Source organism: Helianthus annuus, chromosome 2, assembly GCF_002127325.2.
Source record: "Helianthus annuus cultivar XRQ/B chromosome 2, HanXRQr2.0-SUNRISE, whole genome shotgun sequence".
Taxonomy (NCBI): domain Eukaryota; kingdom Viridiplantae; phylum Streptophyta; class Magnoliopsida; order Asterales; family Asteraceae; genus Helianthus; species Helianthus annuus.
In genome coordinates, this window is record NC_035434.2 from 123,511,966 (window position 1) to 123,584,054 (window position 72,089).

Consider the following 72,089-nt stretch of genomic DNA (forward strand, 5'->3'; position numbering starts at 1 on the left):
GTGTTTGAGGATTTGAACTTTTGAAGTTTTCGTTGTAGTATATGAGAGCACTAAGGTGTTCTTACCTTTCAGGTAGATCGATCGAACGGTCCGTTCGATCGGCCGGATTAACCGATCGGCTGGGAACTTTTGAAGTGGTTCTCAACAGGATGCCGCTCGATCGGCTGGCATTCTTTACTACGAACGAGTTGTAAAATCAATCAAGTGTTGAAGCATAGTATCTCATGATCCGAAGAGTAATGTTTACCAATCGAGTAGCATACTCGATCGAACATCACTTCGTCAATACCATAGCTCAGGGAGTTTGAAAAGTGAGACGCCATGTGCTAGCCGATCGGCTGGCCCGGTCGATCGGCTGGCATGTCCGATCGGCTGGGCTGTTCGAACAGCCTAGCCGTTCGGCCAGCAAGTCTGACCTGGTCGGCCTTTCGTCTAACTCTTGGCTGTTTAATTACTTGTTGTTATATCGAGGTAGTTTGATAACGAGTTGAACTATGATATCCTCCGTTCCTACTCGTTTCTTCGGCTCGGGCAGGAATCACCCAAGTCCGGCCGGTGAACGGTTCGGAACGTCGGTTTAGAGTTTAACCCATCGTCGGTGAACCTTGTATATAGAATCCGAATCTTGAACCTCTTAACTGTTAGAACAATTAGTTAGCCGGTTCAAGCTCCGTTTCTACCGGTTTAAGGTTTCGAGTGTAAAAGGTTGAAGAAAGTTGGAAAATTATTCGTAAAAATGTTAAGATTCTTACAAATCTTAGTTTGTTTATGTGGAAACCGGTCAGATCTAAGCTATTCATGGTTGAATGAGGCCAAAGTTTGGTGTTCTTCAAGAACACCATGATGACATCACCCAAGAACACTTAGATCTTGGTGATTCCATGGTTAGAAATCAAGTTTTGAAAGATAGAAAGGTGTAGAATCATGCAATGATAAAAAATGTACAAGAATTAGAGTGAAAACTTACCGGAGTTGAGAGAAATCTGAGAAAAGGTGAAGAAGAAGGCTGGTTCGGTCAGAGCTTTCCAAAAATAGAAAGTGTGACAATGACAGCCCTATTTATAGGCTCCAAAAGAGAAAAGTGGCAGCCGATCGGCCAGGAGCTCCGATCGAATGGGCTGCTCGATCGGCTAGGAAGATGCTAGCCGATCGGCTGGCCTATTCGATCAGGATGCCTCCTGTTAGATCCGCGACCCACTTTGAGTATTTCGCGACGATTTTTGATGTTTCGATTTCGATGGACGATGATACGAATACGTTAGAGTTCCTAGTCAAATTACTTTCAGTTCCAATCACTATATCTACATACAAGCATCTACATTTCATGTTTCGATGTCGGTTTCGATTGAGTTTGATTGCTTTTCGAGTTTCGATTTGATTTTCGATTGATCCACTTGAATACCAGACCAAACATATAAGTAAACACGCACAAGTAACACATAAGGCACACACACACGTATAACAATACCAGAGCTCACATAATTCGAGTCTCGAGCTTGATTGATGAATTGATTAGCTTGATTATTGGTTAATTAACTTTATCGCATTGTTACTTCCTACTATTCACAGTCGTAAATCGGTCGCATTGATAAAACATTCGATCACTTCGATTTTTTTCTGATTACAACACTTACTCCACATAATACAAAAGTAAAAAGAAACATTAACAGTCAAAGAAGTCAAAGTTGACTTGGACTTTGACTTTGACTTTGACATTCGAAAATACGGGGTGTTACAAACATATCATAGGTGCTATTCCATCTAGTGGTAACATCTAGAGACAACAAACCTTTCGTCTCTACCTTTGAAACAACAACACATGCTTTAAAGTTCTCAATCCTAGTTGGTGGTGCTCGTATGTGTTTAACGACATTATGTATAACCTCAATGGTGTTATTTTGTACTTTCAAACCATCCTGAACTATTAGGTTAATAATATGGGCCACATCTAACATGCAGATGCTTCCCTTTATCAATTAAATTTGGTAGCCTATTTTTTAGTATTGTAACCGCAACATCGTTTAATGACGCATTATCCATGGTAATGGTCATAACCTGTTCTATCCCTCATTCCTCAATACACTCATGAAGGGCCCTCGCGATATCATCACCCTTATGACTAAGAATTGGCTTAAAGTTTATAATTCTATTATGGTATCGCCAGTTTTCATCAATGAAGTGAGCAGTCAAACACATATAATTAATACGTTGGACTGATGTCTATGTATCCGTTGTAAAAGATATTCTTTGCTTATTTTTAACAAAAAAAATATCTTAGTTTCTTTTTCTCATCCAAGTATAAATCAAGTATGTCACGAGCTACAGTGAAATGTGAAGGGACATTAAAACTAGGGCACAATGCTTCCATAAACTCTCTATACCCTTCTCGTTCAATAAAAGAAAACGAAAGCTCATCCACAATAATCATTTTAATCAGTAACTTTCTAACCTTAGTGGGATCGAACTTCCAAGTTTTTAACGTACCTTGGCCATCTTCAGTTTTTTTAACCACCAACTTAGGTTGATCTTTTGCCTGATTTTCCAGATTTTCTTTACAGTTTCCAACATGCTTATTTAAGGATGAGGTTCCGTTCGGTCAAGAATCTGCGCACAACTTAGCGGAACAGTAGTTGCATCTACCTTTTCTTCTACCATCCTCGTCATAGAATTCTGTCATATGGCTCCAACAAAACCCTTTAAGCTTCCTTTTTCTTGTGCTCACTTTTTCCTTCCCAACTTTTGCTCTTTTAACGTTTTCTTCGTTCTCGCCACTCGAAACATTATGCGGATCCATTCTATTTGAAACGCATACAACATTATGATTAAGTATCAAATAGAGTTAAATTACACTACCTTACATTACAAATTTACATGTGTCAGTAGCAAATTGCATTCGGTTATAATAAATAAATTTAGTCAAACGTAAATTAATTAACATCTATTGTTAGTCAAACATAGATACATTCACATACATTACATGCATGTACAATTGTTAATTAGTAATTTTGTACATTTAAACAATCACAGAAGAATCATATCAATACACACATATGTATAAATAAAAAGGTTTGAATCAGATTATACGTACATGAACACACACATTCATATAAACTAGGTCGGAACCAGACGGTTTTTCAATTACACAGATGAGTTGCAGTTTTACATACATGAACACACATATACATACAATAATAATTTGCATACATACATACATGCGCCTATAATATAACCTCTTGAAGAAGAAGTTGGACGAAGATGAGAAGTCATCTTTGATTCTTGACCAAGATCGAATGAGTTGGTTGTCGACTGTCGTAGATTTATTTGTATAAATAAGGGTTGATTGCTTTGTTTTGTAATTTGATAAGGATTACTTTCCTTAACGTTAATATCTGTTTCCTTTAATAAGGGATATTTATCAATTTTTTAATAAAGTATCCTTATCAATTAAAAAAAATGTTTTGATTGGGTTTGTGTAAATCGGTTCCAAGGGTTCTTAATCGGGTCTTTGACGGGTTTATCCAGAACCGACCCGGAACTGTGAAAAGGGCATGTACCAAAACCGAGATCCGAACCATGATATACATATACGGGTAACATGGGTCGGTTCCAAACGGGTTTCATGGGTTTAGCGGCTCCGACCCGTTTAATGCGCACCCCTAGTAATAACATGCGAAACCAGTATGTTATGCCTTTCAACACATGTGATTTGTTAGACTCATCACATGCGAAGTTAAACATTTTGATTCAGTATCAGTTACCCTCTAATAACATTAAAACCTTTGAATCAATTACTATCAAACACCAAATCATTAAACTGAGTATAGAAAATAAGAACATTTAAACATCTGAATAACGAACTTACTATTGGAACACTCAATTACAACATTTGCATTTGCAGAATAAGGGTTCCTAACTTCCTCAACCGTAACTCTTTGCTCACCACCCAATTGAACATGCTCAATGAAAAATTTAGCATCTTCGAAACCGACATCTGTGTTTCGTCCAGTGCTGGATCCATTGAAAACAACAATCAATCAAACCCTAATATCGAACTGATACGATTCATAATTACAAAGTTGTGTGGCAAACTCGTGATCTGCTTGTTGAAGGAATTGCCTAATTTGCCCAGTGCTGATTGAATGGATTGTCTGATATACCCTTGTGTAGGAAAAATGAATCAGGGACACGTGTAGGACTATTATCGTCGCGTACGTAATGTATGATTAGGAGATTTGTATTCTACACTTTCTCTCTCTCTCTCTCTCTATATATATATATATAGGGGAAAGATAAATCGAAAACCCATGTGAGTTGAGAAAACCCAAATAAACCCTATGTAACATTTTTATTTTTTTCTAAAAAAATAGGGAATGTAATATAAATGTACACGGACCTATTTATGAAAAAAAATGTAAAAATACTATATATATATTTTTTTTAAAATGTTGAAAATTTGTATGTTACATTTTTTTTGGACATATATATTATGTAACCTGAAATTTTGTAGCATTTTTTAAAAAAAACTACTTGGTGTTTTTTAGTGTTTCTTTTTTAAAAATGTTCAAATATATGTATATTACATTTCCTATTTTTTTTAGAAATGTTTCTTGAGTTTACATGGTTTTTTTACAAAGGTTTTCTGAGTTTTCTCAACTCAAGTGGGTTTTCAATTTATCATTCCCCTATATATATATATATATATATATATATATATATATATATATAGGGTTAGGTTAACGTACAATATCCCTTATCGGACAATATGTACGCGCTCATCTCAGCCGTCAGATCTTCATCCCACATTGAAATCGCATGTTGGTTTTTTGTTACAATTTCGCATGTTGGTTTTTAACATGCTAAGTCATCAAAATTAACACATGAGAAATTGTTACAAAAAACCATGCGATTTCATCAAAATTATCACATGGGAAATTGTTACAAAAACCAACATGCGATTTCATGAAAATTATCACATGTGATTTCATCCACGCTATTTTATAACGTGCGATTTCACATCGCGTACGTAGCGTACGTTAAGGGATATTGTACAATACACTTTCTCTCTCTCTCTCTCTCTATATATATATATATAGGGAGCCGCTAGAATGAGAACCACCTCGAGTTGTAAGAACCGCGAGAACTACACCCCACGGAGCGCCGTTCGCCATGATTTTTTTTTACAAGTAGATGTGTATATTATAAACACATCCGTAAAAAATCATGGCGAACGGCGCTCCGTGGGGTGTAGTTTTTTACACCACAAGTTTGGTGAAAAAAAAAGAAAAAAGAAAAAAAAATTAAAAAACACCAAACTTGTGGTGTAAAAAACTATACCCCACGGAGCGCCGTTCGCCATGATTTTTTACGGCTGTGTTTATAATACACACATCTACTTGTAAAAAAAAAAAATCATGGCGAACGGCGCTCCGTGGGGTGTAGTTCTCGCGGTTCTTACAACTCGGGGTGGTTTTCATTCTAGCAGCCCCTATATATATATATATATATATATATAAATGGGATCAGGAGAAAACGGCAAAAAGTGTGAGAACAGTGAGAACGCATCCTGGCCGAACACGTGGTCTTCCGTAGATTAATATTTTATAAAACTACAATAACACGAAAATCAAAATAAACTAATAGTCTTCCGTAGGTGGGATTACATCAGAGATGTACCCATCGCTTTGTTCATAACTTTCTTCAGTTTCTTCATCATCAAATTTCATTTTTGCATATAACGCCATTAGCTCGTCTCTTCTTTGCTGCAGCCTATTCTTGAATATCACTGCATCCTTGGATTTTGGATTGTTTGAAGGTGTTAAATCACAGAGTTGTTCAATGATAGATAGCAACCCTGTCTTCAACATTTCTTCCATTGGCCTTGAATATTGCACCCCGTTTTTATAAGTCACTTCAAGTGTTCCTTCTTCCTCATGCAATACCCAACTGCTAAGTTTTGGTATATGAGTATCTTCAATATCATCATCATCATCATCTTCATCATCTTCTGCTGGAAACGTTCTCTCCAGTCTTTTTATTACAGTTCTCGTTCTTTCACAATTGTTGTCTATTGGAACCCCAAGGGCCAGGATATCCTTCTGAACATTTTCATTCATTCCCAGCATGGCTTTTAGTGTCCTTACCTTTACCCTTCTTCTGTCAGAGAACTTTATGATGAATCGTTTCTCTTTCCTTTCAAACCTTCATGCAATAACCTTAGCCATTTTTAAATTTTTTGGCGTTTTGGAGAATATGTGGCGTTTTAGTTTTTCGGCGTGTTTGAGCTTGGGTTCTCATGGTCTTCTTTTATATTGACCTTTTTTCCCGCGTATGACAAGTAATTATGGCATTTTGAAAAAGATAAATAAATTTAATATAATAAATGTTAGTAATTATGTTTTCCGTCGTTGGGGAAAGATAAATCGAAAACCCATGTGAGTTGAGAAAACCCAAATAAACCCTATGTAACATTTTTATTTTTTTCTAAAAAAAAATAGGGAATGTAATATAAATGTACACGGACCTATTTATGAAAAAAAATGTAAAAAACGCTTACTATTTTTTTTTTTAAAATGTTGAAAATTTGTATGTTACATTTTTTTTGGACATATATATTATGTAACCTGAAATTTTGTAACATTTTTTAAAAAAAAACTACTTGGTTTTTTTTGTGTTTCTTTTTTAAAAATGTTCAAATATATGTATATTACATTTCCTATTTTTTTTAGAAATGTTTCTTGAGTTTACATGGTTTTTTTACAAAGGTTTTCTGAGTTTTCTCAACTCAAGTGGGTTTTCGATTTATCCTTCCCCTTCCGTCGTTTCATTTTATTGTTTTTTTGCAGTTTACCATGTTTTATTTTTAGACTCAACTGTTTTAATGGTGTAACACGTCAAATCTTTTGACGGCTGTAATTATGGCGTTTTGTTTTCCAATGGCGGTTAGATAACTATTGGACTTCTTTTGTTTTATATTCTTTGCACATCGTTTCACGTTTTTTTATAATATTAGTTGTTCAAATTAATTTTATTATAGTTTAGTAGTTTTTTGGGGGCGTTTTTATGGCATTATGGCATTTTACACGTATTTACTAATTTTGACGTTTTATTATATTTTTCATTATAGCATTAATATTCTTTTGTTGTTTATTAACTGACATTACAAAACAAACAATAGATAAAGAAAAAAAAATAAAGTATAAGCAATTTATGATTTAAATCTTCAGTGTCATCAGTCTCTTTTTCTTTTGAAACTACAAGAAATGTGACAAATAAATGGCGTTTTGGGTTTGGCGCTGTTTATTTTCTTTTTTCATGTGTTGAAGTGTCTTTGTGGATGTTGGAGACATAGATCGACCCCGTATGGGTGGATGCTATCTGCTTGTGGTCTTCATTATGATCAGTGTTGTAAAAATCGCGACTAGACGACGAGTAGTCAGCGATTAATCGCTAGTCGTCCAGTTACTGAGTAATTTTTCTTGAATCGGTCCATTAACCGACTAGGTCCGACTAGGCACGACTAGGTCCGACTAGGCCAGCCAAAAGTCGACGATTCCAGCAAAAAAACTTGTATATTCCGGTCAAAACCTCTAAATTCCGGTCAGTTTCCAACCAAATCATTTGAATTCCAACAATTAATCATGTATACTTAAATAAATAAGTTGAGTAAGATTTAAAACCTAGCTACTTAAAATATTTACCTATAAAAATGTATATATTTATACATAAAACTGAAAATTACATATAAAAAACCCGATCCGATTAATCCTGATTAATCCCGAGTAATCCCGAGTAGTCGCTAGTCCCCACTTCACCGGCCGACTAGCGACTAGCGAGTTCTTCAACCTTGATTATGATCATTGAGGCCAAAGTAGCATTTACACTGGTATAGGTCTCTTCTTATCATCCAAACCTTCTTCAAGAACAAAGATGACAGTATGACATATGGGTGTCATCAGTCCCTCTTTTTTCAGTTTTGTCCATCTCATGCAGCAAAATCTTACTACACTCACGTAACAAATCATTAAATGAAGCTTCATGCAGAACATTACTGAGGATCAAAGAAAAGATGTTTGCTGTCGTTATATTTTTTGGCGTTTTACATTGAGTTGTAAATTTTTTTAGCAACCACTGTGTGTTTTTTTGGTGTGATAAACGGAAGGTGTTGAGACGTTTCTATTTATAGAATTTTTTTGGTGGGTAGTTTAGGCGGGATGTTATTTTTATAACAAAAAATGTAATTAACATTTATCCGGATGTAAGCTATGGCGTTATATATAATGGCGTTTCATATTTTTTGGCGTTTTTGTAGCCTGAGAGCTTAAATAAAAACACAGAAAAAAGTACGCAGTAATAAAATTGGCGTTTTATATTTATTTGGCGTTTTATTTTTCAATGGCGGTTTATGTGAGGAATGTTTTTTTTTACCCTTAATGAAGCGCATCCACGTAATAAAATTGATGTTATTTACTAAAATGCCACCGCGCCAATCTGGTACATAGATTGTTTTGATCGGACGATCAATAAGCGTTCTCACCGTTCTCACAGTTTCTACCGTTTTCTCTAAATCCTGACCCTAAATATATATATATATATATATATATATATATATATATATATATATATATATATATAGGGTAAGGTTCATGCGAGAACCACCCTTATTGCGAGAACCGCGAGAACCAATGTGAACACAAAATAAAATCTAAAAAAAATCAAAAAAGCACTCAAAAATTTTTTTTTATTTTTTTTAATATTTTTTAACCAAAAATCGCTATATTTCGTTCCATAAAAAAAAAAAAAAAAAAAAAAAAAAAAACTTTTTTTTTCGAGTAACAGTTATCCATGCACATGTGCATATGTATCATTACTTCAACAAATTCGGTAATACATTATCAGGAATAGACAATTGCACTTTAATTTACAATACCATTAGTAATACACTACTTTTTACATTACCAATATTCAAAATGCACATGTGCATAATTAGGTATAACCATGATATAACGTGTTTTGGTACAAAAAGTTTGTGATTTTGAATAGAGAAGTAGACCCATATACATGTTTTTTGGTTAGTTATATCTAGTGGTTGATGGTTTGGTTATAGTTGTCAATTTTTTATGTAATATGTTGATTGGATGGTATAAATGGTGTTTACATACATGTAATAAAGTGAAAATATTGTTAATGGTATTGTATTATGGATGGTAGGAGGTAATGGTATTGTATTATGGATGGTCGGAGGTAATGGTAGTGTATTATGGATGGTATGATAGATGAAAGGGAAAGTGTATTCAAAGTGGTGTACCAAAACACCTTATTTCATGTTGATACATATAATGCACATGTGCATTTCTAATATTGGTAATGTAAAAAGTAGTGTATTACATATGGTAGTGTAAATGAAAGTGCAATTGTCTAATATATGTAATGAATTACGGAATTTGTCAAAGAAATGACAGAAATGCACATGTGCATGCTTGTGTATTATGGATGGAATGATAGATGAAAGAGAAAGTAGTGTACCAAAACACCTTATTTCCTGTTGATACATATAGATGCACATGTGCATTTCTAACATTGGTAATGTAAAAGATAGTGTATTACACGTAGTAGTGTAAATAAAAGTGCAATTGACTATTATTTGTAATGAATTACGGAATTTGACAAAGAAACGACACATATGCACATGTGCATGGATAACTGTTACTCGAAATTTTTTTTTTTTTGAAATTTTTTTTTTATTTTTTTTATTAACAAAATATAGCGATTTTTTCAAAAAAAATAGTAAAAAAATTTTTTTGGGTGTTTTTTAGATTTTTTTAGGAATTACTGTTTGTGTTCACACTGGTTCTCGCGGTTCTCGCAATAAGGGGTGGTTCCTAACGGATCTTTGTCCTATATATATATATATATATATATATATATAGGGTAGGGTTCATGCGAGAACCACTTTTATTGCGAGAACTAATGTGAACACAACATAATAAACCCACTACACCACCCAAAACCTAAAAAAAACCTAACCCCCACCCCACCCCTAAAAACCTAACCTCCCCCCCCCCCCCCCCCCCCCCCGCACTCAAAAAAAATTGTTAAGTTTTTTAAATAATCAAAGTATTCGTAACAATGTTAAGGTTTGCGTACGTATATGGTAGATATATAGGCAACACTCTTGAACTGACGTTTGTTCTTGACCTTATTAGTTTTGTATCCTAAACTTTGCCGAGGAATTTGTGTTTAAAACTTTGCCTTATAGACAATGTACCAACATGTATTTGTGTTTAAAACACGTGGTACAAATACTACTATATATAGACGTATCAACATATCATGATCAAACACAATAAAATCTTTCCTTCCATACTAAGTGACGATGATAGGGAAGATCCTACGATTCGGAAGAAGGCAACATCACACCATCATTTCTCGTGAAATAATAAAGCCCTCCTCTCCAACCACATCTCATCTCCGGACTTATAATCTTTCCTACCTTGATCAAGGCATCCCTCACATGTACATGCCACTAATTCTTTTCTATCCAAACAATGAAAATTGCAGTCTAACTGCTGATTACAAAGTCCAAAAGCTGAAGAAATCATTGTCACAGACCCTAACACGATACTACCCGTTTGCCGGCAGGTTACATACACCAACAACACCATACGTTGATTGTAACGACGAGGAAGTCGTGTTTGTCGAAGCCAAACACGACAGCCAACTCCACAAGTTCCAACATACCATTGAAGAAGAAGATGAGACTGTTGGCCAACTTTTTGCTGATGACATGGTGTGGATAAGGTCTCCTCATAGCACCAGTCTTGTTGGTGTTCAACTCAATCACTTTGCATGTGGCGGAATCGGGTTGGCAGTGTCTATGTCACATAAAATTTGTGATGGATGCACTCTTGGTTCATACATGAATTATTGGGCTTCTGTGGCTCGTTGTGGTTCCACTGATCACAAAGAGGTACTCCCTCTTAACCCACATTTTATTCAATCCCCAACTACTACCAATCCTATTAATCCTCTTCAGCCCACAACTCAAATTAGGTGTGCACACTTTGTCACCAGAAAATTCATTTTCCCCAATTCAAAATTAAGTGACCTCAAGAACAAGGTCTCCTCTATAAACAGTCCTACACGGTTTGAAGTATTGTCGTCTCTAATTTACAAAACCGTGGTGGCAGCTACCACCCAAAGATCATCTTCTTTTACGCCATATTTTTTAGCAATTCCCGTAGATGTACGTAACCATTTTGTCCCAAAGTTGCCCCAAACTACCGTGGGAAATTTCCTTAGAACTATGTTGGTGGCGACCCGACATGAAAGTGAAACTTCATTAAGTGTGTTGGTTTCCGAGATAAGAAAAGAGAAGATGGAAGTTAAGCGAGTCCGAAGTTGGCAACTGACTTCTCAAAGCTTGGAATCGGTTATGTCAAGAATAGGCGTTAGCAGATCCTTTTGGTGTTCGAGCTTATGTGGGTTCCCTTATAGCAAAGTTGATTTCGGATGGGGAAATCCCACCGTTGCAAGTGTAACGTTTGGAGCTTTGCGCAGGAATGGTTGTGTACTGATGGATACTCCAAATGGTGATGGTATCTTAGCACGGGTGACTTTAGACTCACTAGACATGGAAGTATTTCAGAATGACAAAGAATTGCTTTCATTTTGCAAAATTAACTGAATTTGAATCCCTATGCGTTTACTTGTTTATGATTAAATAAAAAAACGAATACTCCTTATACGTAATATATAATTGACAGCAACCTTTGTCAAAATTTGTAACTTGATCCAAAATTTAACAACCTTTGTCAAAATTTGTAACTTGATCCAAAATTTAACAGCAAGTTAGCAACATTAAAATTCACAATGATAACATAACGATCCCCGTTCTCATCAGTTGGCCGGTGTCAAAATTTAAATAAAACATGTTAAACACAATCTGTGAGTATACTCGAACCCTTTTTTGCTTTACGCACTTTTGGGTGTTACATACGTTACTTATTCTAAATCACAATCTACACACAACGCAACACTATTTATACGCTGACCGTTATTGCATGCTACGTGTTATTCGATGAATGCTTGTATGTTATGTTAACACAGTGATTGTTGCCTGACACCTTGATGTGCTAAAAGTGGTTCAATTAAATTAACTAAATTAAACCCTAAACTAGACTCTCTAAGCTTTAAATTTATAAAACTAAGACTCTCTAAACCCAAACCACACGACCGGCAAGTGTACCGATCGATGCAGTACAGCCTAAGGAAGTCCGAGTATCGAACCCAAGAGACTCTAATAAATTATGCTAATGACTCTATCTAGACTTAGGCTGACACGAACTTTAACTAATTGTTTATTTGATAGGGGGTTTTCTAAATATCCTAAAAATATAATAAAATATTAAACTAGAAAAATCAAAGAAAAGGTTATACACGAATGTGGACGAAGACTTTGACCAAAGGCGATGAAGGCTACCTAGGCTAGACGTAAGTTTAACTCAAAATGGATTTATACTCGATAATTTTGTGTTATGGAACCGGGATCTTTAAATGCTAAACCTATTAAGATACCAACTAAGCCCCTCAATCTCTCTCAAGGTGATTCTTGTGGCACTATCTAGGCTGTTACGCTTACCGGTTTACTAGATTTCCTCACAGTCCTCTAGTTTCTTGAAAGTGCCTAATTAAGACGATCTACCTCACAGCGCGAAAGTCTAAGGCAACTATGGTTTTTAATCTTGGTTTAATAGACAAGAGAATGTTAAAGGACTAGACCAATTCTTAGACCTAGCTATAAACCAAACCGAGACCTATTAATACCCTCGAGCCTCACAGCGACAAGAATAGCAGAAAACTTGATTTTATTAAATTACTGAATATTACTTCTAAGGTTACTTACTAGATTTTCACCCTAAAGGATTAATGATCTATTATGTGATATAGACACTCACCTAAATCAAGAACCCTAGCACAACCCTATTATGTGATAAAGACCGTCACCAAGGATCATACGAAGCAATGAACAGTAATAAAACAAATATCAAGCATGCATATACACCAAGTTAAAAGTCCATAGCTTTTACAACACAAGAAAGATCCATAAACCACGCCAAGAACCGAATAAAAATCCAAACTTTATTAAAGTATTGTCATTAGCCTAGGTAGTTAAAGATTTTTAGCCAGAAAACATGATCAAGAACATAAACAAAATCATAAACAGATCTGAATTCATCGTGTTACACATAAAAACGAAAGAAGAACGAAAGATTAGGATAGTAAAACCCGTAGTCTTCACTCTCGAACGCTCCTGGAGTATACCCGGATGATTCCTTGCTTCATAACGCTCTCAAGATCTTCAACAGCCTCTGATTATCGCCCCAAGAACTCCAATTCGTATTCGACTGTTGATGATGATGATGTTTTATAACCTTCAAAAACCTACTAGTCGTTGCCTGTTGAGTGGGCTGCACGTATTCACCTTTCTTGCGGCCCGCGTAACACATAAGCCTAAGCTTACGCGACCGGTTTCAAGGCTACAATTTCAAAAACATAACTTAAGTTTAGGCGGCCCGCGTAAGGATGTATGTTTAGTTCACGCGGCCCGCCTGAGGCCTTCTGAATGATTTTTCGATTCGTTTCCTTTCCCGAACTCTCGATTTCCATTCCAGCCTTTCGCCTTTCCAGGATTTGACTCGTTTCTGCTCCTTTTGGCTGTAAAAACCTGGAAATCACAAAATATCAATAGTATGTACATTCTATGCTAAAAACGAACGAAAAACAAATATCTAACTACTAAAAGGGACGCGAATAAGGATGTATTTTACAATACATCAAATATCCCCACACTTAACCTTTTTTTCGTCCTCGAAAAAGAATTGTGCAAACGGAATCATAGTCGGAATAGTCGATCGGGACAAAAGCTTAAGTTATTTTATTTAAATCGACACTCGTGTTAGCCGCGATTGCAAGTATAATGATCCTCTTAAACCCAACCCGGTTCCAAGCCCTTATCATGCAATTTAGATTCAAGTTCAGTCAATCCACCTAGGGTCTCACACTAAGAATTGCAAGTCCACCTAATCCCCCCTCAAGTTTATAGGACAAAAGGAACCACCACTGGGTTATTTCCTAACCGCCTTATACCAAGATCAAGAGAGTTTAAAATCAAATCTATTCTTTCCATTTTTTTTCTCGAGCGTAGACGTTGCTTTCCCTAACCCAGAGGCATTCCGGCTGTAGAGTCGCTATCCCATACCACAGATTACATAGGCTTTGGTACTTTTTTATTTTATTTTCGCAAGGTCGATTTCACACATTCTAGCGGTAATCCGGCTGTAGAGTCGCTATACCCAACCACAGACTACATAGAATAGCTACTTTCAATTAGTTTCTAGCTCGTTTATTTATTTATTTATTCTTTTTCCACGAGATAATGACCAAAAACTCTAACGATCTTAGCTTATAACGGCATCCCTTATACTATTTTTGGCGGTTTCAATTTCCCCACTCTCCCTAGATGAGAACCCACTAGTAGACCGACAATTAGGTAATTTTAAGATCAAAGGAACCCAGAACCGAATTAAGCCTACCCGCGCATCCCAAACTAGACACAAGCACGATTATTTATTCTCATATTATTATATATTTGAACCCGATTTTTCTATCATTTTCCGCTTTTATTTTGCAAACTTCTTGTTTCAAAAGACATTTTCTAATTTTTTAAATGTTTTTTTTTTGAATTTTTGAAATTTTTCAATTTTTTTTGTATTTTTCGGCTTTTTATGACTCAAGACTAACTAAAGACTCAACGAAAGTGTCCCATCCCCACACTTAAATATTGCATTGTCCCTAATGCAAGGATGAAAAACACAACTCCTAAAGCCTAAAAAAAATAAAAAGAAAAACGAAAAATGAATAAGAATACAAATTATACAAGTGGAACGACTTAGCTGAATAAATATGTGAGACTGTCAGTATGCCAGTCGATACCACACACGCCCTCCAACCCAAACGCGCTCAGCAAACTGTACTAACTCGGACACGCGAACGAAAGCGGCACTAACAACGACCTAATCAATCAAACATACCAAGCAAGCATAATATATACCATCATAGTACGTCATAATCACATCAAATATCAACCAACCCCCAAAACCCTACCAACCTATTTATAATATCAGTACAGACCAAAATATGAGGATCAAAACAGCATAAAATAAAAACAAAAGATATAACATCCATAAGCGCTGCTGCATCCTCAAACTACTCCCCAACCTAACCCTCATGTCTGCCCACAGGATCCTCCTGTCCACCAGCTGGACCCTCCTGCTGCGGCTGCCAAGACGGCGACGGCTGCAAGTGGAAGTGATCCATGATCACTCTCATACCATCCTCAATACGTCTCTGACCTGCTCTGCTCTCCTCATGCCTACTCTCCATCCTATCATATAACGCCTCTAACGTCAACGGCTCTGGTCTCGGCTGCCTAATCGGTTGCTCGCGTGCCGGCAACTGATGCCTCTGAAGCGGCACCTGATAACGATGTGGAATCGCAGCCTGCAACGCCCCTTCGGTAGCTGAATCTGGTGGAGGTGGCACCTGCTGCCCCTCTAGCACCGCTTCCCAGACCGGTGGCTCATCCCATGTAACTATCCTTGCCATCTGAAAGCTCTTCAGCTCCATGAGTGATGGAGCTGGTCCTGTATGCATCCTCTCAGGAGGATAATCAGCAAATATACCCAGATTCGCTGCTAACATCGTAATGTACGGCCCTCCATACAACCCTGACTGTCTTCCACCCTTCTTCGGCCTCACCAACGACCATGCTAGAATACTCGCCAGATTTGCTGGCCGACGCTCAACCATGCACATCAAACAAAACAAACTGTGCTGATTCACTTTATTATCCCCTTCATGCCTGCCTATCAATGTAGCTGCCAGTATCTTGTGCACAAACCGATAAAGAGGATCTCTGATATCCGATGCCACCATGTTGTTTTAAAATGGTGAAATAGCAATAGTGCGCCAAAACCTCGCTAACTCCTTCTTTAACACACAATAATCCTGCCTCTCCTTCACTACCTGCCTCAGCAAACCCCTAAACTCCTCAGACTCGACCTCCTGGCATAAGTAAAATCCAGTCACCTCTGCGAACTGTGGTAGTGTCATGTTGAAGATCCTCTTTACCAAAACAAACGAGACTACATCTGGCTCATCAAACCCTCCTGGATACCTATACTGAAATGTAGAATGAAACTCCAAGGTAAGCTCGTAGTACTAAGGTGCGTCACAATCCAGCACCATCCTAAACTTGGGCCCTAGCAACTCATACATCCTCTCAACCTGCCCTAATCGCCCAACTAGCTCCCAATCAATCCTCCTGAACTCCAGCAGCTGCACATCCTTAGTAACATCATACTTCATATACTCAGCTGTCCCAACCTTAAACCGTAGCAACGGGCTATCCCCAACCTCACACTCTGTCCATGCGGGACCCCGTCATCCCTATACTCAACCTCTCTAAGTGATATATCAGCCGGCTGTTCCTGAGCAGCTCCCTGAGCTCTAGTACTGCGCCTCTTGCGCTTTGTACCTGATGATGATCCTTCACCTGACATCCTGTTCAAAACAATTCAATAAACGCACAAAACAGGTGAACAGTTAGTAAACACAAGCGAATTTTTGGTATTTTTGAGTTTTTTAATTTTTTTTGGATTTTTTAAGAATTTTTCTGATTATTTTTTTATGAACTTTTTTTCTTTTTTTATAATAATATTTTAATAATATAATAATATAGCGTCGAGCGACGGCCGTATAGCATTTCATTCGCGGCCGTTGTTCGAAACAAGTGACTTATCGCAAAACGACTTGAAAACAAACCGAACTTCGCCCGAATGGAGATTGAGTACGAGCGAAGCGGTTTGATAATCAAGCGATGTGACAAACACGCAAAACGACACTAAAACGACTCAAACAAGACTCAAATGACTCAAAACGACACTAACAGACGCTGAAGACGCACGACAAGACACTTTGACGCAAAATACACGAAACTTACACTTTTATCCCCTCCCGGCACTTTGCTCGCCCTCGAGCAATCCCAAGTGCCGACAACCATCAACGTATGGATGCAACGGATAACGGTTCGCAATTTTAGTGAAAAAATGTCTTTTTATGTCAAAATGCGTGAATCGTATCCCCACACTGAACTGTACTATGCCCGTTTACCAAAACACCCCATCGCCCGTGTTAAAACCTGACCCATCTGAAATTTATTTCTAAGCGAAACAAAACAACCACCCCCCTTTAACTATCATTATCTCGTCCGAAAACAAACAAATCAGTCCGAAAACAAACAAATCAATCAATGCTCCAACCCGAGCCACCCGCACCCTCGCAATTACTTAAAAACAAATCTGCACATATGTTTTCTAGCACAATAAACAACCACACCTGCTGACAAACAAACCTGATCCATCAAGCATAACCATACGAACTCGAAACATCCTGCCATAGACCAATATGGACTCGACACATACCGGACTAACTCAACACAAAAACTACAGACCACTCAAGACTCGAAACAAATCAAAAACAAACTTTTATGACTACAAACGATTAACTAAACAGACCTGCAAACTTGACGCTAAAACCACTGACTCGACTACAGACCTGACACAGTTATCCATGGATTCGAAACATAAACTTATTGACCTGGCTCGAGACACAGACTTGACTCGACAAAGACACACAGCAGAATAAGTAAATGCAGGTACATACCTTATAATCGACGGAACTGAGACAGCAAAACTATAATCTGAAAATTGGTGGTGGCGGACCGGTGAATGCAGTGGTGGTTACGGGATCTTCGGTGGTGGTTGTGGGGTGTAACAGTGGTGGTGGGCGTGATATATGGTGGATGTGGTATGGTGCAAGTGAAATGGTTGTTAATGGTGGTGTGTGATTGGTTGAGATGGGAGCCACATATGATGTAAAGTGGTAAAGCTGGGGTTTTCGGATGCAGTGGTAAGGTTAATAGTGACTCGAAATGATGGGGTATGGTGGCTGAGATGGTGGTAGTGGGCGAATGTAAGTGGTCAGCGGTGGATTAAAGTAATGGTGGTGGTGGGTTTAAAATCGCCGGAGAAGGGAAGCGATTAAAGTTAGGGTTTCAATCTGAGTTGAATTTTGGGGATTAATCAAACTGTTGCCGACACATGAGTGCTAGGCGGCCCGCGTGAAGATTTAACTAAGTTTAGGCGGGCCGTTTCGCTCCTTAAGTTTTTCAAGTTCTTTTAAGCCCACACGGGCCGCGTAGAATAAAGCAAGAAGATGACGCGGGTCGCGTGGACAGTAAACAGCAACAATTCAATTGACAGCAACAGCAGAGTTTGCTGTTCTTGATTTTATCTAATCCCCAAAACAGCCCCGGCCCTTATTTTGTTGTTTTTAATATAAAACATACATGTGATGCTGCTTGCTTGTCGTATCCGCCTTCATGAAGGTGATGAAACCTGCAAAACTACTCACGACACATAAAAAACGCACAAATACGAAAAACGACGCACAAGACGCAAAAACACATAGACACTAAATTAACGACGCGACACGAACAACGACTCAATGTACAAACTCTACACTCGAGTTTTCACTCGAGAAACTACGCGGTGGTGCTAGGTGGGTCCGAAAGAGGAACGGTTTCCTCTTCGGTGGTGTTGATGGGACCTCCTAAGTAGTGTTTCAACCGATGTCCGTTAACTTTCCACGAATTCGACTTTTCTTCATCAAACAACTCCATGGTGCCGTACGGGAAAACCTCCTTCACGACATACGGACCGGACACCATCTCGACTTCAACTTTCCGGCAATTAATTTCAACCTTGAATTAAACAAAAGCACTTGATCGCCCACTCGAAATTTTTTCAACTTCCGCAACCTTCTATCATGCAAAGCTTTCGACTTTTCCTTGATGCTCCACGAACGATCATACGCGGCGTCACGAAGCGCCTCCAACTCATGAATTTGGAAAAATCGTCTCCTAACGGCCTCGGTCAAATCTAAATTCACTGTTTTGAGAGCCCAAAGAGCCTGATGCTCTAACTCGACCGGTAAATGGCACGCTTTCCCATAAACGATCATAAACAGCGTCGTTCCTAGTGGCGTCTTATAGGCGGTGCGGAATGCCCATAACGCATTGTCCAACTTATCGGACCAATCCTTTCTACTCTTCCCTACCGTTTTCTCTAAAATTCTCTTCACTCCTCGATTCGCATTCTCCACTTGCCCGCTCGTTTGCGGATGGTACGCGGTAGACAAGCGGTGCGTAACTCCATACCTCTCTAACGCCTTCTCCATAACGGTATTGCAAAAATGCGTACCGCGATCACTAATAATTGCCTTCGGAGTACCAAATCGTGTGAATAGCTTCTTCAAGAATCTCACCACCACTCGTGAATCATTCGTAGGCAAAGCTTGAGCTTCCACCCACTTCGAAACGTAGTCAATTTCCACGAGGATGTATCGATTCCCACTCGAAGATGGAAACGGCCTGAAATCAATGCCCCAAACTTCGAAGACTTCCAACACTTGAATAGGATTCTGGGGCATCTCATCCTTGGATGAGATGTTGCCGGTCCATTGGCAATGATCGCACTTTCTCACAAACTCTACTGCATCATCTACTACCGTCGGCCAATAAAATCCACAATCGAACACCTTCTGCGCAGTAACATGCGGACCATGATGTCCTCCAGTCAAACCCTCATGAACATGTCGAATGATGTCCCGACCATCCTCTCTACTCACACATCTCCTCAAAACTCGATCACCTCATATCCTGAAGAGGTAAGGCTCGTCCCATATATACTTCCGCGCATCATTCATAAGCTTTCTCCTCTGCTGGCGATGTATACCATCCATCAGGAAACCTCCGGCCAAATAATTGGCTATATCGCTAAACCATGGTAAATCCTTGGTCCCTGCCGTAACGGAATCAATAGACTCGTGGGGGAATCTGTCGCCTATCGCCTCCTCACGAATCTCCTCTCTCCTCGGATCCTCTAAACGGGACAAGTGGTCTGCCGCCACATTCTCTGCCCCTTTCTTATCCTTAATTTCAATATCGAACTCGGAAAGAAGCAGAATCCATCGTATAAGGCGCGGCTTCGCGTCCTTCTTCTGAAACAAGAAACGCAGAGCGGAATGGTCGGTAAACACAACGGTTTTCGAAAGAACACGGTACGAACGCAACTTGTCGAATGCAAAGACGACTGCTAACAACTCCTTCTCTGTGGTGGTGTAATTCTCTTGGGCATCATTCAAAGTTTTACTCGCGTAGTAAATAGGGTGAAAATGATTCTCCCGTCTCTGCCCTAACACCGCCCTGCTGCGTAATCGCTCGCGTCGCACATGAGCTCGAATGGCAAGCTCCAGTCAGGCGACACGAGAATCGGTGCACTCACCAACTTCTCATTCAGAAACTCAAATGCTTTGAGGCACTCCTCGTCAAAGACAAAAGGAATGTCCTTCTCCAACAATCGCGTCATGGGGCGTGTAATTTTAGAAAAATCAATGATAAACCGCCGATAAAACCCCTTATGACCGAGAAAACTACGAACCGACTTGACACTAGTCGGCGGAGGAAGCTGACTGATCGTATCTATCTTCGCTCGATCAACCTCAATGCCAGCTCGCGAAATCTTGTGCCCTTCCACAATACCCTCAGTCACCATGAAGTGACACTTCTCCCAATTTAACATCAGCTTCGTTTCAACGCATCTCTTCAACATCCTCTTAAGATTCACTAAGCACTGATCGAAAGAATTTCCATAGACCGAAAAATCATCCATAAACACCTCCAGCGAACTCTCTACCATATCCTGAAAGATCGCGATCATACAACGCTGAAATGTAGCTGGAGCGTTACATAAACCAAACGGCATGCGTCAATACGCGTACGTGCCATATGGACATGTAAAAGTGGTATTTTCCTGATCCTCTAGTGCGATAGGGATCTGGAAGTACCCCAAAAACCCGTCGAGAAAGCAATAGAACTGCTGACCCGCGAGACGCTCAAGCATCTGATCAATGAACGAGAGCGGAAAATGATCCATGCGAGTGGCATCATTTAACTTTCGATAGTCAATGCACACACGCCAACCCGTAACAGTACGAGACGGAATAAGCTCATTCTTCGCATTCAGAACAACTGCCATCCCCCCTTTCTTTGGGACGACCTGCGTAGGACTAACCCAAGCTGAATCAGAAATAGGGTAAATCAAGCCAGACTCTAACAACTTCATCACTTCCTTCCTAACGACATCCGGCATATTCGGATTCGAACGACGTTGCGGCTGCACTACAGGCTTGTAAACATCCTCCATCAGAATGCGATGCGTGCAAAAAGTAGGGCTGATGCCCTTGATATCAGATAGCCTCCAGGCAATCGCATCATTGTGCTCTCTCAACACCTCAATCAACCTCCCTTTCTCCTCCTCTGTCAACTTCGAAGATATGATGACAAGCATATTCGGCTTCTCTCCTAGAAATGCGTACTCAAGATGTGATGGAAGAACCTTAAGTTCTAAAGGCGGTGGAATTTCTACAGGAGTACTCTCATCACTAATCTCGTTGAGCTCCAACGTCTCAGGAACCCACAACTCGTCATCCTCATCTAACTGCTCCTCCTCGACTTCCTCAACTTTCTCCTCCTCAGGCTCGTCGATAACTCCCTCGCCCACTAAATCAGCTCCACTGATATACTCGAAACAAGTGTTGACACAGGATATGAAAGAATTTAGAAAGTAAACAGAATGACACGGCACGCTATCATCATCTCGACCTCCTGGATGCTGCATCGCTCTATCAATCTCGAATGTGACAATCTCGTCACCAGCACGAAAAGAAATCTTACCATCAAAGACGTCGATGATCGCCTTTGCGGTTCTAAGGAATGAACGGCCCAGAATAATAGGAACTCTCTCATCAGCCTCCATATCGAGCACAACGAAATCTACCGGAAAGACGAACTTATCTACCTTAACCAACAAATTCTCCACTATCCCACGAGGATACTTGACTGATCGGTCAGCCAAGGACAACAACATAAGAGTGGGTGTCAACTCTCCTAAACCAAGCCTCTCGTACAACGAAAATGGCATCAGATTGATGCTGGCCCCTAAATCGGCTAGGGCGTGAGCTGGGGTAACGGCTCCCCCAAAGAGACATGGAATGGTGAAAGTGCCAGGATCGGTTAATTTCTCTGGTAGTTTATTCAAGACTACCGCGGAACAACCTCCTGACAATGGAATATTCGAAAGCTCCCCAATCCTCTCCTTGCACTTCAAAAGATCTTTGAGAAATTTAGCGTACTTAGGCATCGACTGAAGTGCCTCGATAAAAGGAAGATTGATTTTCAACTGCGTAAACATCTCAAGGAATTTCCTGTATTCCTGAGCATACTTCTGATGCTTAAGGCGGCCGGGAAACGGAAGGCGGGAATGATCAATCACTGGTGCTGGCCGAACCTTCGTCGGCTGCTTCTCTACTTTCTTCTCTACTGGCGACTCCTCGGCGTGTGCGGTACTTGCTGGGTCTAGCCTCATGTGCACCTTGCCTGGAGCCTCCATCTCGATCTCCTCATCGACTTCATCCTCTTTCTCTTCCTCAACTCTCTCTCTCTCTCACAACCTCTCCCAAACTCTTCCCACTGCGGGTCGTAATAGCTTTCGCTGAATGATTCGCGGGATTCGTGAAGGTATTTCCCGAAAACTGACCAGGTGGATTCTCCTGCAACTGTTTAGCAATTCCACCTACTGTTCTTTGAAGATCTAAAAGTGTGGATTGCTGACTTTTGAGCTGAAGTTCGTGACTTTTATTGATCTGCTCCTGATTTTTAGCGAAATCAGTGAGAGATTTCCGCGTCGCCTGATTCTGAGTCATCATCGCCTGATTTTGTGTCATCATCTGAGCGAACATTTCCTCCATCCTACTCATATTCCCCTCGGAAGCCTTTCCACTACCTTGACTCTCCTGAGTCGACCCCCCACTAGCGAACTGTCCTCTTGAGCCACCAAACTGACCACTCTGACCCGAACCAGTACTCGTGTATATATCGGGCCCTCTACTCTGATACTGACCAGATGGAAATCCAGGACGATTTCCAGACGAACGATAACCACTAGTATTACCACTACCGCGCCAGTTGGAGTTGTAATTGGAATTATTGAACGGATTCATGGGACCCCTAGACTGACCGGCTATGTACTCTACCTCCTCAAGAGTAAGGGTAGGACAATCTATCGTATCGTGACCCCCTCTACATACCTCACACCTATCAACTTTCTTCTTAATCTCACTCAGCTCTTGTCTCATCTCTTGCCTCAAAGTCTCGACTATAGCAGCTACCGATGGATCCAAGCTAACTTGGTTTACCCCTCGACCGGCCGAGGAGGTACGCACAGGAATGGAAGTCCTGCTGGTAGTGCCGTAATCCATATCAGAGTGAGCAAAACTCTCAAACAAATCGTTACACTCATTCACTGTCTTTTTACCCATAAGCTGCCCTCCAGCTAAAGTATCGAAACGAGCTCTAATCTCAGAGTAAGACCATTGTAGAATTTTTCAACTAACGCCCAGTCAGACAAACCATGCTGAGAACAACGAGAGATCAAGGTCTGAAAACGCTCCCAAGCTAAGTGGTACGGCTCATCAGGCTCCATGTGGAAGGAGTGAATCTGATCACGAAGGCAAGACGCCTTGGCTGGGGGAAAGTACTTGGCTAAGAACGCATCACGAAGACCTGCCCAAGTAGTGAAAGTGCCTGCGGGCTGAGAATCGAACCAGAAGGCTGCGCGTCCAGCGAGTGAGAATGGAAAGACCTGAAGGTATCGAGCATCGAGGTTCACCCCCTCGATGGAGAAGGTGATACAAAGGCGAGTGATGCGATTGATATGAGCGGGCGCATCCTCGTCGTCGCAACCATGGAACTAACATGAATTGGTGATGGCGGTCATGATGTAAGAAGGAATCTGCCAGGACCGATCATTCGCGATGTTCGGAAGGGTGATGGGTGATGTAGCACCGGTGAAACCGGTGGTAGCCTGCTGGTAAATGGTGCGGTTTGCCATAGCGGGTGGAGGACTAGGTGTACGAGAACGGGAGGGTGGTGGGGAAACGTGGGGTGATATCTTTGGTGAAAGTGGAAAATCGAGATCAGGGGTGGAATGCGAAAACGAAGGTAAGTTAGAAGAACTTACCTCGAGTGCAGAAGATGAGACGGAAGACTTGATCGCAAACGGAAGCGGTGGTGGACCCTGCGAGCGTGTATGGGGCATCAACTACACAAACCGAATGCAAACAAGTAAGAAGACTCTAACGAATGACTCGACAAACTATAAAAGACACTAAAGCAAATATTTTTTGATTTTTTTTTATATAACTAGACTCCTACGACTCAACGAACAAACAAATAGCACGTAATATGTCAAGTAAGTCCAAACAAAGTAATTAACGCAATCGCCGAAGAGTCCCCGGCAACGGCGCCAAAAACTTGATGTGCTAAAAGTGGTTTAATTAAATTAACTAAATTAAACCCTAAACTAGACTCTCTAAGCTTTAAATTTATAAAACTAAGACTCTCTAAACCCTAAACCACACGACCGGCAAGTGTACCGATCGATGCAGTACAGCCTAAGGAAGTCCGAGTATCGAACCCAAGAGACTCTAATAAATTATGCTAATGACTCTATCTAGACTTAGGCTGACACGGACTTTAGCTAATTGTTTATTTGATGGGGGGTTTTCTAAATATCCTAAAAATATAATAAAATATTAAACTAGAAAAATCAAAGAAAAGGCTAAACACGAATGTGGACGAAGACTTTGACCAAAGGCGATGAAGGCTACCTAGGCTAGACGCAAGTTTAATTCAAAATGGATTTCTACTCGATAATTTTGTGGTATGGAACCAGGATCTTTAAATGCTAAACCTATTAAGATACCAACTAAGCCCCTCAATCCCTCTCAAGGTGATTCTTGTGGCACTACCTAGGCTGTTACGCTTACCGGTTTACTAGATTTCCTCACAGTCCTCTAGTTTCTTGAAAGTGTCTAATTAAGACGATCTACCTCACAGCGCGAAAGTCTAAGGCAACTATGGTTTTTAATCTTGGTTTAATAGACAAGAGAATGTTTAAGGACTAGACCAATTCTTAGACCTAACTATAAACCAAACCGAGACCTATTAATACCCTCGAGCCTCACAGCGACAAGAATTAATGATCTATTATGTGATATAGACACTCACCTAAATCAAGAACCCTAGCACAACCCTATTATGTGATAAAGACCGTCAGCAAGGATCATACGAAGCAATGAACAGTAGTAAAACAAATATCAAGCATGCATATACACCAAGTTAAAAGTCCATAGCTTTTACAATACAAGAAAGATCCATAAACCATGCCAAGAACCGAATAAAAATCCAAACTTTATTAAACTATTGTCATTAGCCTAGGTAGTTAAAGATTTTTTATCTAGAAAACATGATCAAGAACATAAACAAAATCATAAATAGATCTGAATTCATCGTGTTACACATAAAAATGAACGAAGAACGAAAGATTAGGATAGTAAAACCCGTAGTCTTCACTCTCGAACGCCCCTGGAGTATACCCGGATGATTCTGTGCTTCAAAACGCTCTCAAGATCTTCAACAGCCTCTGATTATCGCCCCAAGAACTCAGATTCGTATCCTCCTATCGACTGTTGATGATGATGATGTTTATAACCTTCAAAAACCTACTAGCCGTTGCCTGTTGAGTGGGCTGCACGTATTCACTTTTCTCGCGGCCCGCGTAACACAAAAAAGCCTAAGCTTACACGGCCGGTTTCAAGGCTACAATTTCAAAAACATAACATAAATTTTTCGATTCGTTTCCTTTCCCGAACTCTCGATTTCCGTTCCAGCCTTTCGCCTTTCCAGGATTTGACTCGTTTCTGCTCCTTTTGGCTGTAAAAACCTGGAAATCACAAAATATCAATAGTATGTACATTCTATGCTAAAAACGAACGAAAAAACAAATATCTAACTACTAAAACGAACGCGAATAAGGATGTATTTTACAATACATCACACCTTAGCAACGATAGTACTATAGTTTGGACTCAGCACCTGTCGTGGACAGGGGTTGTTAAGGGCTTTACTTCGCATGTCCCAGTGGGGATATGTGTTACGCATTCTATAACTCGCAGTCACGTCTGTGCATATTTCTCTATCGATAACCTACTTGCCTTCACTTTGTACATGTTACATGCTAGTTATGCGTAAACTATTTCGAGCTCTATTATTAATATCAAACTTGTATGCTCACCTTTACACTATGTGTATTGACCTCTATTTTAATGTATGTGACAGGTGTTTGAATGCTTAGGATGTTGTGCTTACCTGCTTTAGTGGAATCAAGTAGGGAGGAGTCTAGAAACAAATCGAAAACAATTTATCTATTTTGAATCTGAGTTATCGGAACAATTGATCTGTCTTCGAGAAAACAATGTCTGTAATAACTGCTTTTATTTGATATATTATGGTATGGGACATAATGATAAATATCCGGTAATTTTAGTTGTTATGGATTTCTCATGGACAATCTGTTTCGCTCAGTGCCATGCCCCGATGTTTCCGTCATCGGTTGGGGTGTGACAGATTGGTATCAGAGCCATAACTATAGGGAATTAGACAAGACTCGATCTAGTCCGGGTCGGTGTCTTAGAAACGACCTAGTCTATAGTCTAAGTACCAACAGACCGCTTTGTGCGAACCCGTTAGGGGTCCCGCACAAGCTTAATGCTATTTCTCGATCGCCTTGCACTCACGCTATGCTATCACACTGCCTTTCCTAAGGTAGTCGCACTGCATTGATGAACCAGTGATTGGATCGAGATTAAAGGTGAAACCCGTAAACTCTCGATTAAGTCGCCTGTTCGACCCGCGTTTTATCTATAAACGGGAGAATTTGCGTTGAATCAGGAGTGAAATCCGCACTTCAACGAAGATTTTCTTCTCTATTTTATCAAAGCAGGAACTAAGCTGTTAAGCCGGGAGTGAAACCCGAACCTTGACGACTTGTTCCGTTCTCATTGTGGTTTTTACAACACTCTCACCGAAGTCTCGACGGACTCCAACGACTTGAAGTACCACTGTAACTGGAAGGATGCGTGCCAATCACCCAAAGTCGAGGCAAGAGCACAGCCTTGAAAGCCAAAGTGTGTGCCAAAAGTTCCTGTGAATAGTCGAATCACTTTGGGTAGTCAATGTCTATCAGCCTGAGACAATCCATATTCTATTTCAAGCTCGCAATCGCCGATTTTATATGTTTCGATTCTGAGCCTGCAACTGCTGACTCTGATATTTGTCGATTTTACATGAACTTTATGTGTTTTATGTGGTTTCACCTACTTATATGTTCCGATTTTGGTAATTGTTACGCTTTCCGTTACTCGCTTTGATCAACACACACAAATCGCACTGCACATCTATCTCAACACGTTAACAAATCGTTGCTACTTGTGGATGATCGCATGCTATATTACTCGTTATGCTATACTACTCGCTGTGTACTCGTCAATCGCAATCGCTATTCTCGAACGCGCGGCCTTGAATGATAGGTTTCTGTATTCTGACTGCTTCCTGTGCTTATGTGCTTATGTGCTTCTGTGACTTATGTGCTCCTACGTGCTTATGTGTTTTATGATTATGTGATTTTGTGATTATGTGCTTGTATGGTAGACGTGTTCCTGTGCTTTATATAAGGTAGCTTTTGGTGTTTCGCTAGACTATGTTAGGATTAATCGAAATAGCGTTTTGAATTTGTGGCGCTGTCTATTGCAGACAATATCGTCATTTGGATATTTTCACTCACGATAAGCGTGCCGCAACCACAATGACAAACGCATCGCCTCTCTGGTCGCTAAACAGATAGCAAAAGTCATCCCCCAGATCGTCAGTGAATTGAATGAAAACGCTAGCAAATCATCTGAAGAATCCCGGACAGATTCGCCAAAGTCTGCTTTTAGCTTCAAGCAGTTCAAAGCTTGCGGTCCGAAAGACTTCACCAGCAAAGATGGTCCTACGACCATGTTTCAATGGTTCGATTCGATTGAGGTCACCCTGCGTCAGAGCAACTATCCTGACAACCTCCAAACTGTTAACGCCACCGGCGTCTTCCAGTCCCACGCTTTAGACTGGTGGACGGCCGAGAGAAACAAGAGAGGAAACGACGCAGCTTATGGATTAATTTGGGATGAGTTGAAGGACCTGATGATAAAAGAGTTATGCCCTCCTCATGAGCTCCAAAAGTTGGAGGACGAGTTCTGGCATCTGAAGTAGAAAGATGGTGACAACGCTGCTTTGACGGCTCGCTTCAAGCAGCTCAGCATAATCTGCCCTGGGCAAGTTACTACGCCCGAAATCACCATCAAGAAATACATCTGTGCACTTCCGGATTGTGTGGCTGATTTCGTCCAAGCTGCCAAGACGCCAACTATCGAGGAAACTTTTCTACTCGCTGCTGAGATCAACGACAAGTGAGTCAAAGCTGGATATTGGGATAAAGCTTCCAAGAATCTACATCAAGCCACCACCGCTGCAGCCGCTGAAACCGCCGCCGCATCGCAGTCTTCAAAGTCCTCTCGTCACAAGAGGAAGAACAACAACAACAGTAGCAAGAATTGCGCTGTCACCACTGTTGCCCCGCTCCAAGTTGTACCAGCTCACCAGCAGCCTCAACACTGCCAAGTCACTACACTAGTTACTCAAGCACCGCTGGCCAAGCGTGCTTACACTGGTCCACACCCTGCTTGCCCTACATGCACCTATCATCACCCAGTGGGAATCGCCTGCAGATACTGTGTGCATTGCAACATGTACGACCATTTCACTGCCAACTGCCGTACAGGTCCTCGCCAAGCTCCAGCTCCTGCTCAACAAGTTCTACTTCCTGCTCCTCAAGGCCAACAAGTGGCTCCTGCCCCTGCGATCCACGCTAGAGCTTGCTTCGCTTGTGGTGATCCCAACCACTTCTCGAACATATGCCAGAACCGAGTGGTGAAGCAAGAGCCACAACAGCAGCAGCCCCAGCAACAACAGCAGCAGCAGCAAGTAGCACGCGAATGAACTTTCAACATCAATGTCCGCCAAGCTCAAGCCGATACCAATGTGGTCAATGGCACGTTCCATGTGAATGGTATATATGCTTCATGTTTATTTGATACTAGAGCCAATAACTGTTTTATGTCGTTAGAATTCAAAAAGTTCCTTAATCGTAAGCGCGCCCATCTCCCTTCGTCATTCGATGTTGAAGTTGCCACTGGAAGAACCGTCGCTGTCAATTCTGTTCTTCGTGATTGTGCTCTCGAACTCAACAATCACGTCTTTCCTATCGACCTTATTCCGATGTAGCTCGGTAGTTTTGACGTCATAGTAGGCATGGATTTCCTTCGGGAAAATCGTGCTGAAGTTGTTTGTTTCGATAAGATGATTCGCTTCTCGCTCGCTAATGGTGATTTATTGTGTGTCTATGGTGATGTCGCGTCGAAGAAACTCCAACTCATGTCATGTGTCCAACCTAGCAAGTATCTCCGCAAGGAATACAGAGCTTTCTTGGCAAACATTGTAGTAGCAGAGGAGAAAAAGAAAGGTAATCCTGGAGTAAACAATGTTCCCGTTGTTCGTGATTTTCCTCTCGTATTTCCTGATGAGCTACCCGGATTGCCGCCGAGTCATGATATCGACTTTCGTATCGACCTCATTCCTGTAGCAAATCATGTTGCTAAAGCACCTTATCGTCTCGCCCCCTCCGAAATGCGCGAACTCTCCAGTCAGCTCCAGTTATTGCTTGATAAAGGCTTTATTCGCCCTAGCACCTCTCCTTGGGGCGCACTGATGTGCACAAAATGCAACATATAAATAACATCAATTGTGGCATAAAACTAACCCTTTTTAGTACTAATGTTGGAAAAAGTGTGTTTTGTCTTCCTTTTGTATTTTTAGGATTAAATGAGCTCAAATGAACAAAAGAAGCCAAAAGACAGCTAAATCTAACATAAATACAAGAAAAGGAACAAACGTGGCATGCCTGACCTCCCGACAGCATCTTCCCAAGCAAAACAAGATAACAGAATGTTGAACACGCCCCGTGCTCAGTGAGTTAACTTTGTGGTTTGGATGATTAAACTATGGTAATTTAGAGTGAATGTTGTGGTTTGGTGTAATGTTTATTGATAAGACAGGTACATACGAGGCTTAGGGTACTAAATATTAGTACTACTAAAGCCGGGACAAGAAAACCGAAGCCAGAAACCTGTTTTTCACCTTTGCAGATTGTCTACACGGGGTCGTGTCCAGCCAACACGCCCCCGTGCCCACTTCCCCAGACCTGCTGTTTGTTTAATTCTGCAGATTTTTTGCTAGACGCGGGGCCGTGCCCAGCCAACACACCCCCGTGTCCACCTTCTGTAAGTTTTCGTTACTGGCAATCTGACCACGGGGTCGTGTTCATCCAATACGGGGACGTGTCCAGACGCCCAGTAACATAAAATTTTGCTTTTTCACACCTTTTTACATATTCAATCAACCTAAAAACTTATTTTTGGGACACATTAAAGACAATGTGTAATTTAAGTGTGGGGGGATGCTAAAACCTTGAATCTTGCAAGTCCTAATTAACAAGCCTTACACAAAAATCGATTGGAACCGCTAATCACCCCAAATTTTTTCAAAAATTTTCATTTTTTACTTATCTAGGTTTAATTTGGGAATTTCAAGTTCTAAAAAGGTTATATTTTTACAAATTTACAACCGATAGCGTCGTGATAAAAAAACCAATATAAGAAAATTATGAAACGGCATGACAAGTTTAGTTAAAATTTGATTATATATACTTGATCACATAAAAACCCATTCCCACAAAAAGTGAGTTTTGAGCCTTATTTGAGCATACAAATACATATCTTTAAACTAAATGCTCATTTTTTGTTTCTTGTGTGAATAGCCGCTTGGTTCTTACGACTCTAGAACTTGCCATGACGATACATTCCCGGTCCTTACCAACTTAAACCCAAGTAAGTAAATGATGGAGACATTAGGACTAACCCTTTTTTATTTCTACACCATTATTTTTCTTTTTTTTTACCACCCACCCAAAATCCCCCTAGTTAACCCCTTTGAGCCTAAACCTTTTTCATTTCTTAACCCAAAACAAACACCCTTTTTACCCACCTAAACCCTTTTTCATTTTAAACCATTTATTTTAGTAATAAAGCTCGGTTTTTCTTATGACTTGTTTAAAAAAAATGATAATGAAGCCAAAAGAAATAAACAAACAAGTTTATCAAAAATAACTTTGTTTGAAAGAAATGCTTCATCAAAATAAAAAGTTATGAAAAATAAAAAGTCTTCCAAAAACCGATGCTTTTTACGCTTTTCGCCCTTTTTCTAACCACTAACCCAACCACCCACCTTTAGCCCAAGCCTAACCCTTCACCCAAAAAGTCCTATTGATATTTACAAAGGTGTATAGTTAAAAAGGAGGAGGATTGATTGCTTGGCAAACTTATGGTAGGAATAAGTTCCATGCCGCTCTCGAGTGATTCACTAAAATACATCTTCGGCCGAGTGTTGAGTGATCCATCGTGAGGTATGTGAACTTGTATATAAATGGAATTTTAAAAAGGCATGCTATGCCCTAATAAGTAATTTATCTTATGTAATGTTTTAAATAAATCATGACGAATAGGATTGTAAATAAATAAAAATAAAACTTAATAAAGAATCTTGGAAATCCCGACACTCTATGACAAGCCCAAAAACCTTCTCTTATACCCATTCCATTCGGGAGTGAAAAGCCACATTATAAAGAGTTTTGCTTGAGGACAAGCAAAGATTCAAGTGTGGGGATATTTGATGTGCACAAAATGCAACATATAAATTACATCAATTGTGGCATAAAACTAACCTTTTTTTAGTACTAATGTTGTAAAAAGTGTGTTTTTGTCTTCCTTTTGTATTTTCAGGATTAAATGAGCTCAAATGAACAAAAGAAGCAAAAAGACAGCTAAATCTAACATAAATACAAGAAAAGGAAAAAACGTGGCATGCCCGACCTCCCGACAGCATCTTCCCAAGCAAAACAAGAGAACAGAAGGCTGAACACGCCCCGTGCTCAGTGAGCACGGGGGCATGCCCAAGTGTCAGCAGAAAAGACAAAGCTATAGAAGCTTCTATCACCCACCACGGGGGCGTGCCCAGGGAACATGGTGCCGTGGTCAACTCTAAGATTCGCATAATCTGAGGAAATCTTGATATTACATATACGCTTCTGCACACGGGGTCGTGCCCAGCGGATACGGGGGCGTGGTCAACTAATGCAGACAAACTGCAATTAATGAAGAAAGAGAATGAGGATGGACACGGGGCCGTGCCCAATAGACACGGGGCCGTGCCCGAGCTGCTGTTCAGGCTATGAATAGGGGTGCTTGGCTCATTTGCAAACCATCCCTTGGCATACCACCTCTCTCACACTTCACCCACCACCATCACAACACCATCATCCACCACCATCATCCCTCATCCATCATAGAGTGTGTGAGTTGTCTCGTGATCCAAGATTGATCGTAAGAGTTCTTGACAATCAAAGGCCATGTTTGCCTAAGTCTCTTACATCACTTGGTAAAGACAAGTGTTTAGTGTAATACTTTTTATTTTTAATCTTTTCGCACTTTTTATTTGGTTATGTATTAATGACTTTAATAACTAGTTTCTTATGTTGAAGGTGATTCTTCCTTATCGTTTGTCCGTGGTGTCTTGGCATTATTTTACTGTCTATATAAAATAAAAGATTTTCACCATTCATATCTCCACGGTCTATATGGAGATATGTTGGCTACCTGGTCGGGGGTTAAGGGAACGGTTTGGTAAGAGTCTTGCCATTGTTCAGTGTATAGATCCTGCAAAGGACCTGGGTCAAATTTAGTAGGACTTCCTTCAATACCCACCGGTATTGGATGGCGGGGGTCCAAACTCTTTGATCCCCTCATAAGTAAGCTACTATTAAAACTCTAACCCGGTTACTTAGGACTGTATCCCTGCTGACTCAGACTACTTAGTCGAGGGTAACGTCACCTTCAAAAGAGGGGCCTACCACATTATGCATTAATAACTTGATTAATTATCTTTCAATAATCCGACCCTTTAGGATTGTATCCTTGCTGACTCAAACTACTGGGTTGAGGGTAACGTCACCTTCAAAAGAGGGGCCTACTCCAATAACTAAGATAATCTCTTAAAAAGTGCAAAAGTGCGGAAATAATCAAAGGTTACACTACACACGAGTCGAATCCAAGTGATTCATCTTGTCTATCTGTTTTTACTTTTATTTTATTTTTCAGCATTTTAGTTAGTTTTATTTTTCTAGTTTAAAAACCTTTTTCTAACTTTTGATTTGATTAGACGTTGAGGATAAACCGGTACTAAAAGCTCTTGTGTCCTTGGACGACCTCGGTATCTTACCAACACTATACTACGCCCACGATGGGTGCACTTGCCAATATGTGTGTTTAAGTGTTAGTAAATATCGTGTTTTATAAATTTAAAACTTGGCTAAAAAGTGTAAAAGGGCTTAAAATATACACCAAAAATATATTACACTACACGCACATCACGCACCAGTCCTTTTCGTAAAAAAAGAAGGACGGGTCGTTCCGGATGCGCATCGATTATAGGGAACTGAATAAGCTGACAATCAAAAATCGCTATCCGTTGCCTCGAATCGATGATTTGTTTGATCAGTTACGAGGTGCTATGTGTTTCTCGAAGATCGATCTACGCTGAGGCTATCACCAATTACGCATTCAAGAGGAGGATATACCCAAAACCGCTTTTCGCACTTGTAACGGCCACTATGAGTTCGTTGTTATGCCTTTTGGTTTAACCAGCGCACCCGCGGTCTTCATAGATCTGACGAATCACGTGTGTAAACCATTTCTTGACCGCTTCGTCATCGTGTTCATCGATGATATCCTGATCTATTCCAAGTCGAAAGCCGAACACGCACAACATCTACGTTTGGTTCTCGAGTTACTCCAAGGGAATCGACTCTACGCCAAATTCTCCAAGTGTGAATTCTGGCTAGAGGAGGTTCAATTCCTCGGTCACATTGTCAATAGTCAAGATATTCACATCGACCTCGCGAAGATCGAAGCTGTTAAGAGTTGGGTTACACCTAAGAACCAGTCTGAAGTCCGTTCTTTCCCCGGACTAGCGGGCTATTATCGCCGATTTATCGAAGGATTCTCTAAAATCGTCGTGCCGCTTACTTCTCTCACGCACAAAGACAAGCCTTTTGTTTGGGGAACTTGACAAGAGACTGCCTTTCAAACCCTCAAGCACATGCTTTGCAATGCTCCCGTCCTTGCTTTACCCGATGGAAACGATGACTTTGTTGTCTATTGTGATGCCTCGAACCTTGGTCTTGGTTGTGTTCTCATGCAACGAGACAAGGTTATCGCTTACGCGTCTCGTCAGCTCAAGATCCACGAGAATAACTATACAACCCATGACCTCGAGCTAGGCGCAATTGTTTTTACGTTGAAGATTTGGCGACACTAACTTTATGGTACAAAGTGTACGGTCTTCACCGACCATAGGAGCCTACAACACATTTTCAGCCAAAAAGAACTGAATATGCGTTAACGTCGATGGGTGGAACTTCTCAATGATTACGACTGTGAGATTCGTTATCACCTGGCAAAGAAAATGTCGTTGCCGACGCCCTCAGTAGACAAAGCTATTTGCATAGTGTTCGTAATGTTCATGCCCTGCATCATCTCGAAACTCTTATCCGCGAAGCCCAACATGCTTGCTTTACCGAACACACTTTGAAGAAGGAAAGGATTCTCAACGATGGAGCCCAACTAGTGAATAAGTCGAATGGGATATTCCATTATCTGGACCAAATCTGGATCCCTAAGCGGACCGATTTACGACAGATTCTGATGGACGAAGCCCACAAGTCTCAATATTCTATTCATCCCGGTGCCGATAAAATGTACCAGGACCTTCGCTACAAGTACTGGTGGCCGGGCATGAAAAAAGATATCGCTCTCTATGTTTCGAGGTGCCTGACTTGCTCGAAAGTCAAGGCCGAGCACCAAAGACCCTATAGCTTACTCGTCCAACCCGAGATTCCCATGTGGAAATGGGAGAGTATAGCCATGGACTTCATAACGAAACTTTCACGCACGCCATCAGGTCACGACAGCATCTGGATTGTCGTTGACCGTTGACTAAATCTGCTCATTTTCTGCCAATACGAGAAGACTACAAGGTAAAGAAGTTAGCTCGAATCTACACCAACAAGATCATTTGTCAACATGGGACGCCTCGCGACATCATCTCTGACCGTGATGGTCAGTTTACCTCGCGTCTATGGGAAACGTTTCAATCTGCTCTCGGTACTACACTTAATCTAAGTACCGCATTCTATCCCTAAACCGACGGTCAGACTGAAAGAACGATTCGTACCCTTGAAGACATGCTCCGTTCGTGTGTCATAGATTTCGGTGGTAATTGGGACACATACTTACCTTTAGTCGAATTCTCGTACAATAACAGTTATCATTCTAGTATACAAATGGCACCGTTTGAGGCATTGTACGGAAGGAAATGTCGATCGCCGATTGTGTGGCATGAGATCGGAGACTCGCAAATAACCGGTCCTGAGCTACTGCAAGAAACGACTGACAAAATCCTCCAAATTCGAGACAATCTGCTGAAAGCTCGGAGTTGTCAGAAAAGTTACGCCGATAGACGACGCTAGCCCCTTGAATTTGACGTTGGCGATCACGTGCTCCTGAAGGTATCACATTGGAAGGGTGTGGTCAGATTCGGCAAGAAAGGAAAGCTCGCGCCTCGATATGTTGGACCCTTTAAGATTTTGGAAAGGATCGGCAAAGTGGCCTACAGACTCGAACTACCGGAGGAACTTAGCAACGTCCACCCGACTTTCCATGTTTCGAACCTTAGAAAGTGTCTGGCTGAGCATGATTTACAAGTTCCTCTCGAGGATCTCCAACTGAACGAAACATTACACTTCGTGGAGAAGCCAGTCGAGATCATGGACTGAGAAACCAAGAAGCTCAGGCACTCACGCATTCCCATTGTAAAGGTTCGCTGGGAAGGCAAACGAGGCGCAGAGTCCACCTTGGAACTCGAAAGTGACATGAAGGCGAAGTACCCGCAATTGTTTGTTATAGCTAAAGCCTAATTTCGGGACGAAATTCCCTTAAGTGGGGGAGGCTGTAACACCCCGTGTTTCGAAAGTCAAAGTCAAAGTCAAAGTCAAGATTGAAGTCAAAGGAAGAAAAGATTTCTAATTGCGATCTGTCACTCCTTGCTCAACTCCTGTTTTGACTTCTTTGACTTGTAGATAATTTATTTATTTTATCGCATTAGTTGTATTATGTGGACTACATGTCAATAATCGAGGTTTAATCGCTATTTATCACATATTTTATCGCTTATTCGCTTATCGCATCGCAATCGCATTCGCAACCCGGCTCACTTAGTTCAAGGTGGGGTTTCTGTTGTTTAGCACGTTATCACACCGTCTCGATCAAAACTGCAAACTATCAAAACATTCAAGTGTCAAAGATGATCAGGGCGTTGGGATGGATTGTCGTCCGATCGGACAGCCATCCGATTGGCTTACACTTGGTCCCACACTTAAACTTTCATCTCCAACTTTTCAACACTTAAACAATTTTCAACATGTTCAATGCATAGCAGTAACTAATTGATTGCCACCCGATCGGATTGCTATCCGATCGAATGACAACCCTGCTGTGAACTTGTTCTCATTAAGTGTCCTACCAATCGGATTGTTATCCGATCGAACGACCGTTCGAACGATCCACCTGAAGAGTAGAGATACTTCTCTATTTTCAAAATGCTACAACGAAAACCTCAAAGCCATCATACACAAGCAGATCCTTACCAAACAAGATGTCAATCCAATCGAATGACCATCCGATCGGATGACCATCCGAACGGATTAACATCCAATCGACTGGACATCCGATCGACTAGCCATCCGATAGGATTACCATCTGACACTTGGTATTTTGCACCGTTTTACCCGCCGCTTATCGTTTATGCTATCGTTAACTGTTCAGGCTAATCTCTCTTAGCGCCCCTTCAATCCAAGAGAGTGTTTACTTGTTAAACACAATCTATGAGTATACTCGAACCCTTTTTGCTTTACGCACTTTTGGGTGTTACATACGTTACTTATTCTAAATCACAATCTACACACAACGCAACACTATTTATACGCTGACCGTTATTGCATGCTACGTGTTATTTGATGAATGCTTGTATGTTATGTTAACACAACGATTGTTGCCTGACACCTTAGCAACGATAGTACTATAGTTTGGACTGAGCACCTGTCGTGGACAGGGGTTGTTAAGGGCTTTACTTCACATGCCCTAGTGGGGATATGTGTTGCGCATTCTACAACTCGCAGTCACGTCTGTGCATATTTCTCTGTCGATAACCTACTTTCCTTCACTTTGTACATGTTACATGCTGGTTATGCGTAAACTATCTCGAACTCTATTATTAATATCAAACTTGTATGCTCACCTTTACACTATGTGTATTGACCTCTATTTTAATGTATGTGATAGGTGTTTGAATGCTTAGGATGTTGTGCTTACCTGCTTTAGTGGAATCCAGTAGGGAGGAGTCTAGAAACAAACCGAAAACAATTTATCTATTTTGAATCTGAGTTGTCGGAACAATTGATCTGTCTTCGAGAAAACAATGTCTGTAATAACTGCTTTTATTTGATATATTATGGTATGGGACATAATGATAAATATCCGGTAATTTTAGTTGTTATGGATTTCTCCTGGACAATCTATTTCGCTTAGTGCCATGCCCCGATGTTTCCATCATCGGTTGGGGTGTGACACCCTGGGAGACAGACGCGTCGTCTTTGGTAGAGGCGTGAAATCTGTTTGTCAACGTTTTAGTGTGCTCATTATTGCAGTCAAGGAGTATTTTTCAAGTGCGCTTGAAGGACCTACCAGAGATGCGGCTTGAATCAAGATTGGTATATATAATTATGTTTTATATTCCTTTTATTTAGTTACTGCAACCGGTATTGTACTATGATATTTCCAACGAATAATGAGAGTCTCATTAATATATATTTGGTAATTATAATTTATAAAAAGTGAACCTAGTTCCTACAAACATAAAACAGATTTTATGAGATTGTTGCTACAATATTAAAACCTTATTTATAAGGATTTTGGGTTCACAAAAGGAGTTATAATAAAAAATATATTTAAAAAATGTGATTTTATAATTATTTTCTTTTGGGAAATATGCATGTGTTACAACTTGTTTTGTTTGGATTTCTTGAGATTGAGATACAATCTTAAATCTTATACCGTGGTACAAAACGAATAGTTTTGGATCAACCGTTTGGTTTTTGAAACGATTTTGGGAATCATTAATTTTTCTAACTTTTGTGTTAGATCGGGTTTATTAGTATAAACCATACGTTTTTTTGTAAACGTTCAATTCTCTAATATGTGTGTTAGACCGTAATTATTGGTGTAAACCATACGTTTTTTGTAAATGTTAAATTCTCTTAAGTAAAGTTTTGTTATGTCTTTAATAAGAGTTTTATATAATTTAATTAGAGTTTTATGTCTCTAATTAAGTCTCTATTTAAAGTAGACTTTTCATCCACCCATGGATTGATATGAACAAATAAGTCTTATAATGATTTTTGTTATCATTTGTCTTCTAACATGTGTGTTAGAAACGTTCAAGAAATGCGTTAGTTTGGAAGCAATTTTTTAATTGTTTAGTTTTTAACGTGTGTATTAGAAATGACTAATTTATTTAAACTATATATGTGTTTTTAGCAAGTCGAATTAACATTTTGTGGAAATGTTAATATTTCTAGTGTGCGCGTCAGAATTTCCTCCATTTTAACATGATTGTTAAAAAATGGTTAAAATACAAATGCTTTGAAATGTTTTATGTAAACATTTTATATAAGTAATTTGTTGTAGCATTGATTTTAATGCTTTGTATGATTTAGAAATAAAAGGTCATACATTGAAGTTGATGTTTAATTAGCTTCAAAAATTAAATCACCATAAAGTGATGGTGTAGTTTTGTGGGATTTATAACCAACTTTAATTTGTGATTTCTAAATCGATTTGAGTGAAATTTTAATTATTAATTAAACTCTTCATATGGTGAAACTTTTGAGTAGAGTTTTAATGATTACATTTGATGAGTTTTGTTAGAGTTTAAGTCTATAATTATTGAGATACTTAACTCTTCATATGGTGAAACTCTTGAGTAGAGTTTTAATGATTACATTTGATGAGTTTTATTAGAGTTTAAGTCTATAATTATTGAGACTCTTAACTCCTCATATGGTGAAACTCTTGAGTAGAGTTTTGTTGATGACATTTGATGAGTTTTAACATTTAATACTTTAATTTGGTCATGTTTTGTATATATAAAATGACTTAAATTTTCTAACACGTGTGTTAGAAAATGTGTATCATGAATACGAGGTTAGAGATTGTTCATAATGAACAGAAATGTTTTATGTAAACATATGTGTGCATTAAAAATGATGAGAATTAGTTTATTTTATAAACTATTTCTTTAGAAAACGTTTTATGTAAACGTTCAATTCTATAATGTGCTTGTTATAACATTTTTTTTCTAACATGCGTGATAGAAAATGTTATTTGGTGAAAAAAACTTGGTGTTGTTGTGAACAAATTTAATTGTTCAAGTTTACTACTTAAATGTAGTATTTGTAACAACTTGGTGTTGTTTTGAGCACAATTGTAAGTTTAAAGTTTCAAGATGAAATGGGGAACTTGTACTTACAAGTGCATGGAGTCTTATTGAGGGAGTAGCTCATGACATGCCATGGGACGATATTGTTGAGAAGATTTCGGTCAGATTATAAAGTGTTTAATATAAAAGCAGTTTGCTATTTGATGTCTACATATTGTCTATGCTTTCGTTTACACTTCAAAAGTGATTGCCACTTATTATTTAGTTTCCAATGTATTTTATTGTTTTGTGTTCAATATCTTTGGATAACACATGTAATTGTTACAAAGAAATAAATCACTAATGGTTGTGACGTATAAATTAGTTTTGTGGAAAATAATAATAACGTCGGTTATACATTGTTTAAAAGAATATGGTTTTAAACGGATAGTACATGAAAATACTTGGACATAAACGACTTGAGAGTTATTACATTGACTAAAATTCAAAGACGAAACATCAAATGTATAACCACATCATGAGTGAGTAATGAAAGAACGTAGTGAGTGTATTGAGATGAAATACACTAACGACATTCATGTCGACATACTTCATTAGAAGTCATTGGAAAATCCACAAGTGTGAATTCTAACATATGAAAGTAAAAGTACTATATATTATTGTATACCTTTAATAAATCTTGCGAGATTTATAAGTATATGCGTCTACTATTTGATTATTGTTAGATCTATATGGAGATTTTACCTTCATTTGGGAGAGCATCCTAAATATACATTTCTCCTAATGAATAACAATAGATGTGTGCAAATCACTTATGGCAAAATTATGAATGCCATGTTGTTGAGTGTCGATCTAGTTGACTCTATCTCACACATAATACTGATTGTAGACGAGAAACATTCATCTTGTTGGTGATGAATGTGTTCACCAAGTAACTTGGATTAAGACTTATGTTTAAATACTTATGAGTCAATGGTAGATTGTTGGAGATCAAAGGTAAACAAGTTATGTTCCTTAAATGAATGATGAAATTTAGCTATGTGTTATATACAATAATTTGTGAGACCTTCCTAAATATTGATGTTTTAGGATTATGAATAAGTCTCATTATTTTGTCTTAACAAGGGATGAATGTTGCAAAGTGATATTATGATATTCTTAGGGTTGTAAAGAATCAGAATGATGCATCTTCTGAATGTTATAAGGCGTGATAATGGATTTTAACAGGTCATTTTTGCTTTGGATGTTATAAGTACAACGTTGAAGGAAAAGTTTGCGGAGTTGGAACAAGATAAGATAGAGAAGCATGCTGTGATGGAGAAAATTGAAGAAAGTGCGAGGTTGTATGCCAAAATGAATGAGAGAATTCAATTATTGTCACAAAACCCGCCACCAACTTAGATATGTTAACTTTATTGTATTTCTTTTGGATCTTTATCGTTGCTTTGGGTTAATTTAGATCTTTATTGTTGCGTTGGAATAACTTGGATCTTTATCATGTTACTTTGGTTATGTTTGAAACTTTGAGTTATTATTCTATTTGGTTTTGAGTTTTTATCTTTGGTATAGTTTTTTATGTTTATTGAGAATTGATTATAACTAGCAATAAGACCCACGCGTGTTGCGGCGCGATTACATCGCAAACGTTGAATGAATTAGTTCATACGTTATGTGATGTGTTAACCATATGAAAGCACGCGTTTCGACATATCTGATTAAACTCAATGTAACATATATAAGCATTGCGATTAGATCAAAACATAAAGTAAATCAAATTTATACCGTACAATAATAACGTATTATATGTGACTCTAGTCATACATAGAAAATGTAACATGTATAACGGAAAAGCTAACACGTATAATCAAAAGGGATTAATTAGATCTTTTGAAAAAAAGGGAAAAAACCACAATTTGACTCCACTCGGTTCGAAACAAAATTTACAAAACATTCATAAAATTAACCACGAAAACATATTATACCTGAACTTGCTCGTTTCCCAAAAAAGTTTACGACAAAACATACAACAACTCGAATTTATACCAAAACGCACATAAAAATATGCATGTAAAAATGTTTTTTTTAATGAAAACGTATTATATATGACCTGACTCGTTTCTAGAAAAAGTTTACCTTAAAACGTAGAGCAAATCGAATTTATACCGACACGTATATAAAAATATGCACGTAAAAAAATAATTTTTCTTAGACTAAATTGCATAAATCAACCTTTATGTTATGCCTAAACTGCACTTTATACCTTTCACTATAAAATCGGCAAAACCCAACATTTATGTTCATGTTTTGTTACATTCTATAACCTTTACAACTAACGCCGTAAAAAAATCAGTTATGTTACCTCACATGCTTTGCATGTGAGGGCTTTTTAGTCATTTTGCTTCTTTTAAAATTGGTTTTTATTTAGAATTAGCGGTAAACTTGAAATAAAGTATTAGTAAAAAAAATAATAGGTTAAATACGTTCGTAAAATCGTGCCAAGTAGCACTAATGTCATGCCACTGTCAGCGACCACCAACATCAGAAAAACTCGAAAAAAATAAAATAAAAAAAGTAAAAAATAACACTGATCGAAAAACCGATGTAAAATCGTTGAACCATGCACGCCCGTTGTGGCGTGTTAATGCGAAGAAATTAGACAGAAACGTAAAACGCGGAAGATAATAAGTAAGTCGATCTAAGACCCGCACGTTGCGACGAACTTGTCAAATGGAGAAAAATACTGTCAAAAGGGAAAAAAACAGACGAAAAGCGCTAAACCCCACACGCACGTTGCGGCGTATTAACTCGCAAAATTTAGAACGAAGCGTAAAACGAAAAACTTGCGAGAGATGAAAAGTATAAGGGACCAAATTGAAAATAAAAAAGTATTGAGATTAAATCGCAAAAGATAAAAAACTTTGGATAAAAAGCTAAAAAGTCATTGAGATTAAAATTCAAAGAATAAAACCTTTAGGTTAAAAGTGAAAATTGTTTTTTTTTTTTTTTCGAAAACTACCCTAAACCATAAGTACAACCTCTTTAAGCACAAAATTGTAGCAAATTTATAGTGTGGATATGTTTAGTGGCAAAAAAGTAGTATACAAAATACAAAAGAAAATGTTTGGAAAATTTAAGACTAAGTGTGTAGCTAAATCTGCTTCAAAAACCTTGCAAAACCCATAGCTATACTCATAGCAAATTGAAACGAAATTCGTAGCTAAATTCGGTAACACAATGAGTAGCAAAAGATAGCAAATTTCCATAGCCAATCCCTAGCATATATGTAGCAAATTTCATAGCTAAAATGCAACAAATCTGTGGCAAAAATAGTAGCAAAATCGTAGCAAATTGCCATCGCCAAAGCGTAGCTAGCATCCATAGCGGAAAAAGCTCCGTAGCTAATAATCCGTAGCCAAAAAATGGTAGCGAAGTTCCGTAACTATAAAACCGTAGCTAAAATCCATAGCAAAAAGACTCCGTAGCTAAAAATCTGTAGCAAAAAATGGTAGCAAAGTTCCGTAGCAAAAAAACCATAGCAAACTTTTTCACAGCAAATCTGTAGCTAAAATAGCGACATCACTTTTTGTAGCCAAACCCGTCGCAGATATAATTTTTGTGGCGCAAGTTTGTAGCAAATAAATTCACGACGAGACTTGTAGCTACGGACCAAATCCGTAGCAAAATGGGTGTTAGCTACGGATTTGCTACGGATTTGACCGTAGCAAATATATATTTTTGTACTAGTGACTATAAAAACGAATATCGACACTACTGCCGATAAAATAAAATACTGATACCAGTACCGCCGTTGTTCGGTCCATATCAGCATGGTTCATTTTGTTACAGGTACAGTGCCAACAATCGGTAAAACAAAAAATAAATTATTCAAAACAAAACTTAGTTTGTTATGATACATGTAGTGGTATCTTATAGTTTAGGATACAAAAAAAGTTTATTTTCAACGACTTCATTACACAAAAGTTGTATAATTAGCCCAAAAAATATAGTCGTTAAACCCAAAAAAATCAAAGTCATGATATACATCGACCGAAACCATAAAAACGAATACTAATATTGTTTCCCATAATACCAGTATTGGTACGAATGTTATTCAGTCGGTACTGGTAACGTTTGACACAATACTACTATACTAGTACTATACTGGCATTCGATATTGCATACGATAAAAAAAACTCTATTTTGGTTTCAACAATTCTTTGACTCAAGTGTTTTTAAACGAAATCAAACATAGTTATGTATTTAGTTTTTTTTCCTTTCAAAAGCTAATGAACACAATTTATAACGGAAAAATAAAGTTATAAAAATTAAATTGGGTGAAACGTGTGTGTATATAAATAGGGTTTGACGAGCTTGTTTCTTTGATCCGGTTTCAACGCCGCTAGTTTCTTTGATCCGGTTTCCTACACTTTCTAGGTTAAGGTCATTTTGTATCGGATCTTACCCCATTAGAGTATACATATTATAAGCTAGTTATTATGCCACCTAAGTTTGTATCCATTTTCATTTATAATGATTGTAACCCTAAAAATCATGCTATTGATGAACAATTACGGACAAATAAGTTATGTGCTCATACTTAATTGCAAGACCAAAGCATATAGGCCCTTGGCCTTGCATATGAAATATGCTTCAGGACTTCAAATTTGTCATCTTTCTGGAAAAAGTTGCTTTAGAGAATTGACTTTAAAATTCGGGGTGTAAATAAACAAAAATTTAATCGGGTTGATAAGACAATGCTTGACAGGTTAATGGGGCTCTGATCTTCATGAATTCCTCCAACGAATTGATCTGTAAAACTAAACAACACCGCGAGTCTTGTTACGAGAAGGAGAGGTTAGTGATTCTTTTTGTAACCATCCTCTGACGTGATAATAAGTTTTATTCTTTAGAGAGAGTAAATTGCTAGTGAGAGTAGAGAGTGTAGAAGGTTTTCAACTTGAATAGGTGGGATATATATAGCCGGGATGGTGAGAATGAATTCGGCTGGACGTCATTATCGGAATATCCCTTTGGTCCCCTCTTTGCTGACCATTAGTGGTATATGTGATAACCGCTAATTGAGGTTGAGAGGAATATGAATCCGTGGAACGTGATTGGTTGGACGTCGCTATGAGCTGTACTTCCTATCTCTCTTACGATAACTGATAATGGAGGTTTTCTTGTACAGTGGTCCACGAAATGTTATTGGCCACAGATACTTTTCATGGTGTCCTTGTTTTCTCCTTTCCGATGTGGCGGGTGAGCCCCGCGGATGAGTTGTTATAATCAGTTGTCCAGGTTGTGAGTTAGGTTTTGGGTTTTCTCCGGATGTACGAGAGGGTGTGAGTGAGGGGGTTCAGGACCATATCTCTTCAGGGTGTATTAATGAGGCGGAGCGACTCGAGAGCTACTCGGGATCAAATCGGTAAAAAGCTCAAATGAGTCAACCCTTAACGAGCCTGAGCCTGAAATATAACTCGTTTAATTATCGAGCCGGAGCTCGAGCTTTACATACAAATCTCGTTTAGGCTAGCGAGCCTAAACGAGCTCAAACAAATTTTATATTATTTTTTAATATATAATATACCTACTTAGTGGCGAAGCTTGAACGGAAACTTAGTGGGGGCCGGACTCTCAAAATCCAATAATCTAACATACAAAAAAAATGAGTTTTTTTTTTTTTTGTAAAATAAACACTACGAGTCAAAAGTCGCGAGGGGCAGGGGCACCCCCTGGCCTCAAGGAAGATGTGCCCCCGTACCTACTATTTAATATTGGCGAGCCGAGCTTTTGCTCGTTAAAGCTATCGAAACAAGCTCGAGCCGAGCTTTTAGCGCGTTTAAAACTAATCTCAAATTTTCTCAAGCCAAGCCGAACTCGAGCTCCTGGGTTTTACTCTCAAAATAGTTGGCACGAATCAAGTCGAGCCCGAGCTTGAACAAAAACATGACGAGTCGCTATTTGCAACTAAACCAATTTATCTGCGAAAGTTTTCCTCGCTAGATTTCTTTTCTGATAGAAACCATATATGAGACCATGAATTACCAATTTTTTATAACCGGACCGGACATCGAACCGGAAGCCTTACCGATTCACTGGTCGAACCAGTTGAACCGGATTTAAGAACCGGAAATCATTATAAATAATATGAATACTTATAAATATAGAAAATAGTAGATAGTGTTAAGTTCTTCCTAATTTATATTAGAGTTCAATTATATAAATATTATTTGCTTAAACAAATTTATTATTCTTATGTTTTTTTAACGGCAAGGAACAACGTGCCCGTCACTGTGACACCGGGCGTTGTGGCCAAGGTCAACTACTCGACCTTTGTCAGCTCCTTGGCTCTCCCCAGATGCACGGAAACCCGACCTCCACCCGTTCGAAGGCACGACAATGGAATAATTGGTAAAACCTCGTCTCTCATCCAAGTCGAACCGGTGCCACCCGTATTCGCTGTTCACCTGGATGCCGCAGAAAATAATGAGGAGAGTGAGAATCGAACCTGAGTCACAAGGAACACCAATTCTTATAAATAATTGATGCTCACATATTAAAGTGTTAATTTGGAAGTTCATGAAGGTTCAAAAGTGTCTTATTGAAACCTTGATCATGAAATATACCATAGTTATAGTTGTTAAGGGGGTAACTTAAGAATATCTTTTAACCCTAAATATCTAAAAATATGTGAAAGGTAACTCATCTCTCAGCTCTCTTTATCTTTTCATTTTTTTTAATTCTTTCATTTTTCATCACCCTTTATCAAATGTTAACCTTCTGCTGACATGTTATTACTAGATGTGGATGCAGTTGAAACCGAGTAGTTGAGAGACGTAAACGACAGCGAAACAAGGTTTGATGTTCCCCGGTCTGGTCACTTTTCTCACTGTTTTTCCGGTTTGACCGCCGGCCATCCTCAAAAGTGGTCTGCCACCTTCAACCGGACCGTCTAAAACTACGGTTCCGGTCAAACCGGCCGGTCCGGCTATCAAACATTGATTATTACCGAGATTTGGAGAGAGAAACGAATGAGGCATGAGCGGCCTTGAGCGAATGCAAAAGAACGACCCAATACAGTTATGAATAGTTTAAAGTAATTTATTAATGCAAACCGATTTAGAAAAACATAACCAAAATGCATGGGACATAGACCTTCCCAAAACGAGAATTCATTTGCCCCTAGAGGAACCCCTAGGTTCAAATATTGGTTGTGTAGATGGTAGCACACGCAATCTAATTACAATGCGATCTAACTTTCTGGAGCTTTTGATGCAATCACTCATTCCTTCATCAGATACTAACGAAATCCAATCTCCATCTTCATCAAGGTATTTGAGCTTATAAGTCCCCACTCTCAACTTCAACTTCATACCAATTTCTTTCTCCACAGTCAAAAAAGTTGCTTGCAAGATGGGGACATGGAATTTAAGCATATCATCTGCATACTCAGCTTTTATAGTCAAGTTATCTTTGTTCATACTGGCAATTGGTAGGTCCTGAGTTGCTCCACTATCTTTTTCATTTGGGTCAATCTGAATAATGGGTGAATCCTTTGCCTTTCTCTTCACTAAATTTGGTCCTGGCCACTCTGAAATGCCAAGAACGTTGCACTTGCGTTTCAATGTAGATAAAGAAACTGCAAAACAATATAAAGAAAGGAGATCCTTTATGACTGATTCCATCTCTGTATTACTTTTTCAAACATTTTTTTATTATAAAAATTGAAGATTATCATTACCGTGAAGGTTTTTAGCAGCTTCTTTCATGGTTTTTCCAAACTGTTCCTCAATGTGTTCTCGAGGCAATGAGATTGTCGCTGTCTTGTATTTCCCCTTTGTAAGTGAGCAATTAACCTTGTTAATCTTACAAGAACACCTTGAGATCCCGGAATCAACAACCTCACTATTCACAGATGCTCTAATAATTTCAACAAGTCTACCATCTTCCCGTATATCTTCACCAGAAGCAACCTTAAAACTACGAAAATGCTGCTTCATTGAAGTCAACAATGAGCGCAACATCTTTTGCTGATCTTTATAGTCTACCATATTAGGAGGAAGAAAGAATTCCAATACATAATCATCATCACCCGTGTGACTACTTCTCAAACAAATTGCAAAAGATCCAACTAACCCAAACAAGCGGGCATAATGTACTAAAGGGTATTCTGTTTTTCCAAAATGCGTTATATTTTCACAAAAACACAAACTACGGGTCAAAAAGGCCCGGCCAGCTACCCCTTGACCCTTCTGTAGGTGATGTTCAGCACAAGCCTCACGAAATCCCCACATATGAGCATCAACAATATAAAAAGCTACATCAGTTGTTGACATGCACACTTGACCCATACAACTTCTATCGAAACTGCTGCAGCTTTTCTTGAACCCACCACCATAGGCTAGAACACTTCGGTGTCTGCATGGGACCCACGTTTGAGCGAATGGGAAACTATAAGTTTCACAGACCGCTGCCATTACCTCCAGGATTTCAGCCAGGGCTTGTTGTTGACCTTCATTACATATCTAGATTACAGAAAACACTAGGTACATATTAAGAAAATATAAAGGAAAGAAAATAAAATAAAATATAACTATTATATCATCTTACTGCTTGCCTGCGTATTTGGAGAATCCAATATATTTGAACTTTTTAAATTTACCGCCTGCAAAAACGGAAACTATATTACGTATTTCTCAAAATAATGCTTAATGTATTGATAATATAAAAATCCGACCAATATTGTTCAGATCAGTCTTTATGCTAACTTCAATTAGGATATGTTACTATGACTTATCTCGTATAAAATTCTTAGATAGGTTTAGAAATGTTGTCGGGATAAATAGCTTTGTATATCTTTTTCTGAGAAACATTGTTCAGATCAAAGTCTTCAATAACTATAGATCCTACAGATTATCTTTTATCCTAACAACATTGTAAGGATAAAGATTGATTTGAACTCAACTGCAGTTGCTCATATTGTTCAACATTTGAAACAGAGCTAAGGGAAAGGGCAGTTTTTTTGGCAAAAGAAATGATACACATATACAAGTGTACATTGTTCGTACACTATTTATGCATAAAGAAATATTTAAATTTGAGCAAAAAGTGTTTCGGTTCAACCCTTTAGGGTTAATCTTGACAGGTTATAAACCGGGTTATCGAGTACGGGAATGGAGCTGCGTAATAGGATACGAGTCAAATGGGTCAGTCAGCAGAAAAGTTGCTATTTAGTCATGTCTTTTATAATGTTTATGATTAAGTCAAGTAATATATTAGGAATTTTACTTTCATGTTTAGGTAGTGGGTAGCCTAATTTTTCACTATTTAATGTTTTGTGCAACTGAATGTAGTGGGTTTTTAGAAGCAGCTATTAATTATATCTTGGTGAGTTAGTTTTTGTGCTGAAGCTTTGAAAACCCAACAAGCCCAATGTACCTCTAATCATAAGCTTATAAAAACGCAAGTGGGACAACCAACCTCGAGCGCCTTGCAGACTTTATCAACCTCCGGAGCATAACTTATTTTTTGTGAAGTCAATATCAACTCAAGCACACCAACACATGATTTCCCAGAAGGTTCAAACACAGGCAAAGCTAAGGTTCCACGAACATCATAACTCAAAGCATGATTAAGCCGTTGGTATTCTTTATCTGAATAATACTGCACATTCGGAGTCCATTCTGGAAGCTTATGTTTGAATACCCGACCTACAAGCTCAAGAACTCCATCAGTTCCATCATCAAGGGAGACCGAGTACATTAAAGAAGCCATTCTGTACTGATGAAGCCCGGTGCAGTTTGGGTCAAGAACAAAGGGTTGACCAGATGTTGTGAGTACGATACGGCCTTTGTTCTTCACCGGAGCCCAGACCTGAGCTAGAACATGTTTTTCACCCAATTCTATTAAGTAACGAAGTGCCATAGTCATTCTTTCCTTGATTATACATGTTGCGTCTTGGTATTCTGATGGATTCACCTCCAAATTTGGCGTTGGTAGCCGCCCGTCTATATCATTAATTGATGGATTTCTGCTTGCTTGACCACAGTTATCTGTGTCTAGTACAAAAACAAAATAAAAAGGTCACATTCATCTATATCATTCAGCACTCAATATCTTGAAATAACCCAATCCGTAAAAATTTCCTAGGCAACTCTAAATGGGAAAACTATTAGAAAGATCAAGAGTTGAACTTGTTAAGACCCGACACTCGTAAAAGTTAAAATACCATTTCTCAAAGAATACAAAGGCTCAGGTTGTCCCAAAACACCTATTTCATTATATACATGATGAACCCACAAAATCATATTATTTCTAGATTAGCTTTTGATTCATTTCAAAATTTGACTTATCAAAACTGTTTATTTAAATAGGTATTGTTTACTTCATGTGGTGCTTGTTTAGGAGTAGGGGTATCCTAGACACACCATACCAATCTAATACGAAATTCGCGGGGTTGGGTTTACTATAAATGGGTACGGGTCAGTTTCAGTTTCAACCCCGCAAACCGGGTCGGGTTTGTGTCAATCCTGTTGGGTTGATGGGTTGACCCGTTTAACCCATTTATATTATATTTTATTTTTTTACAATATGTTTTATGTCATAAATTAATTAATTTAGGTGGATGTTTTATGCCATAATTATAATTTAAAAAGAGAAATTAACATAACATTTTATAATTGAAATGTAATTGTAGTATATATATTTGGGTATTTTGTAGTAAAAAAATTCATTCTAATATATTTGCGAAAAAAAACAAAAGAATTAGGTTGAACGCGTCTTGTTCGGGTCGACCCATAAATATTCGGGCCGTGTTCGAGTTCCATGATTTTCGGGTTCGGGTCATCTAAAATTTTCGTCTTCGGGTCGGATCAAACCCGCCAACCCCCACCCGTTTAGCACCCCTATCAATAAGGCTCCACGGTATGGAGTCTGTCCCCCCTTCGTCCCGGTGCGGCGCCGATCCTCCGCCCATTTCTTCCCCCCTCGGTCCCTGCTGCGGCGTCCTCCCCGGCTCCATCAGGACGTTCAAGCCGGTCCACTAGAGGACAAAACCTCCTCACACACATGTATACATACAACGTACACATATATTTTAGGATCATTCTCCCATTTCCTTACCTCCATCCTCTTTGCCCCATCCTCACGCCCATCCTACGTGGTGCTTACGTGGCGGATCATCCTCCAAGGGAATCCTCCAAGGGAGGACGACCATCACCATACATACCGTGTAGCCTAAGAAGCAGACTTTTGCCCTGATTTGCTCCGCCAAATTCCTTAACAATAGCTAATAATCTAGTACTAACTGCATCAAATCTTCAGCATAAGTACACGAACTAACCTGAAAAAAGTTGGTGAGCAGTTCCAGAAAAGGTCAACGTGTCATTTCCGGTCCCTATATCCTCACTGTCGTTTAGTTCGTTGTTATTGTTGTCATCGGTTAAACCCCACAGAGGAGATAAAGATTGTTCAGGTGTCGGTAAAATAAACGAGGTTGGAGGGTCTGATGAGAAGAACTGATCAAGATTCCAAAAACCATCAAGGTCGAAATTCATTGCCATCATCACCGGTAACTCCTCCGTTACAAAAGTATTATTTAACCGGTTATCTTCCTTTGCTTCAGGCATTGTAGAAATTTTTCCGGCGAATTTGCAGATGGTATTTTTGTTCTTTTCGTGCAAGTATCTTTTTGACTTACTTTTTGTCCTCGGTTTCGCTCTTTTGCTTTATAACAACTTTGTTTTAAGAGCATTGACCGACTATTTCCATTATTTTATGCGGCGGCACCCGATGATGATGGGAAACTAGGCAAGTAGTCGGAGATCGCTAATTAGATCCTTAAACTGAGCAGGTTTTACCTTACCGCACTGGACGAGTGTTCACGGGCTTCTAGGTGTGAGTTTTTCCCGGTTTGGAGAGGAGTGTATCCCGATGTGGTGAAATTCGCCAGTAGCCCATAGTGGTTCGAATTTTATAATAACTAGTTGGTTTTCTGGCGTGTTGTGTCAAAATTTTGGTTTTGATCAGTACTAATTTGATTTATTACGATACTGGTACAATAGTGAAGCTCGTTATGTTAAATATGATGAAAAACATATTAGGTGAATGGTGATGGGGAAATGTAAGCATAGGTGAATCATCCACGGAATCATGAATTGCATTAAAAAAATATTAGGTGAAACCGTATTATGAAATATTAGATCACTAAAACAAAACCATAAAAAACGAAATGAAAAACAACAAAACAATCCTATATAAAAAGAAAAGAAAAAATAACACAGTTCTCAAAGTAGTTCTCAAAGTTTCGATCTCTGACTTCAAAACAAGGCAAGGAAAACTAGATGGCTAAAAATCTAAGCTTTAAAAAACCTAGTGTCCAAACTCTAAACTTTAAAAGAACACTGGCTCAAACATGCTTTATGTTTTGATATATATAATAATGTAAGCATAGGTGAATCATCAACGAAATCATGAATTGCATTAAAAAATATTAGGTGAAACCGTGAAAGTCGAAAGTTGATTGTTATCCACTATCATTGGCCCGCACAGACCCTCAAACATCTCGTTGAAGCTTATCAACAAATGATGAAAGAAACAGGGAAAAATGTTGAGACAAATCTGATTGAGAATGCACCTAATCTGTCATCTCCTACACCACTATCAGACACTCATCTGGACGCATCTGACTTCACTAAAAATTAGTGACATCCTATGGTTGAACTTTATGTGATGTTTTATTAGGACTATGATTTTTTCTTCTTTGTTTGGATCTTGTTTAAACTCTTATGGTATTTTATGTTTGAATTATTGTTATGGTTTCACTTAAAATTTTTGTGATGTTTGATTCACATTTGTGTGATGTGATGTTTTTTTTATCATACTCAAGCAAGTAGTTCGTTATATTAATTTATTTTATAGTTTCCAGAGGAAATATGTTTACAAGCTCCAATAAAGCTATCATTAGTGATGAATGTCTCGTAGATAGTGGTACTACCAACACTATTCTCAAACATAAGAAATTTTTCTTTGAGAAGGCTCTGGCAGAGCAAGCATCATATTACCATCGGGTACTAAACTAATTAGAAAATGAATCATTATACTCTAGTAAATCAAGACGAAATTTACTTAGTTTTAAAAGTATTCGACAAAATGGTTACCACCTCAAAACAACATCCGAAAATAAATATTGAATACTTACAAATTACTTCAAATGAAAATGACAAAGATACCATTGTAGAAAAGCTAAAAGCTTAACCTCTGGATTATATTGTACAAATATTACTCCTATTGAAGCATACCTGGTGATAAAGACACATTCATAATATGGCATGACCGACTAGGTCACCCTGCCAACATAATGATGAAGCGAATAATTAAAAACGCAAATGGGCACCCTCTTAAGAATTTAAAAGTCTTACAATCAAAAGATTTATCATGTCTGGCATGCTCTCTAGGCAAACTCATTACTTGGCCCTCACCAACTAAACTGACACAAGAAAACCCCTCATTTTTGGAAAGAATCCAAGGGGACATCTGTGGGCCTATACATCCTCCTTGTGGTCAATTTTGCTATTTCTTAGTCTTAATTGATGCCTCATCGCAATGGTCGCACGTGAGTCTTTTAGCTACCCAGAATGTAGTGTTTGCCCGACTATTAGCCCAAATCATACAGTTGAGAACTCATTTCCCTGAAAATCCAATTAAAACCATACGAGTGGATAATGCAGGAGAATTCACATTCTAAGCTTTTAACGATTATTGTATGTCGATTGGGATAAAGGTTGAACATCCAGTAGCTCATGTTCATACACAAAATGGTTTAGCCGAATCATTAATTAAACGATTACAAATAATCGCTAGACCTCTCCTGATGAGATGCAAATTGTCATCTTCTGCATGGGGACATGCTATTCTACATGTTGTTGCACTAATCCGATTAAGACCAACTATCATGAATACTCCCCATTACAACTGGTCTCCGGAAGAGAACCAAACCTGTCCAATCTCAAAATATTTGGTTATGTGATATATGTACCGATATCGCCACCACAACATACCATAATGGGACCACAAAGAAGACTGGGCATTTACATTGGTTTTAATTCCCCCTCTATTATTAAATATTTAGAACCATTAACGGGTGACATGTTTACAGCACGCTTTGTTGACTGATAGTTTAATGAGACAGTATTCCCAGTCTTGGGGGGAGATAAGACTAAAGAAAGACTGGTAACACAAGAGTTAACATGGAATGCATCATCGTTATCAAATCTCGACCCCTTAAGTGGTCAGTGTGAATCTAAAGTCCAAAAGATTATACATTTGCGAAGAATCGCAAATGAATCGCAAATTAACCATTGGATGAGTGTGTTTGATGGTTGAGATCATCTTGATGGCATTTTGGTAAATGTGTCATTTAACTTGTTTAAATAAGGAAATAATTGTCATACCATAACTTCCCCACATTCCTCGCGAGTTTCTCTCTCTCTCTCTCTCCCTCTACCTTCCATCCTCCAAAATATTTTGTTTTAAATAAGGAAGCAATTGTAATACCATAAACCTCCACATATCCGAACCTAGTGTGTTTTATATTAGAGTGAATTTAAAATTTTATCCTTTATATTTATAGTGAATTTCAGGTGGTGTCCTTTATCTTTCAAATTGACGAGTCTTGTACTTAATGTTTTAAAATCTTGCACGTTATGTCCTTTATCTGCAAGTTTTACATGGATTAGATCCTGAATATGATATAGTTACTCTGTAAGTTAAAAGATAGAGAGAGTGTAGGTTAGAAAGAGAAATGAAGAGAGAGTACAGATAAATTAATTTATATATCTTTTTCATTGTTTTATTAAATAGTCCCTAGATATTAAAAATTTGCATAATAGTCCCTAAAATGGTGAAAAGACAAATATGGCCTCATGTGCAAGTCACATGACCAGATTTATCAGAAAAATCTATCTGAGTTAGGGCTAAAGGACATAAGGTGCAAGATTTTAAAATATTAAGTACAAGACTCGTCAATTTGAAAGATAAAGGACACTGTCTGAAATTCACTATAAAGATAAAGGACAAAACTTGAAATTCACGCTTTATATTATGTATTTCAAACATTGGTGTGTTTTATGTTGTGTATTTAAGACCCTAGTGTGTCTACATCAAATCAGACACTGTTGTATTTTATATTCTGTATTTCTGCCACTTGTATGTTTTATTTGTGTGGGTGTGTTTATTTGTGAAAACTGATATAAAACAATGGAGTGAATTGCAAGTTTTGTCCTTTATCTTTAGACCACTTTGCAGGCGGTGTCCTTTATGTTTAAAGTTGACGAGTTTTGTCCTTTATGTATAAAAATCAAGCACGTTTTACCCTTTGAGCCTAACCCAGTCTGTTTTCCCAGTTAAAGTTGATCACATGCATGTCATGTGAGGGGTAGTTGTGTCATTTAACGTGCACATTCACAAATGCACAAGATCCCCCCAAATATAAACCCTATCTCTTCAGTAAACCACCACTTTGATCCACCACCTACAACCACAAAACAACAACATAAAACTCCCATCTTCTTGAACCCTCACCTCCCGTCGTTATTCACCAACGTCAGACGAACCAATATCACTGAACCGCGCACCAACTGAATCATTCCACCACCACCTTCAAAGGTTTCAGTTTGTTTTTCAAAGAAAAGTAGGAAGATAAATATTTTTTATAGGTTTCTGGTTGTCACTGTGTTATCACAGCCGCACCAACACTGTTCCGGTCACCATCATCGCATCTACAGTTCATCGTCTCCGGCGAGTAACTCCGGCACCGCCGCCTGGAAAACCTTCTAAGACCACTGTCCCAGGATAATATCTTCGTTCGCCGTCACCACTAACCACCGTCAGCTCCCGATCTCAAACCCGACCACCACCTCTGTTTGCACCATCCATCACCACATAACACCGTCACAAACGGACCACCAGCCACCACCAATTTCAACCGCCGATCTGCCAACACCCATCACTCTTCACCATTTCTCCGAGTCACCTCTGTCACCACCACACACACATAACAACCACCGTACCAACTACCAATCGTACCACCATCTCCAGTGTGTTTGATGATTTTTGTTTGTTAGATCGTAGAGAGATAGACAACCGATAAAGATAAAAGAGACAACAGCCGGAAGAATTAGGGAAGAATTTGGGGAAAGATCGATACTTGCAGTTCTTGATGATGAACGATTTGGAGGAATGGGAAGAATTAGGGTTTGGGGTTATTTAAATTGGGGGTAAATGCTCAGGGTGCGCATTAAATGACACAACTACCCCTCACATGACATGCATGTGATCAACTTTAACTGGGAAAACAAACTGGGTTAGTCCCAAAGGGTAAAACGTGCTTGATGTTTATACATAAAGGACAAAACTCGTTAACTTTAAACATAAAGGACACCGCCTACAAAGTGGCCTAAAGATAAAGGACAAAACTTGCAATTCACTCTAAAACAATGTGAAGAGCCCAGAAACTAATAGTACTGATTTTTACTACACTTGATGTTGGACAATAGATGTGTTCATAGTAGTGTGTTTGATGTATATTGATAAGTCTTTTTTTTTGTAATCCGATTGCAACATTGATGTGTTTTTTGTGTTTGAAGTATGTTTTTGGTGTGTTTTAGTATATATTGATGTGTTTTTCACAAGGTTGGAGAACTCGCTAGTCGGCCGCTACTCGGGATTAATCAGGATTAATCGGATCAGGGTTTTTATATGTAATTTTTAGTTATATGTATACATATACACTTTTTATTAGGTAAATATTTTAAGTAGCTAGGTTTTAACTCTTGCAGAACTCATTTTTTAAGTATACAAGATTAATTGTTAGAATTCACATGGTATGGTTGAAAACTGGCCGAAATTTAAAGGTTTTGGCTTGAATATTCAGGTTTTTTTTCTCCGGAATCGCCGATTTTTGGCTGGCTGACTAGATCCGAGTAGGCCCGACTAGGCCCGACTAGGTCCGACTAGCGATTAATGGACTGATTAACGAAAAATTACTCAATTACTATCCGACTAGCGATTAATCGCCGCCTAGTTGCAATTTTTACAACATTGTTTTTTCATAGTAGGGTTGTCTCAACTGTTTTGATCTAATTGAGTATGTTTTAGTGTGTTTTTGTGATAAAACATAATGTGACGAACTAGTTACTCATAAAACACAATGTGACGAATGAGTTAGTTACTAATAAAACACAATGTTGTGATCATATTATTATAATTGATAATCATCCATTTGAAATCAAATAGAACACAATGTGATGAATCAGTTAGTTACTAATAAAACACAATGTTGTGATCATATTATTATAATTGATAATCATCCATTTGAAATCAAATAGACATTCAGTTTTCTTAAAAATCTAGTTAGTTTATGAGATAATACATTCCATAATTAAATTAATTATCAAATTACAATCATGCCCTTTTGTTAAAATACTACTTGCGACATGTCCCAAAGGGATGACTTCCTACACTTTTTAAGAAAATTTAGCTTTATAGCCAACTCCCAGGCTTGTTTAATCTCATGAGCCGGCTCGAGCTCAATAAGTAAAGCTCGGGCTCGAGCTCATTTACTAAACAAGATATTTTTAGGCTTGGGGTCGGCTTTTTAAGCTCAGCTAGTTTTGAGCATTTTTCAAGCCGATTTCAACCGGTCGGCTCGTTTACACCCCCTTGCCACAAGGGAAAAGCAGTATTCATTAATTAGTGTAGTTGCCTTTTCCTAACCAAAGAGTTCTGTTATATAAACTTCAGTCACGAGACGACACAAGACAGACGTCAAAACATAACCAAACTCAAAGAAAGTAACATTTGAAACAAGTATAAAAGCATTTAACTCGAAGCATATCATGCCATTATCTTGGCGGATCTAACAAACAAGCTGTCAACAACCTTGCCCATGTTTTGAATGGTCTCGAGAGTTGCAGGGAAGATAGCATCCGTTTTTGGATCTTCAAAGATGATGAGACACCCAACACCCTGATCCAGTGTTCCCGCAAACTTTTTGTCCAGTATCATTTGCGACAGTTTCTTCTCCACATGCTCCACCGGAAGCTCAATCAGGCTCGCTATGTGACCTATTTCAACCCTTGAAAATGGTTCGATCAACCTGCACAAACGTGTTTATTTGGGTTATTTTCATCTCCAGCAGGTCAAAACAAATTAACAAAAGAGAAAACGAGCTAAAAATCGCCTAAGGTGCATTTTTTAAGAAGCTTAACTTTTATCAAAGTAATATAAATTCTGTTATCATTTGTGACACCTAACTATTTACGAAAAAAATAATATTTTTCGACATGAAGGTGTTTTGGGTCACAACCAACCCAAAGTCCCAAACTGACCGAACCCGTGTAAACAAGATTACATGTCTTGACCCATAACCCAGCCCGTCCATTTACATATGAATTAGCTTAAAAGTCACCTAAAGTGCTTTTTTAATGTATGAGCCCTGGTAAATCATTTTATTAAAAAGAGTAAAATGCATTTTTTCGTCCATGAGGTTTGGCTACTTTTGCGACTTTCGTCCAAAGGTCAGTTTTTCCGCATCTGGATCCACAAGGTTTAAAATCTTGCCATTTTCATCCAACACGTTAACTCCATCCATTTTTTAACATTAAGTTAGGGGTATTTTCGTCTTTTTAGACATTTTTGTGATGTTTAAAGGGTTTGGGTGGAGTGAAAGTCAACAAAGGGGAGAAAATGGATAGAGTTAACGAGCCAGATGAAAACGGCAAGATTTCAAACCTTTTGGATCCAGATGCGGAAAAACAAACCTTTGGACGGAAGTCGCAAAAGTGGTCAAACCTTAGGGACGAAAATGGCATTTTACTCCATTAAAAATAAATAGGTTATTACTGATAAAAGCAAAACAAACTGTAAACATGTTTAATTTACTAGCCATCAATAAGAAAATTTAATACTTTTGAAGTGTGTTTGAACTCACAACCCAACCCAATCCCACCCATTCAAATTGCTATAAGCGGTGACAATTAAGATCATAATCCTAACCTGCATAAGTTTTGCTCCAAAAGCGTGTCATAGAGAGAAGAAAGATGCCTATGAACAATAGGATCTTCGTCCAATTGCGCTTTAAAATCCTGAAGGGCAGTTTCAAACAACTTTAACGACCTCTTAGCATAAGCATCAGCAACCGCTTTCATCGCATCAAGTTCCGGACCTAAAAACTTCAAAGCTTTCGACGAGATTATCCCTGCCACGTCATCAGCCTGGTTCACCATGATCTTACACAGCAACATATACTTAAGACTGTAAACAGCCCTCGGATCATCAAGAGCATTAAACGCCTCAAACGCTTCAAAGAAATAACTATACGCCGTTTTGTAATCCTTCTCTTCTGCATGAAGAATTCCACTCTGTAAATCAATCGTGCCTTGTTGCGCAGGCGGCACGTAGATCGCGTTTGCCGCGGTTCTAGCGGCGGTTAATGCGGCTTTCGCTTTTGGTAGGTTTCTTAACGAAAAGTGTAGTTTACTTTCCAGTAAGTCGATATCAACCAGAAGTAATTTGTCGTCTAGTCTTCTCACCTCTTTGACCAAACCCGAGAGTAAAGTCAACGCTTCGGAATACTCCTTGCTATCCATCAACAACGCAGCAAGACGGGCCTCAATCCGTTGCCGTAAAAAGGTACGTTTTTCAGACCGGGTCCATTCTACCATTTCTCTACATAACGATATTTGAAGATCGGTGGTGTTTGGTATTTTGGCAACGGAATCTATGATTCCCCTGACGATTTTTGCCGTTTTGGCTTTCGGGATGAGTGAGAAGAATGGTCGTAATGTGGTTAAAAGGCTGCGGAGATCTTCTCCTCGATTTTCGTCCCTGAGGAGTTCGGAAAGTTTTGTGATTGCTTGTTCTTTGACGCGCAGGGCTTCGGAAGAAGATGCGGGGTTGTTTAGGACTTGATAAAGTATGGTGATGGCGTCGGATGGGCTTTTGGCTTCTGAAGCTAGGTCGAGTGATTCTGATGTGGCTGGAAGATGTGATGACGACATATCTACGCTGGAAACTGCATCAATGATCAAACAATGTATAATAATAACAAAGTCACCCAATTTCAAACGAAGTGGTTTAATATGCTAAGTTTTCGATGGCTACAAAACATAGTGTTAGATGTGAATTTTTTCCAATCAAACTGTTACATCAGTATGCAATTATGCATGTAATATTAATGACATAGCAATAGCTCAACTTTGATATTGCTAAATGAACGTGCCAAAAGGCAATAACACCCACCCAAGGCTAGACAAGTAATCATGATTTAGTCAAATATTAAAAGGAGGCAATTAATGCAAGTCTGAGCTTTACAGTGATCATAAACAGGCAAAAAAGCTATGTTGTCAAAGGCACAGCCTCGCCTAATAGGCGCATTTTCAGGCCAAGTCCAGCCAAACAATTACACTAGCCCTAAACAAGCCTAAAACCATAGTTGTCGAAGGTGCAAGGCGCACTCAAAGCGCAAAGGGCGAGCCTAGGGCCTCAGTGCAAAGCGCTTAAAAAGCGAGGGCTTTTAAGGCGAGGTGTATAGTATAAAAATATAATTTTTAGGGGTTTTAGACATATTTTAGGCTTCTTTAGGGCTAGTTGAGATTGTTTTATTTTGACTTTAGGCATGTTTAGGCCTTAGGGTTGGTATAACTGTTTTAAACTTGTTCAAACATCTGAATAAAAGTCCTTGCCTTTTAAGACCATCCGTAGTCGTCAAATTTAGGGCGTTTTTTGTTGAATTTCACGCCCCCAAGCCCGCCCCCCTGGGCGTTTTTTTTTCAAAAAAACTCGTTTTGGCGTTGTTTTTTCCACGCCGTGTTCAAAAGATTTGGCCAATCACTGCTGTTCTACTTTTTCTTTGTACAATAAAGGTTTTTGATGTTTTTTTTAATTTTATTTACACCCCTTTTTTAACATAATACCCACATCACCACTACACCCATTTTAGAAAATCACCCCATAATGCCCCATTGCTGACTGGACTACCACATGACGCACAACGCCCATGGGTAGGGGCATTATTCATGTGTACCACTACACAAGGTCTAAGTGCCTTGAACAACATAGGTCATAAAGCAACATAACTTATAACAAAGATAGTCATCAATTTGCTGTCCAAATTAGTTCAACTTAATATGTCATGAATTCATCAATGTGCAGCATAAACCATATACTAAGATACAAAATCCTTAACAAGCTATGAGTTTTCATCATATAAAAGTTACAGAAAGTAAGAATTCAATTGTTAATCTGATTTTCACCAAATTCCTCCATTATTTAGATGCTTTTCTCATCACCATCATAATAAATTTATTCCAATTAAAAACAGAATAACCAAACAAACATTAAGTACACTATTCAAATCAGATCAGGATTAAGGGAAAAACATTCAGAAACCCTAATGTCAGATGTAGAATCAGTAATAGAAAAGCAAAACAAAATTATTTACAATGGAAACATAAAGACGAATTAGCTATGAAAATAAACCCTAAATCGTGATTTAAGTTGAGTAAATGATGATGAAATAGACAAAAAGTAAGAAATAGATCAAGAGCATACCGGAGTTAACAAGTGTGGACGGTTGGGATCGGAGGAGAGATTGGGAAGGAAGGAGATGTCTTGGGGGAAAAGAAAAGGCTCTTGTTTAAATTCTTTTTTCACACTTTCGCCCCATACATATAAGAAGATCTCTCTAGTTTTGCCATGGGTTTTAGCGAATGACACACTATTTATTTAGGCTAAGCAAATGGTATCGAATTGTGAAATCGAATCGGTATCATGCCGGTACTAGTATTGAATTTATTGTGTTGAATTGTTTTCAGTACCAATTCAATATTCATCTTTTGGAACTTTCGAGTTCGGTACGATATCGGTATTTTATCTATATTCACCTTCAAATATAGTACCGTATTTTCGGTATCAGTACCCATTTTTTGATGATTTTCAGGATCGTTACTTTCGGTGTTGTTGCCTATACTGAGCTCATATTTAGGCTACATGATGTGGTTTAGAGCTCTCATGCTAGTTAAAGTGTCACATTACTGTCACGTAAGCAATGGAGCTTTAACTAGCTCAACCTTTAATTAGCATCATTTGATTTAAAGCCTTCTCAAACATTTTTTTTTTAATTTCAAAACAACAAAAGTTGAATAAAATAGTAAAGTGCTAAAATTAAAATAACTTCCAAACTAAAAAAATCTACTAAAGTTGAAAAATAATAAAGAAAATACTAATTTTAAATACAATTAAAATTAATTAGGTTATACACATGTATACTACACACGATTGACTATAAAAAATGATGTAATAAAGAACATTTATAATAAATGATTATATATTACATTACTTGTAATATAAAAAATTACAAATGAATGTTGCATTCAAAATGTACAAATCTATTAATACAAATACAAGTTACAATTCTACAAAAAAATATTTGTAGATAACAATGGACATCCTATTCGTAAGATTACCGTTTTTATCAACATTAACAATTTAACTCCATCTCTACTTTTGACTCAGAAAAAAATCACGTACAGAATATGTGAAAACACTGATTATTTTAACAACAAGCCAACTCTTAATAGTGATTGTCCTTGAATTGTATGTATCGTTATCGTGAAATATACAACGAGTGATTGTCTTCTTTGATCTCGTTTATTACACTAGACTGAATAAATGATACAATATAAAATGAAAACGTATACGTATTTGTTGAAAATTTTTAAATTAATTTTTTTAATTTATATGTCTTTTTATACAACCTAACATATTTTTAAATTTAATAGTTAACTTGTTATTATTGGAGGATTTTAAAGCTTATAATTAAATTATAAATAATAACAAAAATTAGTTTGAAGATAATTTAGGTTTGAATTTAAATTTGAATTATATTAGGTATTGGTGGGGTTCCTCTACAAAGTGTGTTTTTCCTACAAAGTGTAGGAAGTGATCTTGACCATTGGATGAGTGTGTTTGATGGTTGAGATCATCTTGGTGGCCTTTTGGTAATATACATGTCTTAAAAATAGGCAAATTTAATTGATTAAGGTAAATGTGTCATTCAACTTGTTTTAAATAAGGAAATAACTATCAATCATAAAACCACCTCCATAATTGTCGCGATTTTCTCTCTCTCCTTAGTCCCACTTTCTAAAACATCAAATCATACAAAAAATAGTGATAAATCAGATCTAGGGTTTCGTTATTTCTTCTTTTTTTAGAGATCAAAGATGTTTTTTTCAAGTAGTGTGTTCTAGTGATAAAACACAATGTGACGAAAAAATGACTGACTGCTAAAACACAACGTCAAGAATTTGTTTATGATAAAACACAATGTGACGAACCAGTTACAGTTAATGACTGCTAAAACAGAATGTGTTGAACTAATTAATGACAGTTATAACACAATGTAGATGTGTTCACAGTAGTGTGTTTTAGTGATAAAACACAATGTGACGAACCAGATGAAATACGAATTGGATGTGAATATGTTGTAGTGATCGTATTATAATCGTTGATAACCGTTGCATTTGATATCAAAGAGATATTCAGATTTCTTAAAATTCTCATTAGTTAATTTAGGATATAATATATTCCATAATTAAAATAATTATCAAATTACTAGCATGCCCTTTTGATTAAAATAATTAATTGCCACATGTCATAAAGATATAGCTCCCTACACTTTGTAGGAAAAGTTGACTTTGTAGCCAACTCCTACCCATAAAATACGATATTAAATATTTGACTTATAAAGAATTTTTGCATTTATTATTATAAATAATGAAAGGATTTTTTTACGACTATGATAAGTGGTATCTATGTATTAGTTAGTAAAAAATTATAAAATAGAATATAACCACAAATTGTGAAACTAAAGGAGAAATTATCACATGAATGGGCTAGCGAGGTTGTGAGTGTCTCCCCTTTTTGCACCCCACTACCGGTGTTCTGGCCGTTAACAAGGTGACATGGAGGGGGGATGCTCCCCCACATCGTTTAGCCTTTTTGTCATGTAAAACGTTCCCTATGATCTTATACGAGTCATATGACGTGCGAAAATGATCATATGGATCGTATGACATATGAAACTTCATACGATCAAATGGATCATATTGGTCGAATGTGGTGGTGTTTGCCAAATCATACGATCTATGATGACGACCATAGAAATGAGTAATATGACCATAGAGAACGGCATATGACTTCTAAGGAGCTAATGATCAAAGCCGCATGTAACTGAATATGTATCTAACATGGTATATGTCGCAACCCTCGACCCCTACTCCGGGAGCGGGCGGCCGCGAGCGCAGATGGGTGGTATCGGTGTTTATTGATTTGGCAGCAAAAAATACATCAGGACCGTAGTTAGGAAATTGTTTACCAGACTTAAAATACCATACTTTATAAATAATAAATACATGGGAAAAACCCAAGTTTCAATTACAATATGTTTTTAGGGATAAACCCTAATTTATTTAAATAAAACTTCATAATAATACATGGGAAAAACCCAAATTTCCATTACAATATGTTTTTAGGGATAAACCCTAATTTATTTAAATAAAACTTCTTTCTTGTTTGGGTAACTTTTATAGCCACTTTTCCAAGTCTTCAGTGCTCTCCAGCTGGTTTCTATTTGGCTTTCACAGTTTGTTACCTGAAATGCGTTTTAAAAAGTTTTATCAGCAAGAAATACTGGCGAGTGCATCCCAGTTTAATCAAAACAGAAGTTTATATCTTTACAGTATTAAGAGCGATTACAATGTTTTTATCTACCCAATTACCACCCACAGTACTATCAATCCTGACTTGTGGTCATGCTACTACTCACAGTGTAGTAACAAGTAATGTATACAAAACCCCAACATACCGACAGTAATTGTAGAATACATAGACTCAATCACTGTTAAATATACTTTAAAACAATTGAGGTTTTGTAAAAACAGTTTACAAAAATCAGATGTACTCACATTACTATTTTAGATAACACTATTGCTTTCTGGTGACTTCTTGGTTATAATCTATTAAAATAAACAATGCACACGTGTTAGTAAGATAACCCAATTTACATTAGCTATACCCCCCGAGACAGAACTACAATGACTGAGTCAGGCAAAGCCTTGGCATGCGTGATGGAGCTTTGGATCAATCGGGCAGAGTAACTAATACATAACTGGGGGTTATAATACTTACAACGAGGTAGAGCTTCGCTATTTAGGGGGTATAATACCGAGTATTATTGCTAGTATATTTGAGAGAGAAAGAAAAGTTTGAACGACAGAAACTGAAGTCAAACTTTCCATTTATAGGGGCTGATCAGGGGCTGCTCGCGCCCCGCGAGAGATTGAGGACAAGGCTTCGCGGCCCGCGAGGCCACTAGGGTAGGCCCTAGCCCTGTCAAGTCAACCTCCTAGCTTCAACACGCGTTAGACACATGGCGGCACCGGGTGCGGCCTGGTGTCACTCCGTCGCGCCCCGCGACAGACCCAGTGATATGGGTCGTGGCCCGCGAGCGATCCCCATAATTTGTTTTTCTTGATTTTTAATAATATAAAGGTATTTCGGGCCCATTTTTCATATACGGGGTGTATTTTAAGACGTATAGGAGTATTTTAAGGATTTTGGGAGAGTTGTTATATCCTCCCCACCTTGTTTTAGATCCCGTCCTCGAGGTCTACTAGAACAGGTGTGGATATTTCCTCTGCATCTCTGACTCGAGCTCCCAAGAGTATTCTGGTCCTCTCTTGGAATCCCATTTTTCTTTGACTAGGACTAATCTCTTATGTTTGAGATTCCTGATCTTTCTGTCTTCAATCTGCAGGGGTTTCTCTACAAACTTAAGTTTCTCATTTACCTCTATGTCCTTAAGAGGTGCCACTAATGATTTATCTGCTAAGAACTTCTTGAGATTACATACATAAAATACATCATGTATTCCTGCCAATTCCTCTGGCAGTTGTAGCTGATAAGCTACTGGTCCTATTCTTCTAATAATCTTAAAAGGTCCAACATAACTGGGGCTTAGCTTTTCACTCTTAATAAATCTGACTACTCATTTCCATGGAGAAACTTTTAATAACACTTTATCTCCTACTTGAAATTCCAACGATATAACAACCCTCCTAAAATATCTCTGACACCTCTAATATATGTAGAATGTCCCTATACGTCCTAAAATACACCCCGTATAGGAAAAATTGCCCAAAATACCTTTATATAATTAAAAATAAAATAAAAACATTAAAAATGAGTCTGTCGTTGGCCGCGACAGACTACCCTTGATCCTCCGTGGGCCGCAAGCGCCTGGACACCAAGCCACTCCCTGAGCCGCCACGTGTCATATACGCAGCAAACCTATACGTATGACCGGACATAGCTACGCCGTAGACCCCCTACGTCGCGGGACGCGTAAGCCCTTTGTGTGGCTTTCGCGGGGCCCGACGAACCCGACGAACAACCCTATAAAAGGGTCCATCAGCCTTCAGTTGCAAACCGTTCATTCTCTCGATCTCTCTCTCAATTTTCTGCATAGCAAATATAATATCGGGCATAATACCCCCTAAATAACGAAGTTCTGCTTCGTTGTAAGTATTATAACCCCCTGTTACATATTAGATACGCTGCCCGATTGATCTAGTGCTCCGTAACGGCTGTCGAGGCTTTGCCCGACGTAGTCGTTGGAGTTCTGTCTCGGGGAGGGTATAACTAATGTAAATATTGGGTTATTATACTAACACGTGTGCATTTTTTAAAATTTATAGATTATAGCCAGGAATCCACAAGAAATTACCTAAGATAACAATGTGAGTAATCCTCCTTTTTGCAAACTGTTTAAAGCCTCAATGTTTTAAATTATATTTCACAGTAATTGAGTATTTGTAATTTCTACAGTTATCGTCGGTATGTTGGGGTTTTGTATACAAAATTTGTTACTACACTGTGAGTAGTAACATGACCCCAAGTCGGGTTGACAGTACCGTGGGTGTTAATTACAGTAGAAAAATAAACAAATGTAATTGCAGATCGCCCTTAATACTGTAAACTAATAAAATTTGTCTTGATTAAATTGGGATTCATTCACCAGTATTTCCCACTGTTTTAAACGTGTTTCAGGTAAAAAAATGTGAAAGCCAAATAGAAGCCAGCTGGACAGCACTGAAGGCTTGGAAAAGTGGCTATAAAAAGTTACCTAAATAAAGAAGATGTTTTTATTTAATAAAATAGGGTTTACCCCTATAGAATGTTTGTAATGGAAACTTGGGAATTTCCCATGTGTTTAATATTATAAAAATGTGGTATTTTACTCTGATAAAATATTTCTTAACTACGGTCCTGATGTAATTTCCGCTGTCAAATTGATAAATACCGATACCACCATCTTTGAGTAGGTCGCGGCCGCCCGCCTCCCAACGCAGGGGTCAGGGGTTGCGACAGAAGGTGGTATCAGAGCTACAGCCACTGATTTCAGCCACAGAAGTGTTCTGCTGACACCAAAATTTTATCTATTATGTTAGGAAATTATCTACGGAATTACGTGCATCTCTTATTGTTTTGTGTTATTTGACAATTTGTTAGTTTATAATATGAGCGATCAAGGACCTTCAGACGCTTACCGTCAGTTGTCCTGCTCACCTAAGGACGAAGGAACCACTTCACAGCCTACCCCCTTGGGGTATTCGGCTGACACCGAAGAAGGGATTTTCGTATTCAAAGCACAATCTGAAGAGCCATTCCCTCCTAATAAGAGAAGATGGTTCAACAGAGGAGCTCATGAACGTAGAAAAAGGATGAGAAAACTTCAGCAGCAACGAACTTTAGCAGCCGCTAATAGAGAAATGAATGCTCAAACACAGGATATGATCAATAGGAGATTAGCAAATTTTCATATCTTAGCAACTACAGCTGCAGACCCGAATCTATAACAACTCATAGCACCCCAGCCATTACCACTATTTCCCACACAACCTATGTAAATTGAGCCAAACCCAGTAGACCAAATACCAGTGCCTGAATTCGACCCAGCTGAAATTCCTAGAGTACCAGCACCCCACCCCCCAGACTATGACCCATGGTTTGACGACCATAGGGATTACCAACAACTTTACCCAATAGAGGAACCCATAGCACCCTATCCCATCCTGGACCCTCTGGACCCATATTTTGATAATGACCAATATATCAGAGAAATCCTAGAGAACCCTTATCCACACGAAGAACCGATGCCCCAGTTTCCTGACCCAATACCAGCACCAGCCCCACCCATGAGCACTGAGAATGTGCAAGAACTCCGCACCTCTGGTGAGGAAATATTAGAAGGAAGTGAAAGGATGAGACAGATAGGGGAGCGACTCGTCTGGAAATATGACGAGCGTAATATGCAATTCTGGATGAACCCATATCAGTAATATAATATATATATATATATATATATATATGTAATATGTTTGTATGTTGAAATATATATATATATATATATATATATATATATAATATAGATAATAGCTACGGAAGCATACTAGTACTGTAATTTTAGATTTCAGTTCCAGTTTGTACTACACGCATATATATATATAAAACAGAGTAAAGGTCGCAATGTTCAACGATTTTGATCAATATGCTTGTTGTGTGATTGTTTGCATTAAATAGTGTTTTGTAATATTAAATACGTGGTAAATGTTTATAATTCAGATGGACAACGAAGTGAATCAAGAAAACCAGAATAATGATAATAACGGAAACCAAGTAGATAACAGTGTCATCCAACACATAGTGGCACAAGGGATTATAGACGCAATGCCATATATTATCAAAATGGTTAAGGAAGCGGAAAATAATAAAAGTAATACTGGAAGTAAACGGCTACCTACTGAACCTGAACACAGCGTAAACAATGGACCCTTACTTCAGGTGCCAATTCCAAAAAGAAGAAGAACCATGTCTTATGGTTGTTGTTACAAAGAATTATGGTCCTGTAAACCAATAGAATTCTCTGGCAATGAAGGTGCCATTGCATCCCTACGCTGGATAGAAAAGACTGGGGCAGTCTTAAAAATAAGCAAGTGCGCAGAAGAGGATAAAATAATGTTTGTTTCCAATCTGTTAAAGAACTCAGCCTTAGAATAGTGGAACACTATCCTCCAGTCTAGGGGAAGTGACAGGGTTTATAATATAGAACGGAATGAATTTAAGAATATGGTGGAAAGGAAATTTTGTCCTCCTAATGAAAAGGAATAGATAGCTAATAAATTCTTAAGCCTTAGAATGACTGGAGTAGATAGCAAGGGTTATACTACTACATTCTTTGAATATTCTACAATAGTGCCAACCCTAGCATCACCAGAACCAGTATTAATCTCCCGTTACATCTGGGGATTAATCAGTGAAATTAGATATGTAGTCAAGGCAGCTATACCACAAACTATAGAAGAAGCTGTAGAACTAGCTAATACCTTGACAGATGAACTAGTACGTACACAAGAAGAAAACCAAAGGAAGAACCTGGCTCAAAGGCTTACCCAGGAATTTCGCTACGGTAATTCCAACCGTGGGAAAACATAGGTTCTACCTCGACACCTTACTGTAAAGCCTGTAAGAAGAAGCATTCAGAAAAATGCTCCACTTACTGCAATTTCTGCAAGATACCAGGACACAAGGAAGAAGACTGTAGGAAGAAACCCAGTAATGGAGTGTGCTTCAATTGTAGAGAAAAAGGGCATATTAAGCCGAACTGTCCGAAACTAGCTCCAGCCAAGAACAACAAGACTACTAAAAATGCTAGAGCATTTGTTCTGACTGCAGAAGAAGCAAAGATGATCCCAGTCGTGATCGCCGGTACGTTTTTAGTTAATGATGTTTTTGCTAAAGTATTATTTGACTCTAGTGCGAACCAAAGTTTTATTAATACTTCATTTTGCAAACTTCTCAATCAACCATTAACTAAACTCCCATAAGAATGTCTCGTAGAAACAGCAAATGGGGAAACCATTAAGATCACTAAAATCTTACAGGGAGCAAGAATATAATTTTTAGATCAAAAGTTTATTGCAAACCTTTATCCAATGAATCTGGCAGGATTTGATATTGTATTAGGAATGGATTGGTTAATGACCAATAAAGCCAGTATTCTATGTGATCAAAAGTCAATCCAAGTAAATTCACCAAAAGGTGAAAAGATCACAGTTAAAGGAGATAAGCTGTCCAGATCCACAAAATTCATCTCTGTGATGAAAACATCAAGTTGTGCAAGAAAAAGGTCATTAGTGTATATGATTTCCATAATCATTAACATTAAAGGGAAGGAATTGAAAGATATTTCGGTAATATCTTAGTTTTCAGATGTGTTTCCAGAAGAATTACTAGGACTACCGCCGGACAGGGAAGTTGAATTCAGAATCCATCTGCTACCAGGAACAGCGCCGATTGCCAAAGCACCTTACCGTTTGGCACCAGCAGAAATGAAAGAACTGAAGAAACAACTGGACGATCTTTTAGAAAAAGGATTCATATAGCCAAGTTCATCACCATGGGGAGCATCGATCTTATTTGTTAAGAAGAAAGACGGGTCGATGCGTATGTGCATTGATTACCGTGAACTGAATAAGGTCACGATTAAAAATCGGTACCCATTACTGAGAATCGATGATCTGTTTGATCAACTGCAAGGAGCTCGATTTTTCTCTAAGATCGATTTACGCTCGGGATATTATCAATTAAAGGTACAGGAAGAGGACATTTCTAAGACCGCTTTAGAACAAGGTATGACCATTATGAATTTACTGTCATGCCATTTGGCTAAACCAATGCCCCAGCCGCATTTATGGATATGATGAACCGAATATGTAAGCCATATTTGGATAAATTCATAATTGTCTTTATAGATGATATTCTCATTTACTCTAAGAGTAAAGAGGAACATGCAGCACACCTACATGCACTCCTAAGATTGAAGGAATTCATGTGGATCCCACAAAGATTGAGCCAATTATTAAATGGAAAACCCCTGAATCAACAACCGAGGTTAGAAGTTTACTAGGATTGGCCGGTTATTATAGAAGATTTATCCGAGATTTCTCTAGAATAGCCATTCCCTTCACTAAGCTAACCTATTGTTGGGATTGAACCCTATCAGAGGAACAGATAATTAAAACCAAAACTAGATCAGAGCAGTGGATCCTGAATAAGCAGATGTTGATATACAAATCTCTCCCCTTGAAAGTGATTACAACTACTGATGACCTCCTATCTACTGATCTTGCTAAACTGCTGACCCATAACTGCTGCTCAACTAAAGATCTGATGGAAGACTAAAGTCCTGCTGATTCAATCTACTGCCTTGAGTCAAGCACTGCTGATCCGGACAAGTGCTGCTGGGTTCACAGCAGTAGAAGGTTGCAGCAGCTGTTCTAAAGTCTGTTTTGTAATAGAATGTAGTAGCAGTAGTTAACACAAGCAGTGTCTATATAGATCAGAGGTTAGAGTTTGTTAGGAGGTTAGATGTCACTTTCATGGTGACGTCAGCTAAGATGCTCAGTAGTTTGCAAGTGCCTATAAATAGTTCAGTACTTTGTACTGTTCTATTAGCTCTTTGCATCATTCGTCTTCTTTGCACGAACAAACTACTGAGCTCTGGCTGAGGGGGAGTTTGCATTCATTCATCAATCATTGTAATCGTGTTTGAAATAAATTCAATCTTTCGGTTCATTGTGTAAAGATGTTTGATAAAAGTATTACTCTCGTTTGATTGTATGCAAAGTTTGTTTTCATCTTAATTTCCGCTGCACACTCATCCATCTTCATCTTATTTACAAACATAAAATATAATCAAAATCAAACTCAGATCCAACAATTGGTATCAGAGCTTGGACAGTCAAATTTGATTTAACAATCATTTTGACGTAAATAGTTCAGCTCATAATAGTTGATACTGATCGTTTGTTCGTCGTTGAAAAACAGAGTAAGGATTAATCACCATTAAAGTTGATTTCTCAGTATCTGTAAAACAACAAGAATGACGTCACAATCACAGGACGATAAAAACAATATCGGCTCGCTTTTTAAACCACCTATGCTAAAAAGAAACGAGTACAACATCTGGCAGAGGAGGATGGGTCACATCCTCGCTCAACAAAGCACAGGT

At 38.5% G+C, this 72,089-nt stretch overlaps 3 protein-coding genes across 4 annotated transcripts; 1 reads left to right on the top strand and 2 right to left on the bottom strand.

Moving 5' to 3' along the window:
- The first annotated feature begins 10,352 nt into the window (after positions 1 to 10,352).
- On the top strand, positions 10,353 to 11,733 carry LOC110905410 (tabersonine-19-hydroxy-O-acetyltransferase). The gene has a single exon (XM_022151182.2). The coding sequence runs from the start codon at positions 10,373 to 10,375 to the stop codon at positions 11,681 to 11,683; it is 1,311 nt and encodes a 436-aa protein (XP_022006874.1). The 5' UTR covers positions 10,353 to 10,372; the 3' UTR covers positions 11,684 to 11,733.
- A 35,245-nt stretch (positions 11,734 to 46,978) lies between these two features.
- Positions 46,979 to 51,710, bottom strand: LOC110921525 (protein NLP7). 2 transcript variants are annotated; one of them, XM_022165867.2, is made up of 5 exons: positions 51,240 to 51,710; positions 49,379 to 49,956; positions 48,516 to 48,563; positions 47,640 to 48,423; positions 46,979 to 47,537 (listed from the first exon to the last, which is right to left on the bottom strand). In XM_022165867.2, the coding sequence occupies exons 1-5, from the start codon at positions 51,523 to 51,525 to the stop codon at positions 47,071 to 47,073; spliced, it is 2,163 nt and encodes a 720-aa protein (XP_022021559.1). In that variant the 5' UTR covers positions 51,526 to 51,710; the 3' UTR covers positions 46,979 to 47,070. The 2 variants fall into 2 exon arrangements, with proteins under 2 accessions (XP_022021559.1, XP_022021563.1); XM_022165871.2 differs by having other exon boundaries at positions 49,379 to 49,950; positions 51,240 to 51,595.
- Positions 51,711 to 57,624: 5,914 nt separating this feature from the next.
- Positions 57,625 to 61,740, bottom strand: LOC110921516 (26S proteasome non-ATPase regulatory subunit 11 homolog). The gene is made up of 3 exons (XM_022165857.2): positions 61,508 to 61,740; positions 58,952 to 59,969; positions 57,625 to 58,052 (listed from the first exon to the last, which is right to left on the bottom strand). The coding sequence occupies exons 2-3, from the start codon at positions 59,953 to 59,955 to the stop codon at positions 57,791 to 57,793; spliced, it is 1,266 nt and encodes a 421-aa protein (XP_022021549.1). The 5' UTR covers positions 59,956 to 59,969; positions 61,508 to 61,740; the 3' UTR covers positions 57,625 to 57,790.
- Positions 61,741 to 72,089: the final 10,349 nt, after the last annotated feature.

Coding starts and splice junctions, on each gene's coding strand:
- LOC110921525 (XM_022165867.2), bottom strand. CDS start 51,525: ATGCCTGAAGCAAAGGAAGATAACCGGTTAAATAATACTTTTGTAACG. Junction 49,957..51,239: donor TGCTCACCAACTTTTTTCAG/GTTAGTTCGTGT, acceptor TTTTTGTACTAG/ACACAGATAACTGTGGTCAA. Junction 48,424..48,515: donor TGGATTCTCCAAATACGCAG/GCAAGCAGTAAG, acceptor TCTGTAATCTAG/ATATGTAATGAAGGTCAACA.
- LOC110921516 (XM_022165857.2), bottom strand. CDS start 59,955: ATGTCGTCATCACATCTTCCAGCCACATCAGAATCACTCGACCTAGCT. Junction 58,053..58,951: donor TTGGAGCAAAACTTATGCAG/GTTAGGATTATG, acceptor ACGTTTGTGCAG/GTTGATCGAACCATTTTCAA.
- LOC110905410 (XM_022151182.2), top strand. CDS start 10,373: ATGATAGGGAAGATCCTACGATTCGGAAGAAGGCAACATCACACCATC.